This window comes from Aegilops tauschii, chromosome 3 (genome assembly GCF_002575655.3).
Source record: "Aegilops tauschii subsp. strangulata cultivar AL8/78 chromosome 3, Aet v6.0, whole genome shotgun sequence".
Taxonomy (NCBI): Eukaryota; Viridiplantae; Streptophyta; class Magnoliopsida; order Poales; family Poaceae; genus Aegilops; species Aegilops tauschii.
In genome coordinates this window covers 511431898-511494541 of record NC_053037.3, presented here as the reverse complement: position 1 = coordinate 511494541, position 62644 = coordinate 511431898, and the positions used below count along the sequence as shown (strand labels likewise).

The 62644-nt window shown below is 47.8% G+C and overlaps 1 protein-coding gene and 1 long non-coding RNA gene across 2 annotated transcripts; one reads left to right on the top strand and one right to left on the bottom strand.

Annotated features, from left to right (window-relative positions):
• The first annotated feature begins 18114 nt into the window (after positions 1 to 18114).
• LOC123493379 (uncharacterized) lies at positions 18115 to 26001 on the top strand. The gene is made up of 3 exons (XR_006672457.2): positions 18115 to 18334; positions 22218 to 25193; positions 25315 to 26001. It is a non-coding gene; the product is annotated as an uncharacterized lncRNA (long non-coding RNA).
• Positions 18352 to 24636, bottom strand: LOC109741681 (putative ABC transporter C family member 15). The gene is made up of 10 exons (XM_020300755.4): positions 23775 to 24636; positions 22237 to 23684; positions 21830 to 21916; positions 21053 to 21637; positions 20800 to 20964; positions 20425 to 20719; positions 19754 to 20274; positions 19547 to 19610; positions 19220 to 19459; positions 18352 to 19095 (listed from the first exon to the last, which is right to left on the bottom strand). The coding sequence occupies exons 1-10, from the start codon at positions 24634 to 24636 to the stop codon at positions 18974 to 18976; spliced, it is 4389 nt and encodes a 1462-aa protein (XP_020156344.1). The 3' UTR covers positions 18352 to 18973.
• Positions 26002 to 62644: the final 36643 nt, after the last annotated feature.

Here is a 62644-nt window from a genome sequence, read left to right as displayed (position 1 = left end):
TAAGTCGTAGACTTGGGGGCTAGGATAGTAAAGATGATTATGCAGTAAGCAATAGAGTGGTACCTCAGACTTCTGCTGTATCTGTTTCACCATGTCAATCTCCAGGTCCCGGCTGCTGTGCACTTGACTGACATAGCCGGAGATGATCTCTCCAATGCTCAGGTTGGCGTAGTTGGTGATGTCCAGCTTGGCCCGGTGGCGCTCTAGCAACTCTTCCTTCGCAGAGCACTTAGCCAGCGCAGTGGGTCTCCCCAGCTCGACAAACTCCGTCCGGGTCATCGGCCGGCTGAGCCGGGCTGGAGATATCCGGGTTGGTGGAAGTCTCCATGGCTGGCTCATCAGTTGGAGTGGTGGCTTCAGGAGCAGAGGCAGCTGGCGGCTCTTGAGCTGAAACCTCCGGCTCAGGCAAGACCGGCTCTTCGACCGACTTATTCTTCTTTGCTCTTTTACTGAGCTTTGCTTGAGCACTGAAAGGACAAAGGGTTAGTACAAAGGTATGGATAAAGATAAGCACAACAAGAGATGATCATCATTACCCGGGTACGGTCTTGAAAGCCGGCAGGTTTGATTGCATAGAGTCGCCAGAGGAGGGTGAAGTTTCCTGATAATTCGAGTCAGAAGAATTGAGCGGTTGACGTATAACACCCGCCAAAGGATGAAAAGGATATAAGTTGGAGATAACCTCGGTCCGGCGCTTCCTTGATGCCTCTGGTAAGCCGGAGGAGAGATCAGCATCCTTGTTGGTCCAGGTGTGCCGCCGGCTCTCATGAATCTGTTGCTTCAAAAGAAATTGAGGATCTTGATAAGCTAAAGGATGTGAAAATCTTACTTTCCGGGTTACTCTTCGGACTTTCAGCCTTGGCAAGGGCTCCGAGTCGGAGGAAAGTGTCATTACCTCTTCAATCACCGGGTTACTTGCTCCGGTGTCATCCTGCTGATGAACAGTATTGATAAGGTGGACAGAGATAAATGAGAAACAAAACAAGAGCTTACAGATTCAGGGGTTACCTCTGACTCGGAGCTGTCACTTAGCTGAAGCAGCTCTGAAGCAGTAGGCTTGCTTCCCTTCTTGCGGGGAGCGGCTCTCCTGGCGGCTTTCTTGGCTTTTCTGGCTTTTTTAGCCGCCTCATGGTCATACTTGACCTTCCAGAATTTATCATCAGCCTGAAAAATACAATGAAAACTTCTTAAGGTTCAGATGAAAACTATCTAAGGAGAAGATAAGATGTTCAGATCATCGGCTTACCGCTGGGGCCGGGTTGGTCTTGCAGAAGGGGCTTAAGCCGGTCCTCCTGCAATCTGCCAAGCTCTCGTTCAAGAGGGCCTTGGTCATGTCTTCAACAACGTCTTCAGGAAGATCGTTGCGGCTGTGTCGCAGGGGGTCATCTTTCCGGCCCGTGTAAGCACACATTAAGCCGGGGCGGCGGCTCAAAGGGATTACCCGCCAGGAGATCCAAACCCGGACCAGATCAATGTCGTTGAGACCGTTTCCCAGGAGAGCCTTGATCTTGTTGATGGTGGGGATCAAAGGTTGGCGCTCCGCCTGAGATAGCTTGTCTGGCAGAGGGTGAGTTGGTTCCAGACGCGAGGGACGAAAGCCGGGGAGCGGGCTCTCGTCAGCCGGCGAAGTGTCCTGGCAGTAGAACCACGTCTGGTTCCAGTCCTTTGGGTGGCTTGGCGGCTCAGCGTAAGGAAAAAGGCAGTCTCTCCGTCGCTGAATGGAGATTCCACCAAGTTCCAGGCTCGGCCCGTTGGCGCACTCGTTCTGGCGGTTCAGATAAAAGAGCTCTCTAAAGAGCAGCAGGCTGGGCTCCTCTCCAAGATAGACTTCGCAGAAAACTTGGAAGTTGCATATATTTGACACAGAATTGGGTCCTATGTCTTGCGGCCGCAGGTCAAAGAAATTCAGCACATCTCTAAAGAACTTTGAGCCGGGCGGTGCGAAGCCCCGGCTCATGTGATCCGCAAATATTACCACTTCACCGTCCTTTGGTTGCGGTCTCTCCTCTGACGGGTCAGGGGCACGGTAAGACATGACATCCTTTTTGGGCAGGTAGCCCGTCTTCACAAAGTCCGCTAAGGTTTCATCAGTGACGTTGGACCTCAGCCAGTTGCACGTGATGGGTGCTTTGGGAGCTTTGGGAGGCATGGTGAAGGACTAAAGCCTATGATAAAAGGACATGTCCGGTTCAATTATAAGCCGGAGGAGGTTTACAGTTCAATGTTTAAAATGGCGACTTATGAAGGGGCCTAATGACATATGGCTAAGTGCATCGGGTTATCTAAGCCGCTGAAGGTAGCGAGAGTAATTCAAATTGTCTACAGCTTTATCATAAATGAGCCGGCAAATTTTACGGCGCGTGGCTTTTTTTGAGCCGGAAATATAAGCCGCCATAGCTCAGCAGATGCAGTTTTTTACTAAGTGTGGTGAAAACAAGTTTCACAGGTCGCAGTAATTATTTTGGATCAAAACGGTCGACTAAAGAGAAAAGTTTCTAGACCTAAAACAGACGCAGAGGAAGTTCATAAGTTCGAACTGAGCCTTTATGCAGTGAGAAGGGATCTATGTACATTGGAAACGGGCGTGAAACAACTACCGCAACAGTTCTATACAGTCTAAAGATCAAGAAAGGTAGTAAAAATGAAATCTACCAAGAACTCGCGAGGAACGGCGAAGAACACGGGAAGAACAGTAAAAGAACCTAATGTGGATCTACTCTATGGAGTGGCGAGGGCTTACGGGTGCTGGTGAGTCGCGGAGGTCGCCGCCGTTTTCTCTGGACATGACAGGTTGATGCAGCGGCCGGAGTTGGTGAGGACGAGGAGATCCGCGGCGGCGGCGGCGGAGCTCGGGCGACAGCACAGTAGGCGAGAGGAGGAAGAAGATAGAGGCGGCGAGTGACCAGAGGCTCGTGGGCCGGGCTATTTATAAGGTGAAGCTCATAAGTGGGCGCAAGAAACGAGGAGGCCACGGCGTGGTTATCTCGCTATATAAACGCCTTGATTTTCGGGACGGCAGTTAAAGATAAGATCCGTTGCGGATATGATGGAGTAAAAATGGACTTAATGGAAGATGACGTCACGGCGGGTTACCCGGAATCCAGAAGATGACGTCACGACGGGTTATAGCCTTCACACAATTGTAAGCCGGAGATTTTCTGTCGAAAGGATTGAAGATTGACATGAGCCGGCTCAAATCAATCTGGGGCCTAATGTTGAGGATATAACCGTTGGAGTCACCCGCCCAGGAGGGGCCGGGTTACCCATAATGGTTACTACGTGAAGCCCAGTACCAAGGATGAAGACGGCGGGTCAATAACAGGCCCAAGACCCGGAGATGGCTTAAGGCCCGTAGCATTAGCCGTCGTTAGGGTAAAACTTGTAGTGTAAGGCAAGAATAGATAAGAGTCTGAGCCGGACACTCTTATGAGCCGGAAGGGACTCTGGGAGCCGCTGGGCGTCAACCTCTCTATATAAAGGGACGACCCGGCGGCGGTTCAGAACAAGAAAGATCTCATCGAGAGCCAGGCATAGCAATCAAGCTCCCTGCTCATCGAAACCATAAGCAATCCCACCTCAACTGGACGTAGGCTTTTACCTTCACCGTAAGGGGCCGAACCAGTATAACCCTCGTGTTCCTTGTCCTGTTAACCCCTTTAAGCTTCCTAGTTGCGATGGCTCCACGACTAAGTCCTAGCACGAGGACATCTGCCGTGACAATTCCACGACACGTAAGTAGTTTCAGGATCACTTCTTGATCATTTCTAGCTTCGCGACCGTTGCGTTGCTTCTCTTCTCGCTCTCATTTGCGTATGTTAGCCATCATCTATGCTTAGTGCTTGCTGCAGCTCCACCTCATTACACCATCCTTTCCTATAAGCTTAAATAGTCTTGATCTCGCGGGTGTGAGATTGCTGAGTCCTCGTGACTCACAGGTTCTACCAAAACAGTTGCAGGTGCCGACGATGCCAGTGCAGATGACGCAACCGAGCTCAAGTGGGAGTTCGATGAGGAACGTGGTCGTTACTATGTGTCTTTTCCTGATGATCAGTAGTGGAGCCCAGTTGGGACGATCGGGGATCTAGCATTTGGGGTTATCTTATTTTCATTTGGATTTGACCGTAGTCGGTCTATGTGTGGTTTTTGGATGATGTATGATTTATATTTATGTATTGTGTGAAGTGGCGATTGTAAGCCAACTCTCGTTATCCCATTCTTATTCATTACATGGGATTGTGTGAAGATGACCCTTCTTGCGACAAAACCACAATGCGGTTATGCCTCTAAGTCGTGCCTCGACACGTGGGAGATATAGCCACATCGTGGGCGTTACAACATGGTTGAAGCTAAGTCGGACTCGCTGGAAGTTATTAACATTTGCACTGGGGAATTACAATGGTGGGACATGACAGCTGCAGTTTACCTGGAATGTCTCATGTGGCAAACCTAATATGGATGGTCAAGTTCAAGCATTGCAAAGGAGAGGCTAATGGTGTCTCTCATGAGCTAGCTAAACTTAGTTATTTGAATAAATTATCTTGTAACTGGGTTGATAACCCTCCAGACCAGATGTTTCCGGTTCTGGTGAATGATATAATTGTTTTTAAATTCAATAAAGCTATCTACGATGGCATTTTCTAAAATGTGATTTTCTAAATAAAAATGTGAGATCAGCATAGGCCGCAAAATCTTTTTTTAATAATACATTGACAGGGTCTTGAACCTGAGACACCTGATACCATATATAATTGCATGCACCAGTAAGTTCATCTAAAAACTCATGCAATAAGAAAAATGTGTGATATGCTTTATAAAGTGGGCTGGAACTTTTATTTTTAAAATCACGCCAGCTGGTTCTTGAACTCACCTATTGAGTTTGACGTGTTCACGTTCACGAACAAATTCATTCAAAAGTAGGAGCAATATATCTCAACGACTCAATGGAATGCCTAGCCTGGGTGAGTATCAGTTGATACCACCTTCCAAATGCTCCCATGATACCAGTTCAATTTTAAATGTTACAAAAAATTCTAATTTTTTTTATGGATGTTTACATCACATGAATATACAACCCCTAAGAATTTCAGGTCCAAACCGAAATATACATTGTGAAACAAAAAAGGCAAATCCGGATGTGAATAGTGATAATTTTTCGCCCACACATGATCGTGTGGGCTGCCTCCTGATTATGCCACACAGAGCGTATGGGCGGATCTCTAATATGCCACACATGTGGCGGTTATCGGGTCCAAAAATAGGGAGTCAAAGCGGACATGCCCGGACGCTGACCGTGCGCATCCGTGGGCGTTTGAGGGACCAAATTTGTTTCAGTCCGGCCGGAGATGCCCTAAACCTCAAACGGACACCGTTAATTGTCTGGGGACATGTCCGCGGACAGCCGAGCGGCGTCTGCCATCCAGATCAGTTGTAGCAAAATTGTAACAACTATTGTAGCACTGTATATCTGATACAAGTGATTCCCTCATCAAAAAAAGAGGTGGCCAGGCGGGTACTGGAACTGGAGCTGCACGGATTTGCAGAGAAGGATTCCTTCCCCGATTCAGCTACTGTAACCACGTCTGAGTCGGAGCACTGGTTGCCCTTTTATACAGAGCAATCCTCACCTACGCGCCCTGCCGCAGATCGCCACAGTCTAGGTCAGCCGCAGAGCGCCCGGCCATGGACGGGAAGAAGGCGAGCGGCGGCGGCGACGGGGACAGTTTCTTCGTGGCCATGTCCAAGGACGAGCTGCTGGAGGTGAAGCGATGGGAGCGCATCATAGACGAGGAGGACTGGGATACGGCGGAGGGCCTGCTCATGCGGGTGCTCATGCGGGCAGCCAGGGCCGGGTACAAGCTGCAGGACGAGACGGATCGCCCCTTCGAGCCATGGCAGCAGCCGCCGGCCGATAAACCGGGCTCACCGCTGCAGCAGCCACCGGCCGATAAACTGGGCTCACCACTGCAGCAGCCACCGGCCGGTAAACTGGGATCACCGCTGCCGCCGCCGCCGCCGCCGCAAATCGAGTTCAGCCGTATCACGGTGCTAGCCCTGTGTGCACCGGCCCCGCCGAAAAACAGGACGAGGAAGCCGCCTGCCGCGCGCGCCCCGCAAGCAAAGAGACCCCGGTGCGCGAGCACCGCCCCCCGCGGCGGCGCCGGGAAGAAAGGCCCCGAGCTCGATCATCCGCACGGCCGCTCCTTGGTCCAGCCACGGCAGCCGTCTGACGACGTCCAAGCCCGACCAGGCGCCGGCCCGGCCGCAGAACTCTACTGAAATCGTGACTGCGCCGTGCGCGCCGTCGCGTCCGCGTCGCGAGGCGGAGTGGGCGCCGTCGTCGTCCACCGCGGGCTTCCCGCAAGGCAAGATCGGAGCATCCTGATTCTACGTGGTCTTTGTACAGCGACAGGCAGCATGTCATATCGTGTTCGATTTCTTTCTCGATGCAAGTAACCGGCATTGACGAGATTTCTTGGTTGATTGTTTATGCAATGTACATGTATCGATCATGCAATGTATGTATGGATCACGAATTCACGATTCATCATATCATACTAGTTCAATTGGGGACAAAATCGGGGACTGTTTATTTATACGGCAATGAAGTTTCTGGTGTTAGCGGTGGATAAGGTTTAGATTGTAACAATACATAACAAACTGAGGTTAAAAAAAAGCATAACAAACTGTATCTTTTTTTTTTCCTGAGAGACAAATAACAAACTGTATCTGACAACCTAACGATCCGATTGTTTTTGGGGGAGTACTAGGCGTCGGCCCAATGGGCCGGTCGCACCGTGCGCGCCTGATTCACTGTGTTCTAGCCGTCAGATCAGGGTCCCTAAAAAAAAGAATAGATAAATCCCGAACGTTCGGAATTTAAGCCTGTCATCCCGAACGTTTTTTAATTGCAAATTTAGTTGCTGCGAGGTGACAACTTTAATTGTTAACACATAGCAACTATGTTCCAGTTTGATTTTTTGTCAGGAAATTGCCATGTTTGTCAACAACGCCTTAATTAAAGTTGCCATGAAAAGACTTCGGATTAGCATGCTTAAATTCCACACGTTCGGAACTTATTGAGGTCCCACGTCACATCAAGGTCCCCTCAAAAAAGAAAAAACCCGTCAGATCAGGGCATGCTTCGTCCTAAAAAACCATGCTCCTCTCTGGCTTTTGCATCCAAATCACACGAGAGCGTGGTGGGGGACGAGAACGAGATGATCGGCCTTCGAAGCTCACCGGACCATGGCCGCTCGCCGGACCCCCGTTGCTGGCCGGGTCGCCACTACTCGCCAGCTTGTCACCCGTGCTACCGGGTTGCATCAAACCTCCTCTCCGCCCCCTTCCCCCGGAACCATCGTTCTAGCAACCCCGGTGACCTTGCAGCACGTCTCGCGGTCGTAGCCATCGCAGTTGCAGCGGTGACCCGTCATGGCTCAGCTTCGGGTTGTCGCAGCTCTGGAATTGCTGGTTCCAGCAAAACTAGATGTTGTTTGAAGCAAAATTTCTCGCCGGTTGCATAAAAAATGCTCACCGATATCAGCAAAAAAGGAAAAAAAAATGCTTTGCATATCTGGAAAACACAGGTTCCAGCAAAAAAATGCAGGTTGAAGCAAAACCGCTCGTCAGTTGTATCAAAAATTGCAAAAAATCTTTCTGTACTCGCATCCATGGAAATCGCATGTTCCAGCAAAAACAATGGCTGGTTGAAGCAAAAAGAAAAATGCCTCATGGTTCCAACAAAATCACCGGTGTGGATGTAGCACCGCGGCGTCACGGATGTAGCATTGCGCGGCGCCGGTTGCAGCATCTGCCATCGCCCGTTCGAGCCTCCCGTCGCAGACGCCGCTTGTAACATCCACAAATGCCGGTTCCAGCATTGTTGTGGCCGATTCAACATCAGCCATGGTCGCTTGTAGCAAACCGCCACCACCGCCGGTCCCATCACCCTCCATGGCCAGGTCCAACAAATGGGGGACGCCGTTCCCGCATCTGTTGGTGCTTGATGTAGCACTGTGGTGTCCGCGCATCTTCGTCAGCACCGGTGGTGGCACCGCCGTGTCGCCAGTCGAGGTCGTTGCAGCTCCGGCGACCAGCGGTTGTTGCATCGGCCACTGCAGGTTTGAACATCATGTCGTCGTCTGCGCCAGCACACAGGGATCCCAAGCGGGGAAAATTGCGGCAGCGAACGGCGGGCATGCTGCTGCCGGCCGCAAGGAAGGAGGAGGAGAGGAGCAACCATGGCGTTGTTGAGCAAAGGAGGAGAGGGGCAGCCATGGCGTTGGTGAGCGGAGGAGGAGAGGGATGGTGTGCGAAGAGGAATTGGAGGAGAAAAGGAGATCGCCCCTGGGTGGATAAGATCGACGCGTCGGTGCAAGGGCCCCACGTACGGGGACGTGGCTCCACACACATGGGCGCGACGTGGCGAGCGAGCGTTCGACCGGCGCAAAGAGTTGGCCGGTCCACCGGCAGTAAACGTTTCCCTTGTTTTTTTAGGAGGGCCAAAACTTCTTTTAACACAGTACAAACGCAAGCGCCCATATACATGCGCATACACTCACCCCTATGAACGTACACACGCACACCCTACCCCTATGAGCACCTCCGAAGGACTGAGCCGGCATATCATCTTGAAATTTATGAAGTCGCCGTAGGCACCTCGTCTTCGACGGGAACATCTCCTCCCACTGAATGCGCATCGCCGGAAATCCTGAAATAAATTCAGAAATAAATGCGAGCATCAGGACTTGAACCCTGATGGGCTCTGAATACCACAGTCCCTCTAACCATCTAACCACCGGTTGGTTCGCATGAGGGCCAAAACTTTATTACTCAAAGATGACAATGTTTCGGATACAAGTACGATCGTGTGGTTGGCCTCGCACGACCCTCAAAGAGAAATTACAATTAAAATCTAACGCTCTTAACTTGATCTCAACAATAATTTGGCCGAAATCACTAGTTGAGGAGCACTCATTGCAAAGATCACTCCAACTTCCCGGGTTGTGACAAGTGGCGCACATGCAGCGCGCCACTTGTCGCAACCTAGGAGTTTTCCCTTTTTTTATAGATCCATTTATTCAAAATGTTTTATCTCTCAAATCCCCCGTCCAAATCTCAAACCGCTTTCACCGTTGGATTCCTCGCGTCGAGATCTTCGAATCTAGATCCAATGTTGATAGGTTTTGAAGAACTTTGTTTCACGAAAAAAACTGCCCAAAAAAACTGAACGAAAAAACCGAACCGGAAGCACAGGTTTTTTCCCTTTTCGAAAGAGGCACGTCCGTGACTCTCGTGAAAGCACACCCGTGCCTCTCGCGGAAGCACACCCGTGACTCTCGTGAAAGAAAAAAAATCAGAAAACACGTTTTTTCGTTTCCGAGAGGCACGCCGTGACTCTCGCGAAAAAGCACACCCATGTCTCTCGCGGAAGCAAAATCGTGACTCTCGCGAAAGGAAAAAAACAGAAAATGCGTTTTTTCCTTTCCCAGAGGCACGACCGTGACTCTCGCGAAAGCACACCCGTACCTCTCGCGGAAGCAAAACCGTGACTCTCGCGAAAGGAAAAAAACAGAAAACGCGTTTTTTTTCGTTTTCGAGAGGCACAGCCGTGACTCTCGCGAAAGCAAAACCATGCCTCTCGTGAAAGCAAAACCGTGACTCTCGCGAAAGGAAAAGAAAACGCGTTTTTTCGCGTAAAAAAAAATTTTCAAAATTTTTTTGTCGAAAAGCTATGAAAGACCGGTGGAAAACCAAAATGTCGAAAAACACCGGGGAAAACCGTTTAAATAGCCGAAAACGCGTGCGAAAAAAAAACAAAATCCGGAGGGAGCGCCCAGAGCGTGACACGTGGCGAATGGCTGAGAGCGCGTCAAGTGACGCTGATCATTGCGAGGCTCCCGAAGAAGCGCTCGTTAACTAGTGGCTCCCTAATTTGGCCGTGCAACCTCTACATCCCTTCTGTATGCCATCTCACTATGTTGTTGTGAATAAAGCTGAGACTCGGGCCGTGCTTGTTCGGCCTCCCACGAGGCCTGACCTTAAGGCACAACCCGTAGCACAGCCCGACCCGATGGTTGACGTACAGGGCCGCTCTGGGCCAATGTCCCGTGACTGGTAATTTAGTAGACGGGCGGCACGGCCCAACATGAGTTGGCGGGCTGGCATGAGCACGTCCCGGTATGGAACAAGCACATGCACCGGAAAAAAAACTAAACACAAGAAAAGGCCCACCAAATCATCACTATCCACTTCATCGGTTTCGGTCGGTCACTCTGAAACCCTCTTGCTCTAGGCAAACTCTGAATACCAGATATGACCCAAAAATAACAGGGGTCAAGGTTGGCCAGTGAGACGATGGGGGATAAGCTTCATCGTCGAGAGGGAAACAGCCCGGATCACCAACTAAGGCCCCTAAATGACCGCTCAGTGATAAAGGAAGTGGGGGTGCAAAGACATCAAGGAGGTTTGCCTAGAAGCAGCCACCCTTTAAAGAGTGCGTAATAGCTCACTGGTCCCTAATCGAGCGCCCTTGCGCTAAAGATGAATGGGGCTAAGTGATCTGCCGAAGCTGTGGGATGTCAAAATGCATCGGTAGGGGAGCGTTCTGCCTTAGATGGAAGCAATCGCGAAAGCAGGGGTCGACGAAGCGGAAACGAGAATGTCGGCTTGAGTAACAAAAACATTGGTGAGAATCCAATGCCCCGAAAACCCAAGGTTTCCTCCGCAAGGTTCGTCCACGGAGGGTGAGTCAGGGCCTAAGATCAGGCCAAAAGGCGTAGTCAATGGACAACAGGTCAATATTCCTGTACTACCCCTTGTTGGTATGGAGGGACGGAGGAGGCTAGGTTAGCCAAAAGATGGTTATAGATTTAAGGACACAAGGTCTCATCACACTGCTTGCCACACCTACTCCTTTTATCTCTCTACTGCCGCTACTCGCCCCTCTCTCCTATGTAGGTAGCCATCATTGTTGTGTGCCGCCGCGTTGGGGCCAGACGAACAAGCGCTTGCCGCCGCCGAACAATCCATGAAGTTCACTAGCCGGCTTCCCTGTAGCGGCTAAAGGTCGTGCACAGGCGTCGGCATCGTGTCGAGGCCCATCAGTCCATAGCAAACACGATGGTGTACACGTTGCCCTACAAGGACGGTGTCTTTGGCGTCTCCTCCCTCCTCCTTCCTTCGGCGACTAATGGGTGGCATGGACCGGCACAACACAACACCACGGGGTGGTCGGACCATGAAAGCCCGAACCCGACTTGGCCTGGGCACGGCAGGGTTTTGTCGTGCTGGCCCGACCTGGCCCAAATCTTAGGATTAGTTGTGGACGCATTAGGTGGTTTGTAATCTTTCCCGTTCTTCACAGCAACCGAGTTATGCACAAAACCTCTATACATTTACATTGGGTAACCGAGTTGGATGCTCAATCGAATTTGGATTAAACCCTAATTGGTTATAACGGCCGACATATGGATTTGTTTCTTGATTAGAAAATATATTGAAGCGTGTGGGGGTTTGTTTCTGAACACCTAAAACCTTCAAACAAATAAGTTGAATGCAAAATACCAATCACAATTTTGTTAATACACATCAAACTACAATCAAAATTCATTGAAAACAGATCAAATTCAAACGAACACGGTCAAAGTCCGTACTGAGCACCCCGCCATGTAAGCTATGACATTAATAGAAGTGCATCTCCAACTAGGTAATTCAAAAAGTCCAAACTAATTAAAAGAGATGGGAAATATATTTGAACGGCAATACATATACACAAGTGTGTTTAATCTCTGTTAAAGAAAAGTGTGTTCAATCACTCGGCTATGTTGGATGTCTCCACTTGATATTGAGTGTGATAATAATGTATAAGTGTATCTAACCATACTCCATAACTTCAGTATAGTGATGTTTATAACATAAATTTGATCAAACTTTGTGTAGTTTAATTTCATTTTGTACCCGGGGTAATATGAAATGAAGGGAGTAAATCCACGGATATCTAACCAAAATTGCTCGAGTTTATAGACTAGCAATGCATTTTACTCTTTTTGTTTACTGTTCCTCTTCCTAAAATAAACTTTGTGCTCTGCCGCAGCTTTGTGTTTTTTTAGGGTAAAACTTTCACCGCTTTATTAACTTAAGAAAACGTTGGAATCTCGTCCGAAACAATATGCAAAATGCAGTCTGGCGGTGATGAGAGCCACACCGAGTTGAGCTCATCTCCCATTCCCACCTTAGCTAATCTATCAGCGGCGGCATTCGCACTACGGCTAACCCACGAAACTCTAAACTCATCAAATTCCTTCAGTCTCGACTTGACGTCCTCGATAGTTGGCCCCGTGGCAGAGAGGTTCTTCTCCTGGTTATTGAGCATGGCCACTACTCCTGCCGAATCACTCTCAAGATGGAGTTTGCCAACCCCAACTCTTCTCGCCAGCTCGATCGCCTTCTTGCAAGCCAACAGTTCCACCATCTCCGGGTCGGTTGCCGTCACCAATACATGACATGAAGCAGCTCGGAACGCCCCGGCGTGATCACGTAGGATGACACCAGCGCCTCCTCTCCCCATGTGTTTCGACATCGCACCGTCCGTATTGGCTTTGATCCAGCCCGTATCTGGTGGTTCCCACGTACTCCTTCCTTTTGGCTGCGTTGGTGTCACTTCCTTTATGTGTACCTCTTCCCATTCTTTGACTAGTGCAGCAACAGTAAGTGATATTTCATGTGCTGCAGTAATCTTCCGCCCATCCCTCGCATCATTACGCGCTAACCACAGGCCGTACACAACTTGAACCATAATAGACTTCTCATGATCCGATGCTTGTGCAAACCACTCCAGTAGCCAATTAGCCAACTTGCTCTGGGAATCGATATTGCATGGTGGTTTGGCCACCAAGACTCCCAACTCCGAGCTAAGTTGCTTCCAGAAACACACAGAATGCGAACACCCCCAGAACCGATGGTGGCTGGTTTCTTCACGTCCACAAGCAACACAAAATACACCGGCCTTGATCCGGCGTCGTAGCAGTTCAGCTCTTGTAGCCAGGCCATTCTTCATCAGCCTCCACATGTGAATTATTGCTTTCCCCGGAGCCGATGTATCCCACAAAGACAGCCAGCCCCGATGTGTAAGAGCAGCCGAGGAGGGTCCCGACTGGCTCCGTTTTGCAGCATTCAAAGACATCCTCAGATGGTAGGCTGACTTAACAGTGAAGATACCGTTTTTCGTATGATTCCATGCCATGTAATCCTGAGACCCCGGCCCTCCAACAACTATTTGTTTAATGTCGTTCGCATCATCCTCAGAAAACATAGCTTGGAGCTTTGTGTCATCCCAAGTTTCACCCGAATGGTTCAGCAAGTCGGCCACCTTCTGCACACCCGGTATGAAGTCTGCGCCCAGTGGCAGTAGACTCCCTTGTCGCGGGATCCATGGGTCGTGGTGAATGTTCACCGTCGAACCATCACCTATACGCCATATTACTCCCTCCCGGAGCAGGTCTCTCCCATGCAAGATGCTCCTGAAAGTATAGGATCCGCCCGATGGGCATGTAGCACTCATGATAGAACTCCCACTGAAATACCGAGCTCTAAGAAGCCTGGCACATAAAGACATCGGCGTCTGCAAGATTCTCCATGCCTGTTTTGCAAGTAATGCTTGGTTGAAAGCCTCCGGGTCCCGAAAACCCATACCACCAGTCCGTTTCGATTGGCACATTTTATCCCAGGCAATCCAATGCACTTTCCTCTCACCATTCGTTGCACCCCACCAGAATTTTGAAGAGATTGAAGTCAGGTTCCGGCACATCTTCATCGAGAGGTGAAAACAACTCATTGTGAGAGTAGGTGTGGCCTGCAAAACAGATTTAACAAGCACTTCCCTAGCCTTCTTGGACAACCCTTGTCCCTTCCATCCCATTACTTTTCCTTTTGAGCATTCCGTCACATACTTAAAAGTGCCATCCTTCGATCTCCCCACTACCGTTGGCAGACCCAAGTATCTCTCGCTAAGCGCTTCTTGTTCAATGCCAACCACTTGCTTGAGAACATCTTTTTGTTGCTATCCACAACCTTTCCCGAAGAAGATTGACGATTTTTGGAGGTTTATTTTTTGACCCAATGCAGCTTCGTACCTAACCAGATGTTCTTAAGCACATGGACATTTTCCGGCGTACCCTGTAAGAACACAATGCTGTCATCTGCAAATAGGAGGTGAGTGACTTGGGGGGCCAGTGCTCCCGAATCCTACACCCTTAATACTGCCATCTGCTTGTGCCTTCTTCAACATCGCTGAAAAGCCCTCGACACAGAATAGAAATAAGTATGGGGAGAGTGGATCTCCTTGCCTGAGCCCCCTTGACGGCACGAAGCCCCTAGAGAGTCCTCCATTTAGCTTCACAGTAAAACGTGCAGAGGTCACACATCTCATCACCATCCTGATCCACCCTTCCGCAAAACCATACTTAGCCAGCATTTGTTCTAGAAACATCCATTCGACTCTATCGTAAGCCTTTGTCATATCCAACTTTACTGCACATAAAGGTTTTTTCCATTTCCTGGTTCTTATTGCATGCACACACTCATATGCTACAATCACATTATCCGTAATAATCCGTCCGGGTACAAAAGCACTCTGTTCCTCTGAGATTAGAACCAGAAGGAAAACCTTGAGCCTGTTTGCAAGTACCTTGGCAGCCAGCTTATAGAGGACGTTACACAAGCTGATGGGACGAAACTGTGAAAGCAACTCCGGCGAGTTAACCTTCGGAATCATCACTATCGTAGTCGCGTTAAACGAATCCGGGGCTGCTACACCCCCTAGGAAATCTTGGACCGCGCGACACACATCTCCTTTCACCAACGGCCAGTGCCGCTGATAAAATAACGCCGGCAGGCCATCTGGCCCCGGGGCCTTCATCGGTCCCATCTGAAAAAGCGCAGCTTCAACTTCCCCATCTGTAACTCTAGCCGTGAGCTTGCTGTTCATCTCATCCGTCACCGCAGGTTGTATGTTCTCCAGAAACTCGTTTACACTGGTCGCTCCCTCCGAGGTGAAAAGAGACTCGTAGAATGCCGCTGCCATTTCTCTCATCTCCTCATCTACCATACACCTCGAGCCATCTTCCTTCCTTAAGGCCCGAACCGTGTTCTTTCTCTTTCGGTGCGAGGCCCGGCCCTGGAAGTATTTTGTGTTCTGGTCGCTGCCCTCAACCAGTCTACACGGGATCGTTGTCTATAGTAAACCTCCTCCCTGGCATAGATCTCTTTGAGCTGGCTTTCGAGATCACGGACCTCCAGTGAGGATCCTGACCCCAACGCCCTCTCTTTTGCCTCTTTTAGCTTTGCCTTTAGCTTTGTAATTTGTTTCCGAATTGACCCGAACACAGCCCTACTCCATCTTTGCATATCCCCCGATACTTGATGTATTTTATCCCATACCGCAGCAATCCCGGATGCACCACTAGACGCTTCAGCCCATGCAGCCGAGACCATGTGCTCGTAGTCATCGTGTTTGGTCCATGCCTCCTCAAACCTGAAAGCAAAAGCCCCTTTCTGCCGTTGTGTTGGAGCTGTCTCCAGCACGTGCACAAGAAGGGCCAAGTGATCGGACTCTTCCGTGATAAGGTTCTCAACATTTGTCTCCGGGAACATCTCCAGAAATGCGTCGGTGCATGTTGCACGATCAAGCCAGACCTGCACATTAGCATCACCATCTCTCCTGTTATCCCATGTGTATCTGTACCCCGAGAATCCCAAGTCAGCCAAGCCACACTCAGCCAAACAATCTCTGAAATCTTCCATTTGTGTAAAGCTCCGCAGATTGCCCCCTTGTTGGTCGGATTGGAACATGGCTTCATTGAAGTCGCCCACACAAAGCCAAGGCAGATTGTCCTGACTCCGTAAAAAACGTAAGGCATCCCACGACTTCTTTCTTTTCTCGGTGTCGGGTTCCCCATAGAATCCAGTGATTCTAAAGGTTTTCCCATCCAACACTATAGCTGCATCCAGGAAGTATTGGCACCAAGGCCTAATAGTCACATGTACATGTTCTCTCCACCACATCGCGAGGCCACCGCTTCTGCCCACACAACTGACAGCCACTCCACTCCTGAACCCCATACTCCACTTCAGCTTCTCCATAGCTCTTGCACTCTTCTTCGTTTCACTTAAAAAAACCACCGCTGGGTTGTGGGACCTAATCAGGTCGCGAAGTTCGCCAACTGTCGAGTCCAACCCCAAGCCTCGACAGTTCCAGGCAAGCACATTCATTGCTCCCGCGGACCCGAGATTCGGGGTCCGCCGATCTACTCTTGTTGTTGTCAGCGATGCGGTCAAACACCGAGGCCGTTTTCTGCCTCGTGTCGCGAATGAACACATCCGTATTGCCTCTCCTGCCAGGGTCACCCTTCGCCACCCACACCTGTCTTGGTCTCCTCTTCCTTCCCTCCCCTTCGTGATCCTCGCTGAAAACCTCCCTTTGTCTCCCCTCATAATCCTGCCTCGGCTTTCTGACATAGCGGCCTCTTGGCCTCCCATGCATCCCATGCATATCGGGTTGACCCGGTGGACAAACCCGACCCTCCTGCATGTAACGTTGCGTGTACTCCGGCAGTTTATCTTTCCCCTTCCTCTCTCTTTCAGCTTCTCTGTGGTTATCCTCGCTCCTTTGAGACTGCTGGTCCATCAGCTTTGTTCGAAGATCATGCTCACGCCTGGATTCCAGCTCGTCCCGCAGGTCCCGATCCGTTGACACTCCATGGCTGCGCCTGTCCTTATATGGGCTCATAACCTCCTCCCTACGAATACCCTGCTTTTCGCCAGTGCGATTTTCAGCAGAACGGGAGAACTCAGTGCCCAGATTTCCTTTGGTAGGTAGATCCCTCACCTTGGGTTGCTGGTCTCTACCACCAGATGCATCCCCAACACGAGAGCTGCCCATGCTATTGCCACTGCTAACCGGTGCGCTGGCCACTCCTTCCTTGCTTGGCGCGGTTAACCCCGAATCATACCGCAACCAACTACCCCATTGAGCTGCATGTTCTACCGGGGGGACACATATACCATTCGCATGAACCAGCCTTCCACAATCAAAGCAAAAATGAGGGATCTTCTCATAGGTAAACTCAAACCAAGTCTTCTCCTGATCATCATTCTTTTTCTTAAGATAGAAACCTCTAACCAGTGGCTCAAACACAGAAATCTTCGTACAAACTCGAAGTTGGTTTCCACGTGCCACGCCTTCCATGTCCACATCGACCTTAATGGTCTCACCCAGCCAATTCCCCAGCGCCCTCCCAAAAGCTTCTGTCCTCTTATCAGGTGGTAGATCGGACACCCTGACCCATACATCCACCTTGTCGAATATCATCTCCGAGGGCCTCTTGTTGCCTTCATAGTCCTTCATCACCAAAACAGCAAAATCATATTGCCATGGACCATTATTGAGGACATGTCTCCGGTCACCCTCACTCCCGAATTGGACAGATATGATTTTAGGGCCAATCTCTCTGATCTTCGCTTCTCGGTGCAATCCCCATGCCCTCGGCATCGTTTTCTCTAGCACAGACATCTTCAGAGGCCGCGGCGAGCAAACCTTCCCCACCGCCGCCCATCTGTGACGTTTCTGGGCCATTGGGGTTGGATCTTCAAACACGAGACCCGCCTCCTCCTTCTCCATTAGGGCCATGCCGCCCAGCCTCGCCGAAAGACTCGCCGACGGATCTGGCGTTTTGCTCTCCACAGGTGATGCAGACTCCCCTTGGCCCGCAGAACCGGTCCCCTTCCCTACCGGCGTAGCCATCGGCCTGGCAGGGGCCGTCGTGGAGTTCCTTGGGGTCGCCGTCGGCGTCCTTCCCTCTACACCTCCCGCCATCAGCACCGCTGCAGGGCAGGCTTGCAGAAACACCAGCCCGTACCCAGGAGAGCGCCGTCGCTACCCCCGTTCACCGCCGGAATCAAACCACCCCCGTGCTCGAAACCCTAACCCTAGCACAGCCGCGCGGTCGCCTCGCGATCGCCAGCTATCGCCTTAGGACGTCGATACGTGGTGGACCCCGCCGCATCTTTGTGTTGCCCGTTTCCACTTGGGAGAGAAAGAAACGAAATGCGAATGCGACAGCACGCACCGTGGCAGCGCCCGGGCCGGGGCCACGCGCCCATGCGGATGGCGCCGCGCTTGCGGGCGGCGGCGCTGGAACCAGCGCTCGTGCGCGAGTACGGCGGCGGGGGGCGGCGCGGGAGCTGGTGCTCGCGCACGAAGCAGTCGTTCGGACGCCGTCTGCCCCGCGGGTGGTCACCAGTGCCCGCCAGCTGTTCGCTCTTTTGCCCCAGACGGGTAAGGACCCGCTCCCCTCTCGCTGCTGCCTCTCAGCAACTGCGGATCACTCGTCCGTGTCCGCATCGCCAGTTTCTCAGCCGATTTGTATTGCTTGCTGGCATGCTTTTACTCTTTTTGGCAACTCACGTTCTGTCGATTGCATGCTCTGCAACTGCACGCGCACAAGATGAGCTCTGCTTGCTGATGCTGATGCCTGCTTCATCTTCAGTAGATGGGGCAGGGCCAAGGGCCTGTGGGTCTCTGTTGTCCTGAAAAAGCTAACCATAGAATGTCTCTCTCGAAATGTACCATGATATGAACGAATTATGGATGGCAACATTCTGTTTGAAAATAGTAGGGTGACTATTCATTCACTCTTCAATGGTTGTTAGAAAAGAAGTTGCATACATCTAACATCACTTAGATTGGCCATACGACATGAACAAACACTAGGAGAAAAAAAAGGGCTAGAACAGGAAGATAAATTAGATTTCTACAGTAGTTCAAGGGTCCATATGCCGCTGGTCTAATCTTCACCAGTCACCACTAAACCAATTTTTCCTTGTTTCCAAGTGCTGTATTTCCTTGTACTCCGTCAGAGCTTATATGTACACAAGCATAAGTGAGGTCAGGTAGGTTGGTAGTTGCTTGATGCCTCTACATTGGCTCTGGTTGATGTCGGCCCTCTGACCTTCCCATGAATTCCATCACCAGCTTTGAGAAAGCTGATGATTCATCCCGAAGTAGATTTTCCGGTGAATCAAACTCTAGTATCCTGCCTGCAATACAAATTGGTAAGAAAAGATAATCTTTGTCATATAACACAGCTTGTTGGAAGTGCAAGCTCAACACCCAATTATATGTGGAAACTAAAATCCTTTGAGTGCTTTTAGTGTTCTTTACCTTCTCCGAGTACAAGAACAAGGTCGCTGTCAATCACGGTGGGGATCCTATGTGCAATTGTAATAACCGTGCAGTTGTCCGTTTCTTGCCTTATAGTCTTTTGGATGATATTATCCGTCGCAGTATCAACTGATGCTGTAGCTTCATCTAAAACAAGTATTTTCTTTTTCATCAGCAATACCCTGGCCAAGCACACAAGTTGCCTTTGCCCCACACTCCAGTTTCCGCCATCTTCAACTACTGTTAGATAAACTACAACCATGTAACTGGGCCATCTTGAAAAATGAATTTGGATAGAATGTGTGAATCATAACTAGCTAATCTTACCTGGTGCATCTAACAACCTATTGTCTTCTCTGACAATCTCCTCAAGGCGGCACTTACGCAGAACCTGATAGATGAAAATTCTTAAAAGTAGGAAACTACTAGCGAGCTGCTGATTCATGAACAGGTAAAATATTACTGCTGTAATTGCTTTGCAAAGAATATTTATGGACACTAAAGCACCTTTTGCTGGCACTGTATATTATTTACCTCCCATATTTCAGTGTCCAGATGTTGTTGTAGAGGATCCAGGTTTGTTCTGACAGTCCCTTGGAAGAGAGTTGGTTCTTGTGGTATAATACTCAATCTACACCGCAAATCATGCACTCCCAAAAGTGATATGTCCACTCCATCTATGAATATCCGTCCTGCAGATGGTTCAACGACCCGAAACAAGGCCTGGATGAGAGTAGACTTCCCACTCCCTGTCCGCCCTACCACCCCAATTTTCCTTTCTCCAGGAAATGTGCAGCTTATGCCCTTGAGAACCATGGGCATGTCAGGGCTGTACTGAATTTGGAGAGCCTCGATCTGAATAGTTCCGCACGATGGCCATGTTTCCCTTGGTCTACAGTTCTCAATCACTAAAGGAGATTCACTCGGTATGTTTGAGAACTGGAAAATCCTCTCTACAGAGATCATCTTGTTTTCGACATTGCACAAATTCCATATAACCCATGCTTGTAACACATTAAGGTTAAGGCCATAGGTAGCTGCAAGCCCTGCAAGACCTAAAGAAGGAGAAAGAAAATTGATTTATTGTTTCTAGCAATGTGATTCTTTTTAATTAAAGCTGTATAGAATAATGCGTTTTGACTCTAAAACACCCTAGAAAATACAGTTCGTGTAATTGAAAATCCTGTTTTACAAAAAACACTTACTTGGATCGATTGTATCCCGTGGCAAGGAGACAAGTATGACTAGCATCACGAAAAACACAAGGTTGAAGAGGAAGTTGATACGGATGCATAGCCATTCAACTGTCGCTGAATTATGGAAAGTAATGCGGGTATAGTCATCAATTAGCGCAAGACTCTTTGTCAAGAACTCCTCTCCCTGATTAAAGCATCTAATAGTTGCAGCTCCTGATACAGTCTCTGAAAAATGGTGGAGGACTGGAGCTTTTCTGATGCCAACCATCCTTGCTAGCTCTCTAGCCGAACTGATGTAATAGTTCTGCATTAAGTACAAGCTACTACTTACTAGTGTACATTTTGAGAACTTAGGGAAGTAGGTTACAATGAATGAAGCTGTACCTGATACCAAGTGGAGATTGCAATTATAATTATGAATAACATGAATATAGGCCAAGCAATTTGGGACATGATGAAAATAATGCTGAGGAGCTGAATCATCGCGAATATCAGCCCTGCTAGCCTGTAGGGAATATCTGTGTCAACTGTGGCTTGATCTGTTGAAGCCTGCAAAATGGACAAGCTAAGCCATGAGAACTGAAAAAACGGAGAGTATTTTGTACAATTTCCCTAATGGATACGGTTGTTGGCTCACCCTATTGAGTATCCGACTTGATGGAGTGGAATCAAAGAAGCTCATTGGTGCTCGAAAAATATTTCTGTTCATGCCTAAGAAGAGCTGTTGGGCAGTTTCAATGGCAATTGTTGAAAGGAAGACAGCTCTTCCCAATATAAATACCGAGCTTCCTGCAGACAACAGCACAAATATACCAATCATCTTCTTCTTGCTTACTTGACCTTCTCTCTCTGCTGCCCATGCAATCCAGTAGTTGCTACATATCTGCAATCCCTGGAAAAAGATTTGGCATAGAAGAACCACAGGGATGAGACCTCCGCCGTATGCAGAGGTGACAAACTTGCGGTAAACATCCCATTTGACTCTTCCAGATTCACGCTCTTCTTCACATTCCCTCCCTATGACATGGCCATCTGATTCTATTTCTGTGGCCTCTATCTGCTTCTTCTGTTGTTTGGTTTTGGCCAAGCCATGTGCTTTTGCTGGGTTGACCTGGCTAAGGGATTGATCATGTGCAGCCATTTGCTTGGAGAGCTCTCCATCTTTCTCAGCTATCAGATCATCATATCTCCCAGACTGAACGATCCTTCCATCTTTCATGACCTTCAAGTGACCATTCACGACTTAGAATTGGATGTTGCCATGCGTGCATGACAGTATAACTCTACATTTCTACTCTATTTAAGATATCCACAATATTTTTTTTAATTCTGTTCTAACCTAGTCTAAACTGCACAAATTTTCTTTAACTCAGGCAAAAACTAGTTACGTGTGGAAACGGGGTTGACACCTTACCAGAACAAGATCTGAGTCTCGCAAGAACTCTAGCTGATGGGTAACATACATGACTGTCTTAGAGGACATTAGTCTCAGTAAGCATTCCTGCAAATATGAATTGATCAGTTGATTCATTTTCTCGAAATTGATGCTGACCATGTCAGAATATAAGTACTCGATGGAAATACTCTTGCTTATACTCCCTCCGTTCCAAATTACTTGTCGCGACGAGTAATTTGGAACGGAGGGAGTAGATTGCAGCAATGGCTATACAATTTAGTTCTGTAATTCGTGTGTTTACTTGTTTGGTTATGTTTCATGCCTTATGCTGTAGGCCTGTAAATTGCAGTAATTGCCCTTGAATCTCACGAAGCTAAGCTCATCTGTTGCTGCTCATGTATTGCAGATTGCTCATGTTTACGTACCTTGAAGAGATGTGCGCTGGTGTGCGCATCCACAGCACTGAAGGGGTCATCCAAGAAGTAAACATCAGAATCGCTGTACAATGCCCTGGCAAGCTGGATCCTCTGCTTCTGGCCTCCACTTAGGTTCACACCCCTTTCCCCTACTACAGTCATATCTCCATTGGCCCATAACTCCAAATCTCTATCCAAGGCACACCCTTGTAGCACCTCTTCGTATAAGCTTCTGTCCATAGCCTTCCCAAAGAGCACATTGTCCTGAATTGTCCCAGTTTGAATCCACGCACTCTGAGGGACATATGCCCTTGATCCGACAACCGTTGGTTCTGCACCGCTAACCCTTGGAATCTCTCCCATGATGCTGTAAAGGAGGCTTGATTTGCCTGAACCAACTGGCCCACACACTGCAACCTTGAGACCCTTCCCGATGCTCACCTTGCTGTTGATCTTGAGTGTTACCTTTGTTTTCTTCGAGCTAGTATCAGCTTCCCAACTGTACTCTCCTGGCTCAATTACTATTTCACCAGCCATTGCCAAGTCCTTTGTTCCAGTTATGTTGCCATAGCAACTTGGCTTACCCTGGTGGTCTTCTTTGATGAACTCTTCTATTCTATCCAAGGACACCTTGGTTTGTGTGACCATTGACACAAGCTCTGGGAGGTTATAGATCGGGTCTTGGAGGATTCTGAACGTGGCAAGGGCCGATAAAACTGTTCCAGCTGCCAATGGTATCTCCACAAGAATGCAGACACCGAAGGTAACGACCGAAACCAACGTTGGTGAGGCCCAGAACAGGAAAGCTATCGCTGAGCACTTGTAGAGATACTTCCTGAGCCACCCCTTTTCCACATCCCTGAGCTTCAGGAGCTTGTCCAAGTAGGCTGTCTCCCATGCATGAAGCTTCAAGATCCTCATGCTCTTCATTGCCTCGGCCATAGCCTTGATGCGCGAGTCCTTCGCCTCCATTATCTTCATATTAAGGTTCTGCTGCGAATTTGCCAGTGGTGTGTTGCTCACCATCACCAGCACTGTTACGAGGACTGCAGACAGCGAGGCCATTGCACCGAGACTATGGTACAGGATCGCAAGTGCCAAGAAAATTTGCAAGGGCAGCAACCAAATCCCATGGATGTACCAGAAGAACTCACCAACCTTCTCGACGTCAACATCAAGGAAGTTCACAACTTTCCCTGCAACTGGGCCCGAGTTCTTCATCAGCAGGGACTTCTTGTAGATGGACACCATCAGTGCTGCCCGCACCTGGAATCCAATTCTGCGGGCGCCAAAGTACCACTGCCGCTGTGAGAGTGACTCCACTGTCTTGGAGGCAAAGAAGAGGCATGCAAGCATGTATCCACGGCCATGGCCCTTGTCAGTTTTCTTGTCAGAGAGTAGCTCCACCAAGTAGGTGATCAAGAATGGTCCCATATAAGAAGAAACAGTGTTGAGCCCTGGTAATGAAAGCCAGTTACTGTATTAATAGATTTCCAGGACAAATACTAGCTCTATTATTGGAAACAGAAGAAGAACTGTTCACTAACCTGCAAAGACTGCATTGGTGACCAGAGGTGTCCAGACAGCACAAATGATGGCTTCCCGCAGTGGCATTGGCTCAGGTTTCTGCTTGTGGAGTGTCTCTTGAAGCAAGGCATACGACTGCTCTGCCGTCTCGGACTGCGGCACAGACGGGATGTGTTCCAGCTCGAGCCTCACCTTGTGCCCCTTCTCGAACACTGGGTTCAGCCACCGGAATGTGAGCCGACTCCACCACCCCGAGCTAGAGAACCTGTCCCTGCTGCTGTCATCAGCATCTTCTCTATGCAGTAGTGGCTGGTCCAGCTCTTTCTGGTTTGCTTTGGAAAGCCTCATAGCTACGACAACCAGGCAGATACCAGTGCAGAAGGGAAGAGAAGCGAAATCAACGACGACAGTTGCAGAATCAAAGAGGCAAAGCAAATGCAGCGAGGCGAGGAGCGATTCCGATAGGAAGCTGAAGAACCACCAAGCAACAAGAACTGGAGGCCAGTTGGATGATACTACTACTGCAGCACCTTCATGCTTGCAGTAGAGCAGGAAGAGAGTAGCCAGAAGCCACGAGGAAGATTGAAATACCAGGCCCGGGGAGACGGCTTGCCGCTTCCAGACCCCAATAACCGAGAACACGATATGGGACAGCGTGATCGAAGCATTGCAGAATGCAACTATACTGGCTGCCCCTCCTCGCTGCGCCGAGACCACGTCGCCGCCATGCCCTGCTGCTGCTGCTGCTGCTTGGTGCCTGTTCCTCCGTTTCACAAGCTCTGCAAGGGTCCAAACCAGCAGGCCGGCGAACGCTGCTGCCCGGACGTAGTCCAATGCTTGCAATTCCTCCATGGGATGCTGGGAATCATGAGAAGGTGGCATGGAGCTGTGGAACACCAAGATGGCAACGAATTGGCCTGTTACATTGAGGCAGGACAGTGAGAGACAAACTTGGGCAAAATAAGCTAAGCAGTGCGTGGTGGGAGGGGACGGGCGCTAACCAAAAGTAGAGCCTGACTGACTGCACGTGGCTTGGCTTGAGAGGCTATGTACGCGTACTCGGGATCGGCAACGGCATCAAGCCTGCCTTGCGCTGGTCTTTTTCAAGTGGCGATGCTAGTGTTTACTGCCTACCTAACACAAGGAAGAAGAGAGAATCAAAGGGCACATATATTGAGATAGTGTTAGGTTTTGCAGCATGCGTGCATCTTGATTGGGCAATTTATTCCCTCCGTCCTACTAATATAAGAGCGTTTTTGACACTCTTATATTATGGGATTGAGGGAGTAGCTTCGACTCTTTTGGCATAAGCAGGAGAAAGGTCGGTATCAGTGTCTGTCCGGATAACGAAAGATGCACCAACTAGGCAACTAGAGCTGGTCGCGGCGTGGATGGAGTACAACAACTATTGTTCTTATCGGCCAGCCCCAAAGCATATGGTCGGTCTCAGCTAATCTGCTAATGCAGTATTATTATGCAGCTAAACGTACCGGATATTGTGATTTCAAAACGTAAGTAACATCCTGTGAGCCAGCTAACGTGCCCTTTGTGTTTCTGCAGGAAGATGGCCCTATATAATAAACAAACACAAAAGCATTGGAAATAAGTCGAGCCTCGGTGTCGAAAAAGCTTAACTCCTGTACTCCTTCACTCCATGAAGAAATATAAAAGCATTTAGATCACTACTCTTATATTTCTTCTTCACAGAGAGAGTATCAGCGAAGAAGATGAAGAAGCAAATATCCAAATGCCACTGATCGAAAGCACGACAGGGCAGAGACCCGGAGGGACGCCCGATCCAAATTGCCCACGGAGAGAGATAGAGAGGAGGATCAAATCCGGGCGCGGCGCCGGACCCGATCTGGCCCGGGCATCTCCATCGGTGACGGGTGGCGGTGCAAGCGGCCAACGGCGTACTGCTCAGACGCGGAACGTGCATGCATGCGCTGCGGCAGTTGCAGGACGAGCCCTTGTGCCGTCGTCTACCCCCATGGCACGCGTGTTCCCCCATGGCTTGGCATGGGCAATGGCCAATGGAAGAGGGGCCGATGCAGCATCCATGTGAGTAAGCGGAAAGTTACCATCACTGCCGTCGATTTATTTATCCTCGCGCTCGCTGGCACTGGCAGGAGGAAGGCGGTGAAACTTGATCGACCTTTGTATCCCTGTGAACGTACGCACACGTCGCCCGCGTGTGTGGTGACGTCGTTGATGCGAGCGCAAATCCCCCACGATTTCGATCCGATTCGACTGTGATGGCCGTCCCTCCCTCCCCGGTCTGCGCCTCTTTCTGAAAAAAGCTTCCTTAATGGGGCCCGCCACATGGCAGGAGCCGGGCGGCAAGCCCCCGTCGCGTGCCAGCCACACGCCAAGCGGCTATCCATGCACGCCGGGAGTCCTTGCTGACCCCTCACGTTCCCATAATCCCATTGGAGGCCGGCCACCGCCGTAAATCACGGTGCTGCTGTCACGGCAACATGCATGGAGTTGGAGTACGTGGTGCGCAAGATCTTCTCTCCGTCTCAATGTACCCAACCTCGCTCGTCAGCAAGTAAATAGCATAAAACTACTAGTTTACAGGCTAGGGTTCCAAAAAAACTACCACTTTTTATTTTTCTCAGAAACCTACCAGCCGCGCGGTCCGCTGTTTCAAAAAACCCAAAACGCCCGTGACTAGCGATTGAACCATTTTTCTGACCGCCTGGACCCACATGTCAGGCCACCTGGCCACGCGCGCTCACGGCGCGGCCGTTGACGGCCGTTAGCCTGCGCGGTCCGGTTGGAACCAGGGTAAATACCCCACCCTGCTCTCACTCGCTGCTCGCTCACTCCGCTGCTCCCACTCCCCTGCTCCCACTCCCCTGCTCCAGTAGCTCATGAGCTCGCCGCCGCTCGCCGTCTTTGAGGTCGGTCGCCGTCGACCTCCTTGCCGCCATGCCTTCCCGGAACGACGAGGAAACGAGCTCGGAGGAGGAGTGCGAGGTCGTCAGCATGGACATGGGACTGATGGTAAGTTTTCCTTTGCCACCTAGGGTTAGGGTTAGGGTTAAATGCTAGTAGGCCTAGGCTACAGCCATGGATCTTGCTTAGTTTAGTGTTGTTGTTGTCTCTGTGGAGTTCTCTGTGATATGTTTCTTGATTAGTGAGGGTGGGGATTGAGCTAACCTAGGGTTCATCTCTGTACAGTGTTAGGTTTCATGCTGATTTGGGGATTTTTTTCACTGTTTAGGGTTAATGAACAGTGCAAGTTGATTGTGGTATTGAGTGGTGATTGAAACCATTGTTCTTTTGGTTGCAGGAGGAACCAGACACCATTGTGGAGCCCCTTTTCTCTGGCCAACTTGAGCTTTCTGAACCCAAGTGCATTCTGCACCAAATGAGGCATGTTAAGCGTGTAGCTTTTGAAGGCACTGTAACAGGAAGGCGTTTCTATGGCTGCCCAGTCCAGGTTAGATATTGATGTTCACTGGCCTCACTTGAAGCAGCAGTTTGTTACTGATATGAAAGTCACTTATGGGTTTTTGTTATTTTGCAAACTTAATCATGTCATTGTAATAACTTATCATATCTTCATTGTTATAAAATTTCAAGTTAATCATGGCACTGAAATTAGCTAGTACTCCACTTGCACTAACTTATCACATTTACAAATGCAGGCAAATGGTGTGAATTGTGGTGTTGTAGAGTAGGTTGATGGGCCCTGGCCTCCAGTTCTTCAGAGATGTTTGTCCAAGCTATGGGAAATGTTCCATGCCCAGAACTGTGGAAGGGTACTTGACAAGGAAAAGTTTGAGAAGGAGTTGGCCAAGGTTAAGAGTGAACATGAAAGGGAGTTGGCCAAGCTTAAAATGGAAAATGACAAGCTTTGCATTGAGTACACCAAGCTTTGCATTGAGTACACCAAGCTTGTTGATGATGTATCCAAGATGTTTGATTGGCAGGATGGTAGGGTGGACAAGAGGGTGTACCAGAAACAAGTGGAGGAGGAAGAACTTGAGAAGAAGGAGTTAGAGGAGAAAGCTATGTTGGAGGTGCGGATGGAAAAGCTCAAACTTGCAAAAGAGCAGAGGTGCATTTTGCAGAGCCAAGCTGATATCATCAAGAACACCAGGAAGGCTATGAAGGATGTTGAAGTTGACAGAGATGTTCTTAAGAAGGAGAAGGAAAAGCTTGAGCTTGTTGTTGCTGAGCTGCTGAAAGATGGATATGGCAGCAAGGAGAAGTTAGAGCAAATCAAGGTCATCCTTGAGTCATGAAGTTGCTGTGATATGTTGGTGAAGTAAGTACATCCAAGGCCTATATATAAGGATGTGACCTAACAGTCTGAAGTGATTATGGGTGTACATTTTGGGGGAATGTGAAGTTAACCTAGTGTTTGGCCATGCATTTGAACTCTAGTTTCTTATGTAAGAACCTTATTTCCTATGTTCTTAAGTAAGTTGTAATGGATCACCTATGCTATTAAGTGTTGTAATGGATCTCCTATGCTATTAAGTGTTGTAATGGATCTCCTATGCTATTAAGTAGTGGAAATGGATCTCTTATGCTACTAAGTAGTGGAAATGGATCTTCTATGCTATTAAGTTATCAAACTGATCTTCTATCTTTTATATGTTATTTGTTAGCCTACATATATTATTTGTGTGGGTAATTGGGCTTAGTGGCCCACTAGTGGCTGACCAAATGCAACCCTAGGCCTACTAAAACCCAACCCCATCCATCTGTCAATAAAAACCCCTCCCCACCCCCCACCGTTTCCCAGTGACTCCACCAGCCGCCACCCAAAAGAAACCCTACAGATGGATCCTGACATGGGAGATGTCATAGAGGAGGAGGGGGAGGCTGTGGAGGTTAGGGCAGGAGCAGCACAGAGGAGGAGGAGGAGGAGGCGCAGGCAGAGGGCACTAGAGGCGGCCCAGGTTGAGCAGCAAGAGGAGTTCAACCGCCGACTCTCCGAGAAGGTACTGGAGAAATGCAATGATGAAGAACTGGAGCTGGTTTTCACTGGTGGCAGGGGAAGGACATTCATGCAGATCATTAGCTGGGCAAGGATGAGGGCAGTCATGGCTCCCCATCCAGCTACTAGGGCCAAGTGGGTTCGTTTCTTCGAGCGTTATAACTGATTAATCTATGTATCTACCTTGCTATCTATCTTTCTATCTGTAAGTCTATTTGAGAGAGAGTTGTCGTACTATTTTGGTGTTCTATGTAAGATCTACTATAATCTATGTAATAATAACTGGTGTTTGATGCTACTCTGTATGAATGAATGTATGCTACTCTTAATCAATGGTTTGTAATATACTGACTGAATTAACTGACAGAATCAACACTGACAGAATCAACACTGACTGAATTAACTGTCAGAATCAACACTAACTGAATTAACTGACAAAATCAACACTGTCAGAATCAACACTGACTGAATTAACTGACAGAATCAACACTCACTGAACTGACTGAATAGTAGTTATTACAAACCATGGTAGTTCAACTGACTGAAACAAAATAAAGTATAGTCATTACAAACCATAGTAGACCCAAATCCATCCATATTTGTTCACTGACAGAAACAGAACCATGCCAAATGAACTCAACTGACATGTTAGTTACCACTTGCATAAAAGTAGTCTTTCAGCCTCCCACTTGGCTTCCTGGTCCTCTTTGACCCCTCCTGGAGAACAGTTGAAGTTGATTGCCTTGGTGCAATGAATATTCTTCTCTGGGCACTTGAAGATCTGGTGTTCTTTGCTGGAGAAGTTGTAGATGATCTGGTGTTCTTAGCAGGAGAAGAAGTGTTAGTCCTGCTCCTCTTAGCTGGTGGTGCTTGTGCTGTAGCTGCTGGAATTGTTGAAGCAGCCCTTTTTCTTGCCCTAGAAGTAGCAACTGGAGCTGGTGAAGGTGCAGAAGGTGTAGTTCTTGCTGTAGCTGGTCTTGGTTCAGGTGCAGTAGCAGCAGGTACTCTTGGAGGCCTCTGAGCATTTGTAGCCATAGAAGAACTAGCTTGAGAGTAATTTGCTCTATTTTCCCACACAATTAAGAAACATTGTAAGAAAATGAACAATGAAATGAAATGAGACATGGCCTCAAATGACCTGGTGCTTGTTCATCCTCATCTGAAACTTAGGCTTCAAAGGGTCACCACAATTGCTGAACCTATGGCCTTGCTTCTTGCAATTGCTACATGTGACAGTACCAATTCTTGAGGTATCCTTTTTTGCTGGCACCTCAAATACACCTTTCCTCCTGGCAGTTTGCTTTTTGCCCTTCTTTTCTTTGAACACTGGTGGAGATATGTCATGTCCAGGTGTATGAGGCCAGTGGTCAGGACCTGGACCTGGGAAAATTATATGCTTGTATGTTTCACAGTACATTGGCTTTTTGAAGAAGTCATTGACAAAGTCTTCAGGATGTAGCTTCACTTTCTGCATTGCAGCAATGGAATGACTGCAAGGCACAGCAGTCATGTCCCACCTCCTACAGTCACATGTATGGTTGTTCAAGTTAACACAATATGTGTTCTCAGAGCTACTAGTCACCTGCCAGATGCCTGGACCTGCCATGTATGCATCACAATACTTAGCCCACTTCTTGCCTTCTTCTAAAATTTCTGAGTAGGTTGGTGTGATCTCCCATCTACATGACTCTGTTTTCTCTCTGATTTTCTAAAACTTGATCATCAACTTTGTTCTTATGCCCTCCAGCATAGTCCTGATTGGCTTGTTCCTAACATCCAATATCATCCTGTTGAAAACTTCACTGAGGTTGTTAACAACCAGGTCAGTTTTACAAACAGTATCCATTTTATATCTTGCCCATGTATGGTCTGGTATCTGTGACAACCACTGCCAAGATTCAAAACTTTCTTTCTTCAAATTTTCCATCCCTTTTTCATGACCACTCTTAGTGAAGGAATAGGCAGCCTGATCTAAGTGTTTCTTCAGTTCCTCCCCTCTAAAACCAGCAGATTGAAAGTTGGCATATATATGTCTAAGACAGAACCTCTGTGGGGAGTTAGGGAATACATCATTGATTGCATTCAACAATCCCTGTTAATTATGAATTTATGATTGCTTAGAATGATGGATAAGTATGATGCTAAGTTTAAAGTGTGGTGGTCATGAGTACTGGAGCACATACCTTTTGCCTGTCAGACATAATTGTGTACTTGCCAAACTTGTTCCCACTTCCAATAACAGTTCTCAGCTGTGTGAGAAACCATGTCCAGCTGTCTGTGTCTTCCTTGTCAACAACACCAAATGCAATGGGGAAGATGTTGTTGTTCCCATCCCTGCTAGTAGCTGCCAATATTTGTTGTCCAGTGCTGAGCTTGATGAAGAAACCATCTAAACCTGAAAATATGATCACATTAGTTCTAAATAACATTAATGCAACCATCTTAGATATATGTGTAAGGATCATGTACCTATAAATGGTCCGCATCCATTGAGAAAACCCTCTTTGCATGCAAAAAGGCAGTAGAACATGTAGTGGAACCTGGGGGTAGGAGCTGGATTTTCTAGGTCCTCTTTGGTTGTCACTATGCATCTACTGCCTAGATTAGTATCTAGCACACACTGTAGATAGTCCCTTAGTCTGTGATATTGGAGTCGGTGATCTCCTTGCACTACTTCAACTGCTTGCTTCCTTGCCCTATATGCCAAGCTTTTAGGCACATGAACACCAAATGTTTTCTTTGTGTATGAAATAATTGTCTCAACACCAGCTCCAGGGTTTGATCTAATGGTATCCTCACAAACCTTGGCAACCCAGTTTACTGTAACCTTGGTACTCTCTCCACTTCCTCCACAAGTGTGATCCAAATTCATCTTCTTGATGCTGAAAGTAGACTCATTAGCTATTCTAGAGGCCACTATATAAAACTGACAACCTTGCTTTCTATCAGAGCACCAAGCAATAACCCTAGTTGGTTCATTTTTGCGAGACTCAAAATTCCTAAGTGTCCTGACATGGAAATTTCTTAGTGCTTCTCTGAACTCCACAACATTTAGGAAGCACAAATGCAATGCAAACTGCTCATGTGCATCAGGGACTGATGGATCATACCACCTCCTTTCCTTCCTCTTCTTCAACCTTCTCCTCCTACCAGAAGGCAACCTTGGAACTTCTTCATCACTAAGACCAAAATCACCTGGAAATCAGTATTCATCAGATTTAGGCACAAAATCTTCAAACTTGGTGTGTTCAGGCTCACTGTGTGACTTGCTAGTTGGGCCTGGTTTTCTGACAGGATTAAGCTTCTTTGCTCCTTTCTCTGGTACAACTGAGGGTTCTTCATGTTCAGAAAGGATTTGGTCTTCCTCCCAAAACTCAGATGGTTCTGAGTTTGCCCCACAATAGTGATCTGCAGGTTCTTCCTCTCCCCTAGTCTTATGGCTTGTCCCTGTGCCTGCCTCATCTTCACCCCTACACCAAGCCTTATATGATATATTCTGCCCTTTGTAATCACCCCTAAAAAACTCAAAATCTGAAGAGGATTTGTCCATCTCATCTTCATCTTCATCTTCATCATGTTCTACTTCTACATCTTCTTCTTCTTCCACAACATTTTTCCCCTTGTTGAAATTACAACTATGTTGTGTGTTAAGATAGGGCTCCTCAGGGATTGCATTATGGAGTGGATACATGACACCTTGTTGGGAAACACTATAAACAACAGGTTCACCAACATGATCAATGGGGATCTGTTCCTCAAGCATGATGTGATCCATGTTAACATCTGCTGGGCTTGGATCAGCAGGCTTTCTGATAGTGATGTTCAGGATCTTCTTATCAACAAACAAGTCAAGCATTTCCTCTAATGCCTCCTCACTATCCAGGACCTCCACCCCTCCAAGCCCTTTCCCTCTTCCTTTACATAAGTCAGACAAGCATCCATTCCATAACCCTCCAACTCAGCCAGTGCTAATATGGTCAGATAACTAATATCTTAAGAAACAGAATACTTTCTCTCCATGTTATCTGTTCCTTGAAAATGTAGCCTCATGTCCCAAATCTCATCATCTAAGCTGTAGGATTAAATTGACAAACAATTAATTTTTAAGTCACTAAAACTTAAAACAATGACCAAATGCACTGAACATTACTGAACTTTCTTCTAATTACAGTGAATGCACTGACCAAATGAACTAACCAAATGCACTTTCTTCTACAGTGACTTAACCAATAAAATAAAGTACCATGCCAAGAACAAACAATTACTAACCCTAGTTCTAAATTGAACTAAAGGACCTAGAAATTTGTAATTTGAACTAAAAGTATGAAGGGCCCAGAAATCTCTTACCTCACTCCACCAAAGGATGAAGCCCAACCATGGCCGCCATCTGGATCCGCGTGGATGCACTTCACCACTGCCCTAGCTGCGCGGACTGCTGGATCTGAGCTCACCGGATCGACCTCAGCCGCGGGCGGTGATGGCTGCCGCAACCGCTGCGCCGGGAAGCTCGAGCTGCCTAGCCCTGGGTCCACCTCTGGATGTCCACCGCCCTCCTGGCCGGTGACGCCTTGGCTCAATAGCTCGCCGCCGACGGCATTTGGCTGCGCCGCCGCCATCGCTGTGACGCCCCAAGACCGACGCTCCAGACGGCTTCCATGTTTTTCGTGTTTGTATTTATTTGTTTGTTGCATTCATCATCCGCATTGCATCGGCACTTCGTTGCCGTCATTGTTTTTAAAACTTGCATCCGCTCATAGTTGCCGTGTCCCCCCTTGCTTTCGTTGACCGTTCCGAGTCAAACCTTGTTATTCGTTTGCCCTCTTGCCTAAACCGGAGTCTCTCTGTACAGTGCACAAACCCCCTTGTGTGCGTGTCCTAAGTTGTCTCGAACCCGAACCGGACTTTCGTTACCGTTGGGTCCGGAGCATCCCCAAACATCTATAAAATATCTCTGTTTTCTTATTTGGACTTTCTAACTTATATTTTCTCAGTCGTCCGATTTTAATCGGATGATCCAAATACCCCTTTCTTTCCCTATATAAAGACCCCTAATCTAAATATGGAAAAACCCTAAATTCTAGGGAGATGTTCCATCCCGTCGTCACTCCACCAAATCCTCTCGGGATCCCCCTCCCTCGATCCCTGTAGCCTTCCTCCTTGCTCGTTCCCGAGCAGGAGAGCAGCCCTCCGGCCAGTCAGGCCACCGAAGCTCCCTCCGCCGTCGAGCATCACCAGCAGGCCGTGCCCCTCGCCTCTGCCCTTCTCCTTCCTTCCTTCGTCTCCTCTGCTCAACTCCCTTGTTCTCTCCTGCAACAGGTGTTCCTTGCACCATGGAAGCCGCAAAAACCACCGTGCCAAGCTTCAAGTCCCACCGCCACTTCTTCGTCGGATCCGGACGGGACCGACCGGATCTGCTCGTCCTCGCCGTCCCTTGCACTCGCCAAGTCCCACCGTGGACCTGCGCCCCGCCGGACCTCCTTCCTCCGCCCCAAGTCCTGTCGCTGAACTTCTGCCTCGGTCCTCCACCGCATCCGCGCTCCTTCCTTCCATCCTCGAGACTGCCGTCGCCGGGAACGGAGCTCCTCCGCCGCCCTGACCTCGGATCCGGTGGTTCTCACGCCGCCCTCGCGCGTCCCCGTAGCCAAGTCCGGCCGCGGCCGTTGCCCCTGCATCCCCTGCTTCTCGTCGCTCGCCGCCCCTCTGCGTTGACCGCGCTGGCCAGCTGCGTGGGCTGCCAGCCGCGCCAGGCCCAGCGCGCTTCCTCACCCAATCGGGCCGAGCCCGCAATGTGAGCAGTTTCCCCCAGCCCAGTTCCACCAGATTCAGCCCATGTTTTTTCCCATGCGCTGTGAATTTTGCCATTTATCCAGAGACTGCCAGTTTTACAGAAAAACCCCTCATGTTCATGCATATAGTAACTCACAAACCATGCATCGGATTAAAATAATTTATATATGAAAAATGTCTAGAATTTCATCTAGTTTCATAATATGCTGCCCTCATCCATGTTTAAAATGTTTAAATTTGCTGTTTATTTAATTTTGCATAAATGCCATGTTAAAATGTTTTATTTCATAAGTAATTAACCGTAGCTCCAAATTTAATAAACTTTATATGTAAATGGGGTAGAAAAATGCCTAGTTTAACATGGTGCACTTTATTTTGCTGTTTAACAACATTAAAGTTGTGTTTATGGCAGAACAGTACCAATTCCAAAATATGCATATGAGGATTTTCCGGAATTGTTGTTTATTGTTCCGGCCTCATTTAAACTTGCCTAGATAGGTAGTCTTACCATGCTTCACCTCTTGCCATGTTTAATAACATTTAATATTGTTGGGTACATAAACGAGAGAGAACTAAATAATTGATGTGGTGTTTCGTCAATATGCAACTCGTTGCATATTGAGCTCCACTTAATTATTAGTGTTGTTTGTTGCACTTTGCCATGCCTTGCTCATTAAACCGGTCATGCATCATACTTGTTTGTGCATCATGCCATGTTTATGTGATGGTTGTTTACTATGTTGTTTGCTTCTTTCCGGTTTGCTTCTCTTGTTAGCTTCGGTTTCGTTCCGGAGTTGTGAGGATCCGTTCGACTACATCCGTTTGTCTTCTTCATGGACTCGTTCTTCTTCCTAGCGGGATCTCAGGCAAGATGACCATACCCTCGAAATCACTTCTATCTTTGCTTGCTAGTTGTTCGCTCTAGTGCTATGCCGCGCTACCTACCACTTGCTATATCATGCCTCCCATATTGCCATGTCAAGCCTCTAATCCACTCTTCCTAGCAAACCGTTGTTTGGCTATGTTACCGCTTTTGCTCAGCCCCTCTTATAGCGTTGCTAGTTGCAGGTGAAGATGAAGATTGCTCCATGTTGGATTATGTTTATGTTGGGATATCACAATATCTCTTATTTAATTAATGCATCTATATACTTGGTAAAGGGTGGAAGGCTCGGCCTTATGCCTGGTGTTTTGTTCCACTCTTGCCGCCCTTGTTTCCGTCGTACCGGTGTTATGTTCCTTGATTTTGCGTTCCTTACGCGGTTGGGTGATTTATGGGACCCCTTGACAGTTTGCTTTGAATAAAACTCCTCCAGCAAGGCCCAACCTTGGTTTTACCATTTGCCTACCTAAGCCTTTTTTTCCCTTGGGTTCTGCAGACTCAAGGGTCATCTTTATTTACCCCCCGGGCCAGTTCTCCTTCGAGTGCTGGTCCAAACCGAGCGATGTCCGGCGCCCCCTGGGCAACCAGGGTCTATGCCAACCCGACGTCTGGCTCATCCGGTGTGCCCTGAGAACGAGATATGTGCAGCTCCTATCGGGATTTGTCGGCACATCGGGCGGCTTTGCTGGTCTTGTTTTACTATTGTCGAAATGTCTTGTAAACCGGGATTCCGAGGCTGATCGGGTCTTCCCGGGAGAAGGTTTATCCTTCGTTGACCGTGAGAGCTTATAATGGGCTAAGTTGGGACACCCCTGCAGGGTATTATCTTTCAAAAGCCGTGCCCGCGATTATGTGGCAGATGGGAATTTGTTAATGTCCGGTTGTAGAGAACTTGACACTCGACTTAATTAAAATTCATCAACCGCGTGTGTAGCCGTGATGGTCTCTTTTCGGCGGAGTCCGGGAAGAGAACACGGCTTTTGAGTTATGTTTGACGTAAGTAGGAGTTCAGGATCACTTCTTGATCATTACTAGTTGACGACCGTTCCGTTGCTCCTCTTCCCGCTCTTATTTGCGTATGTTAGTCCACCATACATGCTAGTGCTTGCTGCAGCTCCACCTCACTACCCTTTCCTTCCTATAAGCTTAAATAGTCTTGATCTCGCGGGTGTGAGATTGCTGAGTCCTCGTGGCTCACAGATACTTCCAAACAGTTGCAGGTGCCGATGATACCAGTGCAGGTGACGCAACTGAGCTCAAGTGGGAGCTCGATGAAGATCTTGTTCGTTGTGTTGTTTCGTTTCCTGTTGATCAGTAGTGGAGCCCAGTTGGGACGATCGGGGATCTAGAAGTTGGTTTATCTTCTTTTCTTTTGGCTTTGACCGTACTCGGTCTATGTGTGTACTCTGAATGATGTATGATTTTATTTATGTATTGTGTGAAGTGGCGATTGTAAGCCAACTCTTTATCCCATTCTTGTTCATTACATGGGATTGTGTGAAGATGACCCTTCTTGCGACAAAACCACAATGCGGTTATGCCTCTAAGTCGTGCCTCGACACGTGCGAGATATAGCCGCATCGTGGGCGTTACAAGTTGGTAATCAGAGCCATCCCCGACTTAGGATCCCCCTGCTTGATCGAATCGCTGTCGTTTTTGAGTCTAGAACAAAAATGTTTTGAGTCTTAGGATTATATATATCGGAGAGTAGGATTCTTTTTACTCCTCAGTCCCTTCGTCGCTCTGGTGAGATCTCTTGACGTAGAAGTTTGACTTTTCTCTCCTCAAATTTCACTAAAAAAATTAGGATCACGCGGGTATCGTGGAATCGTTCCGATGGTTTTGTGACGAGAACATTGTTCTTGGTGCCTCCTAACATTTAGGGGTTGTGGCAGTGTCCCGGGGAGTTGAGCTCCGAGGTGTTGTCGTCACAATTTTATCGTTGCAGTTCTGGAATACCTGAGTTTTGTCGACATCGAAAATCTCTTTTATGCAGTTGTTGGTGAGATCACCTCGACGCCACCCAGTACTGGGGCGGGAGTTCGGGAGTATTGCCATAACTCGTATAACGGATGCTTTTCGAAGGTTGAGGTAAATGATTTCTGAAGGTTTCTTGGTTATGTGTTGAAGGATGGATACAGCTGGATCTAGGTATTGTTAGTTTGGGTGATATATTTTGTGTCCCCTGTATCCCCAACACCTAATTGCATAACCAGAAAGTTTCGGGAGTTTATAAGTGGGAATTCAAGTAGCTCCTAGGATATCTTTCCGACAGACGCATGATATGAGATTGGGGTTCGACGTCTAGTGGTCCGCCTTTCCACGGTTGGTTTTACAGTGGTCTCGTAGTGTCTTAAAGAGTCCTTGGCTATGCCGACTCGGGGACGCTTCGTATGTCATCTGCACTGCCTTGTACATGATGGTGCTATACGATCAAGCCCGTGTGGGCCCTACCACGAAAACTTCGGACGAAATCTCTATCATATGTTTGTTCCGGCTTATTCTGCAAGCCAATCCTTTGTTTTGTTTTATTTGTGGTATTCGAGTTGCTTCGATGCCAAGTGTTGATTCCATACCTTATTCTAAGCGGTGTTCTCATATTTCTATGTGAATACTAATCCTTCTTGATCATCGAGATTGTCATGCCAATTCTTTCCAACCGGCGTGCTCTTTTCAAGTGGATCCGATCATTTCAACATTCGCGAGATCAATTCTCAGTTCTTTGCAACGGTGTTTGCTTCATCCGTCCCAAGTTGTCTTTGTTTTCCCGCCCTCCCACCCTCTTTTCTTCAAGGACTCAGATTTCTTAATCAAGTATCCTTTTATTGATGCGAAGTCTCTTCATTCTTTTCTTTCAATGTTCTTATCCGGTGATTTCCCATGAAGATACTAACGGAGTTTCAAGTTTATTATTCTTCGTTCTTTTTCTTCTCCGGTGGACTCAAGTCAAGCTTTCAGTGTTGATCGTATTCTTTTCCTCGTTTCAAATGCTTTCTCATGTCGGTGCATCTCTTAATCATCCACCTCTTGCTATTCATGTTATCTGGAGTGCTGAAGACATCTCAGAAGATTCGCATTTCATTCCCAATCCGTTCAAGCTATCTCGAGGTTGTTATCTCTTTTGAGCCATTTAATTCAACCGGCGCAATCTTTCTTTTAATCGTTCAACGGTGTATCTTTTGAGTGGGCCCTAACCCACAGGTCTTTTCCAGGATCTTACCTGACTCTTCTAATTTTCTCGGAGCTTCTAAAATTCTTTTCAAAGTTTGACGTAAGAATGAATTTTCATCAGTCATATGTCTTTCTCCAAGATCTTCCAAATTCTTTTCATCGTTGGTTCAACCTTTCTAATTTCATTCCGGAGTGCCTCAACAATTCATGGTGGTGTTTCTCATCGTCATTCTCAACATTTCAAGATCAAGGTAGAGATTTCTCATAAAATCTTGGTCCACTCTCTTGAAGATTCATAGTTCTAGCTTATGCCATCCTCTCATAATTATTTTCGATTGTGAGAATCCTTTTCATACCCATCTGGAGCATTTCATGAGTTGTTTTCGTTTCTTGATCATCCAAAGGCCATCATTTCAGAAGATTTCTTCGATCTAAGTTTTCAGCCTCGTTCTCCATTTATTCTAAATTGATGTCTCTTCGTTCATCTCCATATTCTCCCGGTGCATCGTTCAAGTATCCTCTAGTCAGCTCGTGATCTATTCGTTCTCATGTATCTAAATTCCTTCGAGTATTTTCGCGCGTTCTTTAATTCTTACGGTGTTTCGTCCTCTTTTCTTCAATTGTTTTTCAATTCTCACGGTGGTTCGTTCAAGATTTCTCTTCCTTCGTTATCATATCAATTTATTCGTTGTTTCAATCCTACCGGTGGTTCGATGAAGACCTTCCCAAGTTTGCGCAATATCTATCTTAATCCTTTCTACGAGAATAAGTAGTATGCAAAAATCCGTTGCTTGTCATCAATCTAAATTGGTGAAGGATACGCGTAATGTAATTCTTATTCTTGTTTCCTCCAAGTGGTTAATTCCTTCTTCCGGAGTTCGTTCATGATATCAAATTCTCGGTTCCAAGTTGTTCATCTTTTCTTTCCAGAGTTCCAAGTTTTATCGGTTATATCATCCCGAAGCTCCATCTAAATCATTGCAAGGCTTCACCTTGTGTTGTCAACTTCTGTTTCTTTTTATCATCCTTTATTACCGGAGTTCTTCATGGAGGCTCTACATGTGGTTCATCAAAGATTCTTTTCATTCTTCAATTGTTCTTCAAGATTTCTCTCGAAGTTATGATCAGCCAACCTATACTCCAAAATAAACATGGTGTTCAACACATGTCTTGTTTTGAGGAGTCCAAGCATTCTTCATCTTGCATTCCGAAGTGCAATTCTTTCTACCTTATCTCTTGAGATGGTGTTATGTCATTCTTGATAATTTCCCTTCGCGTTTCATGATTCACAAGTTTTCAAGAGTGACATATTTAAATCCATCATTTTATCTTCATTCAAGAGATCTTTTCAACCAATCAATCTTTTTGTTGGAGTTGTATTGGGTTATATTTCACCTATAGCCTTCCCTAAGGAATGTAGCTATTTGTGGTGTTTATCAATGATCAAGTTTTCTCCTTCTCATCTTGGTGAAGAAGTTTTCATCTCCTTGTTGATCTCAATCCAATCAACTGTTTCCGTTAGTGGCGGGTTGTCACCTCATAATTTTGAGATGTGTTCCATAAGCCCTCAACAAGCTTGTTCTTTTCGTTGTTGGTTTTCCAATAACTCCGTTCTAACCTTCTTGGAAGAATGCTTCCCAAATTCAATTGTGGTAGAAGTTATCATTTTCTTCTCCATTCCTTTATTCCAATGATCTATCTTCTATTTTTTTTCTTCCGGAGGCATGGTGATGTTGCTCTCTTCACTCATCATCTCGATTTGTGAGGACCGTGTTCTTTTCGTGCTTATCCATTTCCAACCGGAGTGTCATGCCCTCTTTTCAAGTTCTTCCCATTCTGTCAAGTTTTGCCTCCCTTCTCAACCGGAGTGCTGTCTGAAATCTTTCTTACCCCTTGTGCCATTCTTTCATTAGTTCTGGAGGCAATGTGTTGTTAATTTCATCGAGTATCCTCTCATCTTGTAAAGTTCATGTTCAATTCCTTCCATTTACAGTCGGAGTGATGTCCAAATTATATCACTCTTATTCCTTCTCTATCTTGTTTTAACCGGAGTGTTGTCATAATTGATCTTTATCGTTCCTTATACATCTCGTTTCAACTGGAGTGCTTGCATGTACTTCTTGTCCATCGTAACCATTTTTGTTTGCTTTTCAACCTAATTCTCGTAATGTTCCTTGTTTCTCTTTTCTAACGGAGTGTTTGCAATCGCGTTCATCTCCATTGTATTCTTCTTTAAATTATTTAACCTCTCAAGGTTCTTTGGTTTCACTCGTTTGTCAAAGAAGCAACTTAGTTTTACCTCTTCCTCTTCCGTTTTTCTCCGGTGCCGTCCTTAGATCTCGGGACGAGATCCTCTTGTAGTGGTGGAGTGTTGTGACGCCCCAAGACCGACGCTCCAGATGGCTTCCATGTTTTTCGTGTTCGTTGTTTGTATTTATTTGTTTGTTGCATTCATCATCCGCATTGCATCGGCACTTCGTTGCCGTCATTGTTTTTAAAACTTGCATCCGCTCGTAGTTGCCGTGTCCCCCCTTGCTTTCGTTGACCGTTCCGAGTCAAACCTTGTTATTCGTTTGCCCTCTTGCCTAAACCGGAGTCTCTCTGTACAGTGCACAAACCCCCTTGTGTGCGCGTCCTAAGTTGTCCCGAACCCGAACCGGACTTTCGTTACCGTTGGGTCCGGAGCATCCCCAAACATCTATAAAATATCTCTGTTTTCTTATTTGGACTTTCTAACCTATATTTTCTCAGCCGTCCGATTTTAATCGGATGATCCAAATACCCCTTTCTTTCCCTATATAAAGACCCCTAATCTAAATATGGACAAACCCTAACTTCTAGGGAGATGTCCCATCCCGTCGTCACTCCACCAAATCCTCTCGGGATCCCCCTCCCTCGATCCCTGTAGCCTTCCTCCTTGCTCGTTCCCGAGCAGGAGAGCAGCCCTCCGGCCAGTCAGGCCACCGAAGCTCCCTCCGCCGTCGAGCATCACCAGCAGGCCGTGCCCCTCGCCTCTGCCCTTCTCCTTCCTTCCTTCGTCTCCTCTGCTCAACTCCCTTGTTCTCTCCTGCAACAGGTGTTCCTTGCACCATGGAAGCCGCAAAAACCACCGTGCCAAGCTTCAAGTCCCACCGCCACTTCTTCGTCGGATCCGGACGGGACCGACCGGATCTGCTCGTCCTCGCCGTCCCTTGCACTCGCCAAGTCCCGCCGTGGACCTGCGCCCCGCCGGACCTCCTTCCTCCGCCCCAAGTCCCGTCGCTGAACTTCTGCCTCGGTCCTCCACCGCATCCGCGCTCCTTCCTTCCATCCTCGAGACTGCCGTCGCCGGGAACGGAGCTCCTCCGCCGCCCTGACCTCGGATCCGGTGGTTCTCGCGCCGCCCTCGCGCGTCCCCGTAGCCAAGTCCGGCCGCGGCCGTTGCCCCTGCATCCCCTGCTTCTCGTCGCTCGCCGCCCCTCTGCGTTGACCGCGTTGGCCAGCTGCGTGGGCAGCCAGCCGCGCCAGGCCCAGCGCGCTTCCTCACCCAACCGGGCCCAGCCCGCAATGTGAGCAGTTTCCCCCAGCCCAGTTCCGCCAGATTCAGCCCATGTTTTTTCCCATGCGCTGCGAATTTTGCCATTTATCCAGAGACTGCCAGTTTTATAGAAAAACCCCTCATGTTCATGCATATAATAACTCACAAACCGTGCATCGGATTAAAATAATTTATATATGAAAAATGTCTAGAATTTCATCTAGTTTCATAATATGCTGCTCTCATCCATGTTTAAAATGTTTAAACTTGCTGTTTATTTAATTTTGCATAAATGCCATGTTAAAATGTTTTATTTCATAAGTAATTAACCGTAGCTCCAAATTTAATAAACTTTATATGTAAATGGGGTAGAAAAATGCCTAGTTTAACATGGTGCACTTTATTTTGCTGTTTAACAACATTAAAGTTGTGTTTATGGCAGAACAGTACCAATTCCAAAATATGCATATGAGGATTTTCCGGAATTGTTGTTTATTGTTCCGGCCTCATTTAAACTTGCCTAGGTAGGTAGTCTTACCATGCTTCACCTCTTGCCATGTTTAATAACATTTAATATTGTTGGGTACATAAACAAGAGAGAACTAAATAATTGATGTGGTGTTTCGTCAATATGCAACTCGTTGCATATTGAGCTCCACTTAATTTGTAGTGTTGTTTGTTGCACTTTGCCATGCCTTGCTCATTAAACCGGACATGCATCATACTTGTTTGTGCATCATGCCATGTTTATGTGATGGTTGTTTACTATGTTGTTTGCTTCTTTCCGGTTTGCTTCTCTTGTTAGCTTCGGTTTCGTTCCGGAGTTGTGAGGATCCGTTCGACTACATCCGTTTGTCTTCTTCAGGACTCGTTCTTCTTCCAAGCGGGATCTCAGGCAAGATGACCATACCCTCGAAATCACTTCTATCTTTGCTTGCTAGTTGTTCGCTCTAGTGCTATGCCGCGCTACCTACCACTTGCTATATCATGCCTCCCATATTGCCATGTCAAGCCTCTAATCCACTCTTCCTAGCAAACCGTTGTTTGGCTATGTTACCGCTTTTGCTTAGCCCCTCTTATAGCGTTGCTAGTTGCAGGTGAAGATGAAGATTGCTCCATGTTGGATTATGTTTATGTTGGGATATCACAATATCTCTTATTTAATTAATGCATCTATATACTTGGTAAAGGGTGGAAGGTTCGGCCTTATGCCTGGTGTTTTGTTCCACTCTTGCCGTCATAGTTTCCGTCATACCGGTGTTATGTTCCTTGATTTTGCGTTCCTTACGCGGTTGGGTGATTTATGGGACCCCCTTGACAGTTCGCTTTGAATAAAACTCCTCCAGCAAGGCCCAACCTTGGTTTTATCATTTGCCTACCTAAGCCTTTTTTTCCCTTGGGTTCTGCACACTCAAGGGTCATCTTTATTTACCCCCCGGGCCAGTTCTCCTTCGAGTGCTGGTCCAAACCGAGCGATGTCCGGCGCCCCCTGGGCAACCAGGGTCTATGCCAACCCGACGTCTGGCTCATCCGGTGTGCCCTGAGAACGAGATATGTGCAGCTCCTATCGGGATTTGTCGGCACATCGGGCGGCTTTGCTGGTCTTGTTTTACCATTGTTGAAATGTCTTGTAAACCAGGATTCCGAGACTGATCGGGTCTTTCCGGGAGAAGGTTTATCCTTCGTTGACCGTGAGAGCTTATAATGGGCTAAGTTGGGACACCCCTGCAGGGTATTATCTTTCGAAAGCCGTGCCCGCGGTTATGTGGCAGATGGGAATTTGTTAATGTCCGGTTGTAGAGAACTTGACACTCGACTTAATTAAAATACATCAACCGCGTGTGTAGCCGTGATGGTCTCTTTTCAGCGGAGTCCAGGAAGAGAACACGGCTTTTGAGTTATGTTTGACGTAAGTAGGAGTTCAGGATCACTTCTTGATCATTACTAGTTGACGACCGTTCCGTTGCTCCTCTTCTCGCTCTTATTTGCGTATGTTAGTCCACCATACATGCTAGTGCTTGCTGCAGCTCCACCTCACTACCCTTTCCTTCCTATAAGCTTAAATAGTCTTGATCTCGCGGGTGTGAGATTGCTGAGTCCTCGTGGCTCACAGATACTTCCAAACAGTTGCAAGTGCCGATGATACCAGTGCAGGTGACGCAACTGAGCTCAAGTGGGAGCTCGATGAAGATCTTGTTCGTTGTGTTGTTTTGTTTCCTGTTGATCAGTAGTGGAGCCCAGTTGGGACGATCGGGGATCTAGTAGTTGGTTTATCTTCTTTTCTTTTGGCTTTGACCGTAGTCGGTCTATGTGTATACTCTGAATGATGTATGATTTTATTTATGTATTGTGTGAAGTGGCGATTGTAAGCCAACTCTTTATCTCATTCTTATTATATGGGATTGTGTGAAGATGACCCTTCTCGCGACAAAACCACAATGCGGTTATGCCTCTAAGTCGTGTCTGGACACGTGAGAGATATAGCCGCATCGTGGGCGTTACAATCGCCCACCTAGGTCACTGCGGGGGAGATGGGGGGGAGACGAGGGGGAGACTGAGAGAGAGTGCGGCCCGACCAGCTCCTTTCGTTCCGACCGGACCGCACGGGCTGACGGCCGTCAACGGCCGCGCCGTGAGCGCGCGTGGCCAGGTGGACTGACATGTGGGTCTAGGCGATCAGAAAAACGGTTCAATCGCTAGTCACGGGCGTTTTGGGTTTTTTGAAACAGCGGACCGCGCGACTGGTAGGTTTATGAGAAAAATTAAAAAGTTATAGTTTTTTGGAACCCTAGTATGTAAACTAGTAGTTTTATGCTATTTACTCCTCGTCAGCTGTGGGCATCAGGCACCGCTATGCCACTCGTAGGCAATCCGGTCCGATTTTAACCTATTTCTCCCTAGAGCGCGCGCTAAAATTATGTGTTGCTAAATTTTGACGAAAGCAGGCGTTTGTAGCCGTCGTCGTAATTCGCCAGAGAGTGGCGGGCCTAGCTTACATGAGTAGACGTATAAACATGACCATGCATGCGGCGCAAAGGCAAGGCTCCTACTTTTTTTTTTACTACTAGTAGATGTTCATGCAAAAAAAAAAAAAATACTACTAGTAGATGAGAGCAGGACCATGCGTCCATACATAGCTAGTGCGGGTTGAGTTGACACGATCCCACCGGCGCTACTGGCTACACGTGGGCCTACTGCGCATGCACTTTCATTTGCCAGCAAAAATCCCGTTCCGGTCAGATCGTGATGTCGAGCAACCTTGTCGATGTTACTCAAAAAAAAAAAAACAAAGCAACCTTGTCGATTTGTCATGTTCCTCCCGCGCGGTGAATCTTGCTCGTGCTTAGCGGACTCTCTAGACCCGGAGATCAAATACTCTCTCTTTTGGGATAGGGCAGGTGCCAAAGGGGTCTGGAAATCCTTCTGTCCACGCCCGCTTTGAGGTTAATTAATTAGCTTAGCTTTGCCAGCCAGTGTATGTGGTCAGTGTGCTTTGCCTCTCTGAACCCCGCCCCTATGCAGCCATGCTGTTTTCTGTGTTTTTCCCTGTGTCTTTTCTTCATCACATGGCGTCGATTTGGTAATAAATAACATATCTCATATCGATTCGTCAAAAGAATCATGTGGAAACATCCAGCCGTCTGCATGTAGCTTGCATTTTTTTCGGAAAAGCTAGCCATGGTTGCGAATAGAAAAGGCATGGAATTGAGCTAGCTGTGCCTCCATGCACCACTCAGGTCGACCGCTACCGATCATATCCGTCGCGTGCATGCTCCAGAGGCTCCGGAGCGGGCAGCTGATGGGAGTAAATTGCACAGAAGTATCATAATTGAGGCATTGGAAGCAGATTGATACCAAGATTGGTAATTTTTACGTGTCAGTACTAAGATTGGGGCTAGCAGTTGCAAAAAAGACTAAAAGCTCGTTTTGTACGTATTGACACTAAAGCTGACCGATTGGGCCCGCCCGTCAGGCGCCACGCTGGCCAGTGCGCGCGTCGCCTGCGCTGGCTGCGCGCTGACTCGGACGAGGCCGGCTCGGCCCGTTTATGTGCGACCGAGCCAGACCCCGACCCCGACCGCGCTCGCTTCTTCTTTCTTTCTTCCTGCCTCGCCGTCGCCTGCGCCCGCCACCGCCGGCCGCCACAGCACGCCGCCGCAGCCATGGTTCTGGAGGACGAGAGCAGCGACGACAACTCAAGCCTCCCGTACATGCACTCCGAAACCTCCACCGATGGGCTGAACCAGGTAAGTTACTCCATTGGAGTTAGGGTTAGGGTTAGGTTTAGGAAATTTGGGGATTTTTGTGTGTAGGTGGTCTTTGTTGTTAGGATTTCGTTTGATTTGATTTGTCCTCGTCCTCTGCACATGATGGTAACTTGGATTTTGCTTGGGCAGGTGCCTTTCTCTCTTGAGGACCCGGATTACAAGGGTCTTGAGCTAGATCTGATAGTGTTGTGCGAGAAGCATGGGAAGCCATCAGAGAGGCTTGTTGCGTTTGAAGGAACAATGACTGGGAGAAGGTTCTTAGCATGTGCAGAGCCGGTAATTTTCTTGCCTTGGTGATTAAGCACTGGATGTGTTCATTGAAAGTGGCAGAGTCTTGTTTGCCACCTGTGATTCAGTTATGTGCATGCTAAATTTGTTAGGAATGATCATTATTAAGTTCAGTGGAATGCATTTCTGCTAAAATATATGCTCCTGTTGTGTGCACATGCTATTTATTTACACTTCTTTCCAAATGCAGTGTTGCTCAATATTAAGTTCAGTGGAGCCAGTTAGTAACAATTGCTTACTGCTGACAGTAGGTAGTCTCATTAGCTAGTTTGTTGCTGCAGGCTAGTGTAGTGTATTTAGGTGGGCAAAGTAGTTCACATTGTGTTGCTTATTACTGTTAGGATTTCATTATATTAATGGTCAATTCTTAGCAACTGCTGTTGCTTAGCACATGGCTGCTTAGCAACTTCTAAGTTGAATGGAGTGTTACTCTGGTGCCTGGTAAATATATGAGTTGATCATCCATTGTAGGATTACATTAATCTATTTTACAATGTGGTCCTGTTGCTTAGCAAATGGCTGTGCAAATCCAGTTAATGTCAGTGCCAACATTAGGTACTGCCATGAACTAACTGTTGCTTAGTACTCTTAGTAGTTGTATTGTACTAAATTTTGCCCTTCTAATTTTTCCAGGAAGGTCAGAATTGTGGGTTTGTTCAGTGGGTTAATGAGCAGTGGCCCCCAACAATGGAGAATGCATTGCTGAAGCTTTGGTCAATGGTTGAAGAGAGCAAGTCTGCTAGGGTGAATGATAATCTTCAAAGTGCTCTAACTATTCATCAGTTGACAGAAGAAAAGAACAAGCTGGATGCAGACTATGACAAGTTAGTGAAAGATGTGCATCAACTTGTGGACTTTCAGCAGGATAGGGTTGTGGATTTCAGTTATCTGCAGTCTGCTGTCACATATCAGCACCAATGCAGAGCTGAATTGGTGGCTGGTATGAATGCAGAAATGGCAAAGAAAGATGCAGCTGCACAGAAGCTTCAACAAAAGTATGAACTCCTGTGCAACCTGACAAGTGCTCAAGCAACTGTCATCCAAAACTTGAAGTTGAAGAATATGAAAGAGAAGGAATTGTTGAGTGAGGGTAGGATGAATTTGGAGTTGAAGAATGCAGAGTTCACAAAGTTTGAGGAGAAGCTCACCCAAGAGAAGCTAGAGTTGAAGCTCCAGGTTGCTGATCTGCTGAAGCTCAAGGAAAACCATAATGAAGAGAAGCAGATGCAAGAGTTTAAGATTACTGAGCTCATCAAGGCAGAGGAGAAGCTGAAGGAGAAGATCAAGGGGATCCAGGCCATCTTGCAGAACTGAACAAGATGACTTGAGATTAGTGGGCATTGCAGACCTTTTGGGAATGATGGTTGTGCAATGACCTAGTAACTTAGAATTATGGTTGTGTAATGTATGGTTCTAGTACTAATTGTGAACTCTGGTTGTAACTCTAGTAGTTATGCTATTCATCCTTTTGTGAGAAAAGGATGGATTGTGCATTTGAACTCCACTATGTAATGTGATCAATGTGAACAATGGATGTGTATTCTATAATGTGTTGAACTCCAGTGTTACTTATGTTATAGTGATGCTTAAATGCATTTGCAAAAGTAATGCTTATGTTAGAGTGATGCTTATGTTAGAGTGATGCCTTTAGGTGTTTTCGTCGACCCCGAGCCACCAAAACCCTAATTGATAGGTTTAGGTGGTTCCGTCGACCCCGAGCCACCCTAGAGCCTAGATGATAGGTTTAGGTGTTTTCGTCCACCCCGAGCCACCCTAGAGCCTAGATGATAGGTTTAGGTGGTTCCGTCGACCCCGAGCCACCCTAGAGCCTAGATGATAGGTTTAGGTGTTTTCGTCGACCCCGAGCCACCAAAACCCTAATTGATAGGTTAAGGTGGTTCCGTCGACCCCGAGCCACCCTAGAGCCTAGATGATAGGTTTAGGTGTTTTCGTCCACCCCGAGCCACCCTAGAGCCTAGATGACAGGTTTAGGTGGTTCCGTCGACCCCGAGCCACCCTAGAGCCTAGATGATAGGTTTAGGTGTTTTCGTCGACCCCGAGCCACCCTAGAACCTAGATGATAGGTTTAGGTGTTTTCGTCCACCCCGAGCCACCAAAACCCTAGTTGATGCCTTTAGGTGGTTCCGTCGACCCCGAGCCACCCTAGACCCTAGTTGATGCCTTTAGGTGGTTCCGTCGACCCCGAGCCACCCTAGACCCTAGATGATAGGTTTAGGTGGTTCCGTCGACCCCGAGCCACCAAAACCCTAGTTGATGCCTTTAGGTGGTTCCGTCGACCCCGAGCCACCCTAGACCCTAAATGATGCCTTTAGGTTGTTCCGTCAACCCCGAGCCACCCTAGAGCCTAGATGATAGGTTTAGGTGTTTTCGTCGACCCCGAGCCACCAAAACCCTAGTTGATGCCTTTAGGTGTTTTCGTCGACCCCGAGCCACCCTAGACCTTAGTTGATGCCTTTAGGTGTTTCCGTCGTCCCCGAGCCACCCTAGACCCTAGTTGATGCCTTTAGGTGGTTCCGTCGACCCCGAGCCACCCTAGACCCTAGTTGATGCTTTAGGTGGTTCCGTCGACCCCGAGCCAACAAAACCCTAGTTGATGCCTTTAGGTGGTTCCGTCGACCCCGAGCTACCCTAGAGCCTAGATGATAGGTTTAGGTGGTTCCGTCGACCCCGAGCCACCCTAGACCCTAAATGATGCCTTTAGGTGGTTCCGTCGTCCCCGAGCCACCCTAGACCCTAGTTGATGCCTTTAGGTGTTTTCGTCGACCCCGAGCCACCAAAACCCTAATTGATAGGTTTAGGTGTTTTCGTTGACCCCGAGCCACCAAAACCCAAAGTGCTTCTTTTTTAGCCTAGACCTTAACAACATATCCAACAATGTATACAACAATATATCAAGATCACATGAACATCCATCCACATGAACATAGTCCATTCCAGGCATTGATTAACTAATAAATAGCAAGATCACATCCATCCACATGAACAAAAGCCAGCTCCAGAAATGGCATTAACTAATAAATAAATCCATCCACATGAACAAAAGCCATATATGGCATTGATTCTTAAAGTACACCAGCAAAGTACAATAAGAGCACCAGCAAAGTACACTGAGAGCACCAGCAAGATCACATTGTACCATAGGATGCAAGAACACACATGAAGTATCTAGTTTTGAACATTACATGGCACATGTGCCATTTAGTGGTTACCACTTGCATAGAAGTAGGCTCTCCATCCTCTGTTTCTACCACCAGAAGGTGGAGTAGCAGTAGATGTAGAGGGAGCAGTAGATGTGGAGGGACCAGATTGCCTTGGGGCAGAGAATGTACCTCTCCCTCTCCCAGCACCTCTCCCAGCACCTGGTGCAGCACCTCTACCAGCACCTCTAGCAGCACCAGTCCCAGCAGCTGCAGCTGCAGCCCCTCTCCCAGCTCCTCTCCCAGCTCCTCTCCCAGTTCCTGTTCCAGCTGTTGGTGTTGTTGTAGGAGTTGGATGAGAAGTTGTTGATGCTTGTGTAGTAGCAGCAGCACCAGCATTGGAATTCCTTGCAAGAGGCTTGCATAAACAAAGAAGGAAAATGAGTTAGTACTTAAAAAAATAGAATGTACAAGAAGGAAAACCTGTTACTACTTATTAGAGGATTACCACATGTTTGTTCTTCCTCAAAGCCAGCTCAGGCTTCAACTGCTTGTTGCAGCTTGTGTACCTATGTCCTTGCAGTCCACAATTGCCACATGTTATAGTCCCCATTCTTGATGTCTCCTTAGGCTTTGGGACTTCAAATTTCCCCTTGATCCTCTTCTCTTTCTTTCTTCCTCTCTTCACTTTAAATGCAGGTGGGTCAATGTCTGGACCAGGGGTCCTTGTCCAGTCATGCTCACCAGGAACTGGATAGATCATTGGTTCATAAGCTGCCAGATAAATTTCTTTCTTGAAGAACTTGCTGACATAATCCTCTGGTTTTCTTTTGGCCTTGTTTATTGCTGAGATGGCATGGTTACATGGGATGCCACTTAGGTCCCATTTTCTGCACCCACATGTGTGCATTTGCAAGTTAACAGCATGGGTTTGCTGCCCACTTGTAACTTGCCATAAGTCCACACCAGCTTGAATTGGTTTGCAATATTTGGCCCTCTCCTTCTCAACCTCTAGCTTCTCACTATAATGGGGTGTTATGTCCCATCTAGCTTTCTTTCCACTCTCCCTATTCCTATGCCACCTCACCATCTGCTTATCCTTTATTCCATCACACATTGTCCTAATTGGTTTCTTCCTAACATCTAGGACATACTTGTTGAACACCTCAGATAAATTGTTAACTACAAGGTCAGTCTTGCAGTTTGTGTCAAATGCATGCCTTGCCCATGTTTTCTTGGGTATTTGACAAAGCCACTCCCAAGCTTGCTCACACTCAGCTCTAAGGTCATTCATTGCAATGTTAAATTTGTGTTCACTATATGCATAGGCAGCATTATCCATACACTTTTTCAGATCTTCCCCCCTAAACCCAGCATTTTGGAAGTTTGCATAGATATGCCTAAGGCAGAACCTTTGGTTGCACTTAGGAAAGACAACATTCACTGCATTTAGTAGGCCCTGGGACACACAATTAAACTAGCTAAGCTACTATCTAGCACAAAACAACCATATAGGAACAATGACATAAGATGCAAGCACATACCTTTTGTCTATCTGACATTATTGTATATGGACCAAACCTTCCCACTTCTCCTCCTAGGCATATTTTAAGTTGGTGTAGAAACCAACACCAGTTAGGTGTGTCCTCTTGCCCAACAATACCAAATGCTAGTGGGTATATATTGTTGTTGCCATCTCTACCAGTGGCAGCAAGTAGTTGAGCACCAGTAGTTAACTTAATGAAGCACCCATCAACACCTGAGCAAGCAAATTCAGTATTAAAAACATTCAAATGCATTTCAAGATGAAACAATATGTAACTAATGCACAAGGTGAACAAACTAACCAATGAATGGTCTGCACCCCTTGAGAAACCCCTGCCTTGCTCCATTGATGCAATAGAACATAGCATGGAATCTTGGACCTGGATGGGGGATTTTTTCAGTGGGTGTTGGAGTTACAGTAGTGACTACTACTCTACTCCCAGGGTTTGTATCCATCACTGTCTGAGCATAGTCTTTCAACCTAGGGTATTGCTTCTTGTGGTCTCCTAGCACAGCATCAATAGCTAGGTTCTTTGCCCTATATGCCATTGACTTGGGCACATCCACACCATACTTCTCCATGCAGGCATCAATCAAAGTCTGAATGCCAGTTGTTAGATCAGATCTGAACAGTGACTCATACTTCTGTGCAAGCCAATTGGCACTTACCCTTGTTGTCTCTGTACTAATAGGGCAAGTGTGCTTAATTCTCATCTTCTTAATTACAAAAGTAGTTTCACCTTTTATAACTGCTGCCACCATAAAGAAGTTGCAATGTTTTTGGTTGCATTCTACAATTATTCTTTGATCTGAGTTCCTATGATATTTGAAGTTTCTGCCTTGAGTGATGTGTAAGTTCAACAAAGCCTCTCTGAATTGATGTTGATCCTTGAAACACATCTGTAGACATAATTGCTCATGTGGTGCCTCCATTTTCTCATTGTCCCATTTTCTAGGAGGCCTCTGCTTTGCCCTGCTCTTCCTTTTCTTTGGCAGCACAAATGCCAATGGCTCATAACCATCATCATCAGCCTCCTTCAACAATCCTTTCTGTTCTTCATCAGATGAAGGTTGGAAATCAGGTTCCTCCTCTTGAACTACACTTGAATGTGTCCTTGTTGTAGGCCCTTTCCTAACTGGAAGCTTCTGTTTCTTCTTCTTCTTCTCTTCATGTACAATTACAGTTTCTTCATCCTGTGAAACAGCCTTGTCATCTTCATCCATTTCAAAAGGTTCCTCAACCTCTGTGTCACCAGAGTAATGCACCATTTCTTCCTCCTCAGATTCTTCATCATCTGTTTCTTCCTCTTCTACTTCATCATACTCTCTCTGTTTCTTTCCCTCATCCATCTCTATGTCATCAGCATCACCCATATAAAAAGGGTTTACATCACTGTCATCTTCACCTTCACAATCAGAACCACCACTGCCATCATATCCCTCTTCTTCTTCTATTTCCAAAACAGCTTTCAGTTTTCCTTTTACATTCTTGCTCTCTTGTGTGCAAACACCAGTACCATGAGCTACTAAACTGCAGCTGCTACTCTGACTTTCAAAGGCAACTCCTTCTTCATCAACAGCATAGATGGGTGGCTCACTGAGATCATATAACACAGGCTCTTCATACACAACAGTGGATAATTCTTGCCTCTGAAACTTGCTGCAAGGAGGTGGACATGCCCTCACTAGCAAATTTAAAACCTTACACTCCTCAACCTGCCTATTTACTAGTTGCAACTCAGCATTACTCTCTACCATCTCCAATCCTTTCTCCCCTAAATCTGGATTCTCAATGTGAAACAACAGATCATATTCACTAAATCCTTGGGTTTCCATCACTGCAATCATATTCAGGTATGTTACATCTGAACTGCAGAGCTTCAGCTCTAACATTTCTGAAGCATCAAAAAAGAACCTAACATCCAAAATGTCATCATACAAACTGCAAAATGAAATAACAGACAAAATTGGTTAATAAACAATTTTACTTAACATATTGTCTAACATATAAACAAAGATTTGTTTCAGTTAACATATAAACAAGTTAACATATAAACAGAGTTTTGTTTAAGTTAACATATACACAAGTTAACATATAAACAGAGCTTTGTTTAAGTTAACATATAAGCAAAGCTTTTATTTACCCTAGCTAGGTAACACCTAATGCTGCTCTAGTTAGGACTCATGTAATCCACTATACTACTCTGCTCTAGTTAGGCCTAGCAATTAGAGTGCTAAACACGCAGGCAGTACACTCTAACCCTAATCCCCAATTTCAGTGAGCAAGAATGGAGCAAGAATGGAACAGTGGAGCACTTACAGAACACCACCGAAGCCATGAGTCCAGTGATGGGCGGTACTAGGGTTGTCCACCCAAATTCGCGCCATCCGCAGCCTCTGCTCCATCGACAACGCCGGCTCCGCAAAATCTTCCTCCGCGCTACTGTACTCCGAGCTGGAGTAGCCGCCACTGCCATCGAAGCGGGGGAGGTCGCCGCCGCTCGCATCGCCCAGGCCATCGCCGCCTGCCGGAGTCGCCGAGGCCATCGTCGCCTAGGGCACAGCAGCCGCGGGGGAGAGGAGGGCACAGCGGCCGCGGGGGAGAGGAAGGCACAGCGGCCGCGGGGGAGAGGAGGGCACAGCAGCCGCGGGGGAGAGGAGGGAGGTGACAGCGCCTGAGCTGTTCGATCGATGGCTACGGCGGCGTGGTGCGGCGGCGGCGGGGCGGGCGGGGAGGCAGCCGCCGGCGAGGTGCGAGGAAAAGGACAGGGCAGAGCGGGGTCGGGGTCTAGCTCGGTCGCACCAACGGGCCGAGCCGGCCTCGTCCGAGTCAGCGCGCAGCCAGCGCAGGCGACGCGCGCACTGGCCAGCGTGGCGCCTGACGGGCGGGCCCAATCGGTCAGCTTTAGTGTCAATACGTACAAAACGAGCTTTTAGTCTTTTTTGCAACGGCTAGCCCCAATCTTGGTACTGACACGTAAAAATTACCAATCTTGATACTAATCTGCTTTCAATGCTTCAGTTGTGGTATCTCTGTGCAATTTACTCAGCTGATGGCAACATGCAGCACGTCGGCAGCTGGTACCCCAGATTCCCGAGTACCGAGTACGTACGTACAGTACGTGGCATACTGCAATGGATAGGCCCGGCCGGCCGTTCTGCTGTATGGGCGTCTGTTCCTGGACCGAGGACTCGAGGAATTGGACGTGCCGGAGAACCCTCTGGGTGGCTAGCTAGCTGGATCAACAGATGCATGTGCAGTGCAGGACTACCTGTGCACTGTGTACGTAGGATGTCGACACAGTGTGCCGCCGCGAAGCGCCGATGGCCTCACGGTGTTGATCGATCGACCGGGTGCCGCCGTACGCGTGCCCATGCCGATGCCAGTGCACGCCACGATCACGATCGAGCGCGCCGCGCGTCTGCCTGTCCCGCACGCATGCCGCTGTACTTTGTCCTGTGCCGTCGGTTTCACCCTGCGCGCCGGAGCCCCACACGCATCACGGTATCTGAAGTAGCAGCGGGGCCATTGCGTCGTGCATGCGCATGCGGTACGTGCAGGGTCGGTTGTGCACTGATGTCTGTATAGGGGACGAGGACGGACCACGTACGTGCGTACGGCGTGCACCGGGCCGGCATGCCTCTGTTTGAACTGGACCATCCGATCCGGAATCCAACGCTTTTTACCAACTGGCATAAAGCACCCACGGAGGGAAGCCACCACGCAAGTGCGTACTTGGATTCGCTAGCTGTCTCTATGGGTCCCGTCCGTCCCTTATCCTGCGGTCGCTGCGTGGGCACCGTGCACAGCACGCACGAACGTGTAGTACAGGCACGTAATTAGGCGAAGCAAAGACTAGAAGGGACAGGTTGCCAACCAGCGTTCCTAGCTAGCTAGCCTCCTTGTTTCGATCTGTCTCGGACTGCACTGCGCTGCAGGCATATAACAGACAAAGTCTCCAATGAAAACTGATATTCAGCTCCATGAGGCCGTTGGATCCTGTCTAAGACAGTAAGACTGATGAGACTCTTGCAGCATTATTTTGAGAAAAAGGGTTTTCCCCCGCTTTGTATTACAAAGCAACCATCCAATACAACCAACGATAGGGGCTGAGGCAGAAGCAGCACAAACACGCCCAAAAGAAAAGAAAGAGAAAAAAAACAAATGCCAATAACGGCGGATCGACAAAAACGATGAAGCCTCGTGACCGCTGCGTCCACCGAAGATCGCCCACCAAGCTCCGAGACTCCGAAGCGCCGGTACCAAACAACACCTTCAAGAAGGGACGCGACGATGACGATGCTGCTGCCAAGGGTTTCCCCCGGTACGCGGCGAGGAGAGAGGAAGGGTAGCCCCGACGCCCTCCAGGAAGGTCCGACGGCACCCTCAGGCGCCACCGCGTCGGTGTCGGCCAAGCCAACAGAGATTTCTCCCGATCCCAGCCTCTACCTCAGGCACTTCGGAGCTCGCCACCAGACCGACCACTACCCTGCGCCAACACGGACACGAAGCTTCCCACGCTGTCTCACCACGACATCGCGAAGATGGTCTGCACAACGAAGAAGAGGAGCCGGGACTAGGGCAGCAGCACCGCCGGCATACGGGAGGGCCCCACCTCCACCGTCCACGACGGTAGCCGACCGGACGCCATGGCAGGAGCCTACCGGGCCCGTGGCCCCACAGGCCCACCCGGGCCCACAAAGACCAGGACAGCTCCCACCTCCGCGCAGCAGCTGGCACGCCGTCGGCGTCGCTGTCCTAGTCCAAGCTGCTTTTTTTGTTCCCCATACAGAGAGCGTCGCGTCGCGCCGGAGCCGACCCGCAAGGACCCAGAAGGGACCCTACAGGCCAAGATCTGGACCGGGGACGCGCCACCGGCCGGCCAGCACCATCGGACCACCCCGCCGCCAAGAGGCGGCACCACCACGGCGAGCACCGTCGGCCTCCACACCAGGACGCCGGACCGCCGAGGCGCACCGCCGCCGGCCATCACCGCCCGAGCAGGAGAGGACCGCGCACGGGGAAGGGCAAGCCCACCGCCGCCAGCACCACGCGGCCGAGGACCGGCGGCGCACGCTGACGGCGGCGGGAGGAGGGAGGGGCGCAGGGAAGGGCTGGAGGAGCGCGGTGGAAGGGCCCCCGGCCGCCTCGCTCGGGGAGGCGGCGCGGGGGTAGGGGGCATGGAGGGGGTGGGGGAGGAGAAGGGGAACGGGAGGAGGAAGGGGCTGGCGGCTCCGGCGGGCTCCGGCCGCCGCAGCGGCGGCTCCGCGCGGGGGAGCCGCCGGCAGCGGCGGGGGAACCCTAGGAGCGGGGGTAGCGGATGTGATTTCAATTCCCGTAGGAATTCATATCGGAACAGCCTAATTTTGCCTTGCAGCATTATTCAACAAGCAGTGATGTGCTTCTACTCGTACAACTGTCTGATAGTATTCCTGAACAAATGTCCATACAGTGTGAAAGCGTAATTGAACTGGTGTATGAAGCAAATATTCAGCGAAGAGCATGGAACACATGTATGAAGCCTAGCAGGTCTTTCTGCCACACCAACCTAGCTCATGGAGCTGACCAGTCACGGCTGTCTTAGCTCGGGGCAGACTAGGAGCTTGGAGCTGGTACAGGTTATGGGAAAAAGAAATACAAAGGGTGTTTTGCTTTGGACGCCGATAGTGTGGGTGTTAGAGGATCTGCCCACACATTTTGTGTGGTGTATAAGAAAATCAGCCCACACATCTGCGTGTGAGCAAAAAAGTAATGCCCACACACCTTTTTTCCCTCCCGACCCCTTTCACACGCGTGCGTGTGGGCGAAATAGATAACGTCCACACGCCCCGTACGTCAGGCCTCGCCTCGTGGTCCCGCACGCGCGCGTGACAGTCACCGCGCGTCCCGCAGTTGCCATGGTCCAGACCCTCGTCCATGTTCGTTTAACTGCAGTTGCCATGTCGCTGAACTTCGGTTGCCATGTCGGACAACTACAATTGGCATGGTTGCTCAACTGCAGTTGCCATGTATGGTCTGACCTACTCAGTTGCCATAATTTCAAAACTTTAGGAGTTGTCACCCACTAACACTAGGCAATTGCCATGTAGCACTACAAAAAGGCATGGCAAAAAACATGTTCGAGTAAAATAGAGAGTTGCCATGTGCTCACAAGCACGCTAGGGCAGTTGCCATGTAAAAGAAAGAGTTGCCATCTGCTTACATGCACACTACGGCAGTTGACATGTATCATGCAAAAACACATGGCAACTCGGGTAAAAGAAGAGTTGCCATCTGCTTACAAGCAAAGCTAGGGCAGTTGCCATGTACCTGCAGAAACATATGACAACTGCCAGCTTTGGGTGTGGGCTAGGAGACGGGCGTGTGGGCGAAGTGATAAACGCCCACACACCAGCCCCTTCCGCGTGCGTGAAACTAGTGTGTGGGCGAATTGCTAAACGCCCACACACCAGCCCCTCGTGTGGTGAAAAAAGGACGTATGGGCGACGGAATGAATGCCCACACACCAGCTTAGTCCTATGTGGCACACAAAAACTGCTAGAACGCGCCAAAATTCGTGCAGAATTGGTTGGACGAGGATCATGCGTGTGGCGAGTTGACAGACGCCCACACGTATGGGCATTAGACTTTTCGTTTGCTTTTTGGCAAAAAATAACAAAGCAATACGGGGGGTCGAACATGATTGGTCTGGACCGCAGATTTTGGATCGGAAGCCAGTCCCCAGGTTTCAATTTGAAACTGAGTTCTCAGTGGATACTTTCTCTAGGTGTAGGTGGGTAGGTATAGCCACGAACGCACTGCGACAATTGGGCGACACGTCCTGATTTCAACCAACAGCACTCGCAGTGCACAATTGTCATATTTTTATGTCAAGCTTTTTCTTTGAAACCGAGTCAAAAAAATCATCTTATCTATTAATTAAAAAGAAAATAGAGTTTGGTTGTTTGTGTTATAACACACCCTTAGTTACAAAAAACTCATTACTCTCGCTTAATAATTGTACCTGTCGGAAATATGAGCAATTTACCATATGATTTTATTGACAGAAATAGTAAATAAAACATGACTATAATAGTAGAGATAGAACTAGTCATATAATGTAGCAGAGTGTAAGCAAATAGCATATGCACATGTGAACTAGAACAGAACATATGCAGAACAGTGGCTAGAACAAGAAAGGCTAGAACAAGAAACTGAAGCACGAACTTAAACAGAGAGAACACGAAGACGTACGGAACAGCGGCAGAAGCACTGGTCTTGGGGTCGGTGTCCTCGCCAGCCATGTCGTTGAAGAGGTTGTCGATGTCGGGGAAGAAGTCGTCGTTGGGGAAGTGTTCATCGGTGTCCGGAGCGTCCGTGATGAACCGGTCAGTAGTCGCGCAGAGCGCTCCTCAAAAACCTTATCACCCTTCTCCCGTACAGACTCAAAGAGGTGGGTTTTTGGAGGCCTACTGTCCCGACCTGCGGTGCATGCCGCAAGCCGGGATGGGGAAGATCGTGGCAGTAGCTCAGTGCCCAGGAACTCGGTGGCGAGAGGAAGATGATATTCTGATGTGTCTCTCTCGAGAGGAGCGACCTCTCTTTTATAGGCACAGGAGAAGTAGGCGAGAGGGCAGCAATGGGAGGTGAAACGAAGAGAGAGAGAGACGAAGTGAACAACCAGCACCAAAGGGATGCGCCGTTCGCATTCAGTCTCCACTATAGCAAAAATCTTTTTAACTTCCGTGTGACCTTTCGTATACCAGTCGTGCGTAGCAAAAATTTAGACATCGGCTCGCTCATTCCCGCAACCTGCGCCGCTTCGTGACGAGGCGTGGCGTGGCGGGGTGGGCGGTGGAGGAGGAGCGCGCGTGAATGTCCCTCTTGTTCTCATGCTCATACATGTGGGGAAACAACCTCCCTTATAAAGAGGTCCAACTCCCACCAAACTAGCAATGTGGGACTAAACTTTGATTCCACCTCTTGCCTTGCACGAATGGGCTGCGTGGGCCTCTAGGATTTATTAGGAATTTCTGAAATTGTTACCAAAATAGACAAAATTCCAGCAATTCCCCACCAGATCCCAGAGGCACACAAGAATTGCCTTTGGTTCCAAAACTTTGTTTGATATATCGGTACTGCAGTGGAGAAAGTTGAACTTCCACCTAGAACTCTATGCTACAATACTAGTAAGCAACTTAAACAGTGGACTAGGCCTTGAACTGCAAGTTTTCTGCGAATATAGCTTCACACAAAGCCTTGACCGGTACTTGGCTACCATGGGTCTTCCCCGCGGGTGGAGCTTATACGTCATACTCCGAGACCTTTCATGAGTTTACTAGAGAGCACCCTACTCTCATAGATTGCGACGTTTAACAATCAGACTCATATAGGTGTGTTCTTCAAAAGATGTTCTACAGGACAACATCTCTGCTTAAATGAGCCACTTAGAACACATTAAAATATATATCAACCTGCCATGCAGATTAGGAGAGTATTGCATCTTCATGGAGTGGTAGTGTTAATAGTAAGGATACTCTCCTCTCAGTTGATCAATAGCTTGTCTTCCACATCTAGTTCATGGGATCTCCGATCACATAGCTAGACTAGGTTACCACTTTAAACAACTCATGTTGTGGGTCTCATACCCATCTCTTTTGATGCATTATCTATCACATTACGTGATAGACCCTTAGTAAAATGATCTGCCAGATTTTTAGACGTTTGGATATAATCCAATGCAATAACTCCGGAGTTTTTCATTTTTCTGACAGACTTTATCTTCTCTGAACGTGTCTTGATGACTTCATGTTATCCTTTGAGCTGCTCACTTTCATGATCACAGTTTGATTGTCGCAGTTCATAAGGATACCCGGTATAGGTTTCTCAACAACCGGCAAGTCATTAAGAGCCGACGAAGCCAATCTGCTTCGACCGTAGCTGTATCTAGTGTTGTGAGTTCTGCTTCCATTGTTGACCTCGTTAAGATGGTCTGCATGCAAGACTTCCAAGAAACATCGCCACCTCCATGAGTGAATACATATCCGCTCGTGACCTTTATCTCATCAACATCTGAGATCCAGTTTGAGTCACTATACCCTTCAAGCACCTTTGGGTGCCCAGTGTAGTGAATTCCATAATTCGCAATGCCTTTCAAATAACGCAAAACTCTCTCTAGAGCTTTCCAATGCACATCTCCTGGTTTGAGACAAAGCGACTCAGTTTGCTAACAACAAAAGAGATGCCAGGTCTTGTACTCACTGGCTAAGTACATAAGCGAGCCAATAATTTGAGAAAATTTCAATTGATCTCTAGCAATTCTTCGATTCTTTTGAAGCAGCACGCTGGCATCATATGGTGTTGGAGAGGGCTTGCAGTCACTATAGCCAAAGCGACTCAAGATCTTTTCCACATAGTGAGATTGAAGCAATGTAATCCCACCATCATCGTTTCTCAACAACTTGATGTTCAGAATGACATCAGCCACTCCTAAATCCTTCATCTCAAAACAACGAGATAGGAAATCCTTGACCTCCTTAATAACATTCAGATTTGTTCCGAAAATCAGTATGTCATCAACATACAAGCAAAGGATAACTCCCTCGCCCCCACCATGGCGATGGTACACACATTTATCAACTTCGTTTACAACAAAGCCTGCAGTTGTTAAAGTTCTTTCAAACTTCTCATGTCACTGCTTGGGTGCTTGCTTAAGTCCATATAAAGACTTCAGCAACTTGCACACTTTTCCTTCCTGGCCATCTACTACAAACCCATCTGGTTGTTCCATGTAAATTTCCTCATCCAACTCTCCATTTAGAAAAGCAGTCTTAACATCCATTTGAAGAACGAGAAGACCATGTGAGGCAACTAGTGAAAGTAGTACTCGAATAGTGGTCAGTCGAGCCACACGTGAGTAAGTATCAAAGAAGTCTTCACCTTCCTTTTGGGCATAACCCTTAGCCACGAGTCGTGCCTTGTACTTCTCGATAGTACTATCATGCCTAAGCTTCTTCTTGAATACCCATTTGCACCCTATAGGTTTGCACCCATAAGGACGATCAGTTATCTCCCAAGTTTCATTTGCCAAGATGGAATCCATCTCACTACGGACTGCTTCCTTCCAGTAGTCAGCATCTTCAGATGCATAGGCCTCTGAAATAGAACTGGGAGTGTCATCTATGAGATACACAAGAAAATCATCACCAAAAGACTTTGCAGTCCTCTGTCTCTTGCTCCTAGTAGGAACTTCATTGTTCTCCTCCACAAGATTCTCAAAGTGTTCCATCGAAATGGCAGGTTCAATAATTGTAACTAATTCCTGATTCGAGGAACTAGGCATCTCCTGATTTGATGAGCTCGCCATATCCTTCATGGGAAAGATATCTTCAAAGAAAGTCGCATCATTCGACTCCATGGTTGTACCAACATGCATGTCAGATACCTCAGATTTTACAACCAAGAATCTATAGCCTATGCTATGAAAAGCATATCCTAGGAAAACACAATCCATAGTTTTTGGTCCCAGCTTGCGCTTCTTCGGAATTGGCACATTGACTTTCGCCTAACAACCCCAGGTTCATAGATAAGAGATCTTTAGCCTTTTCTTCTCCCATTCCTCGAATGGAGTTATCTCTTTGTTCTTTGTGGGAACTTGGTTTAAGACATGACACGCAGTCAATATCGCCTCCCCCCACCATGCCTTGAAGAGACCCGATGTCTCTAACATGGCATTAACCAAATCAGTTAGAGTACGGTTCTTTCTTTTGGCTACCCCATTTTATTGAGGTGAATAGGGAGGCGTCCTCTCATGGATTATACCATGTTCCGCACAAAAAGAATCAAATTCATTTGAGAAATACTCTCCACCACGATCGGACCTAAGCTTCTTGATCTTTCGATCAAGTTGGTTTTCCGCTTCAGCTTTATAGATCTTGAAATAGTTCAAAGCCTCATCCTTAGATTTCAGAAGATACACATGGCAGTATCTAGTGGGTTCATCAATTAACGTCATGAAAAATTTCTTTCCACCTTTTGTCAAAATACCATTCATTTCACATAGATATGAATGTATGAGCTCTAGTGGTGCAAGATTTCTCGTTTCCGCAGTCGTGTGAGACTTATGAGGTTGCTTAGCTTGCACACAAACTTGACACTTAGATCCCTTGACAGTGGTGAAACTAGGGATTAAGTTCAATTTGGCTAGTCGCTACACGCAACCAAAATTAACATGACAGAGACGTGAATGCCACACATTTGATTCACTATTGTTGCAAACATGATTAACAAACTTTATTGCAAACAACTGACAGGATAAACGGAACATGCCTCCTGAC

Bases quoted from the DNA above. Each gene is read 5' to 3' on its own strand.
- LOC109741681 (XM_020300755.4), bottom strand. From the start codon at position 24,636: ATGCCACCTTCTCATGATTCCCAGCATCCCATGGAGGAATTGCAAGCA. The intron at 20,965-21,052 runs GTGAGCCAACAA...TCCATTTTGCAG, and splicing joins CAAGTCGGATACTCAATAGG to GCTTCAACAGATCAAGCCAC. The intron at 19,611-19,753 runs GTAAATAATATA...TTCATCTATCAG, and splicing joins TGGACACTGAAATATGGGAG to GTTCTGCGTAAGTGCCGCCT.